The 72,089-nt window shown below is 38.2% G+C and overlaps 3 protein-coding genes, 2 long non-coding RNA genes and 2 other non-coding genes across 9 annotated transcripts; 1 reads left to right on the forward strand and 6 right to left on the reverse strand.

The window, feature by feature from the left end:
* Positions 1-10,198: 10,198 nt before the first annotated feature.
* On the reverse strand, positions 10,199-10,305 carry LOC147940019 (small nucleolar RNA R71). The gene has a single exon (XR_015564799.1). It is a non-coding gene; the product is annotated as a small nucleolar RNA R71 (small nucleolar RNA).
* A 1,678-nt stretch (positions 10,306-11,983) lies between these two features.
* LOC104709515 (uncharacterized) lies at positions 11,984-12,478 on the reverse strand. Its single transcript, XM_010426113.2, has one exon. The coding sequence runs from the start codon at positions 12,476-12,478 to the stop codon at positions 11,984-11,986; it is 495 nt and encodes a 164-aa protein (XP_010424415.2).
* Positions 12,479-28,962: 16,484 nt separating this feature from the next.
* On the reverse strand, positions 28,963-31,191 carry LOC147940020 (uncharacterized). Its single transcript, XM_087461111.1, has 5 exons — positions 30,788-31,191; positions 30,234-30,363; positions 29,858-30,148; positions 29,509-29,745; positions 28,963-29,310 (listed from the first exon to the last, which is right to left on the reverse strand). The coding sequence occupies exons 1-5, from the start codon at positions 31,189-31,191 to the stop codon at positions 28,969-28,971; spliced, it is 1,404 nt and encodes a 467-aa protein (XP_087317237.1). The 3' UTR covers positions 28,963-28,968.
* Positions 31,192-36,259: 5,068 nt separating this feature from the next.
* Positions 36,260-37,974, reverse strand: LOC104707143 (uncharacterized protein At4g06744). The gene has a single exon (XM_010423424.2). The coding sequence runs from the start codon at positions 37,552-37,554 to the stop codon at positions 36,331-36,333; it is 1,224 nt and encodes a 407-aa protein (XP_010421726.1). The 5' UTR covers positions 37,555-37,974; the 3' UTR covers positions 36,260-36,330.
* An 18,687-nt stretch (positions 37,975-56,661) lies between these two features.
* LOC147940021 (small nucleolar RNA R71) lies at positions 56,662-56,768 on the forward strand. Its single transcript, XR_015564787.1, has one exon. It is a non-coding gene; the product is annotated as a small nucleolar RNA R71 (small nucleolar RNA).
* A 5,086-nt stretch (positions 56,769-61,854) lies between these two features.
* Positions 61,855-62,554, reverse strand: LOC147940022 (uncharacterized). The gene is made up of 2 exons (XR_015563292.1): positions 62,314-62,554; positions 61,855-62,116 (listed from the first exon to the last, which is right to left on the reverse strand). It is a non-coding gene; the product is annotated as an uncharacterized LOC147940022 (long non-coding RNA).
* A 3,543-nt stretch (positions 62,555-66,097) lies between these two features.
* LOC109126003 (uncharacterized) lies at positions 66,098-67,288 on the reverse strand. Of its 3 annotated transcripts, XR_015563204.1 has the most exons (3): positions 66,996-67,256; positions 66,580-66,894; positions 66,098-66,495 (listed from the first exon to the last, which is right to left on the reverse strand). It is a non-coding gene; the product is annotated as an uncharacterized LOC109126003 (long non-coding RNA). The 3 variants fall into 3 exon arrangements; XR_015563202.1 differs by lacking the exon at positions 66,580-66,894 and having other exon boundaries at positions 66,098-66,508; positions 66,996-67,288; XR_015563203.1 differs by lacking the exon at positions 66,580-66,894 and having other exon boundaries at positions 66,996-67,282.
* Positions 67,289-72,089: the final 4,801 nt, after the last annotated feature.

The following is a 72,089-nucleotide window of genomic DNA, read 5'->3' on the forward strand; positions in this document are numbered from 1 at the left end:
TGGATCCTTGAAGGTGAAAACAGAGACTAAGCCGAGATTAATAGGGTTAGTCCACAAAGATTGAAAAACTCGATTTCTTGGGAGAGAGAAGAAGGTTGGAAGACAAAGAGTTTAGGGTTTAGAGAAAACTTAGGGAATTATGAAGTTGTGAGGTTGAGGCTCCTTAAATAGAGAGGGTTGGCTTCTTGGGCTTCTCCGAGAGTGGGCTAGGGTTTGTGGAATTCGGACTCCACTCGCCACCCGAGTGAGAACACGATCAGGCGCGTCGGGTACGTATGCGGGTAGTGCCTCGGGTTCCCCAAAATTTATTGCTTTGTATCATATGGATGAGACTACTCTTGATCTCAAAGTTGTTGTTCTGGACAGCAGGTGGCACAATGCCATTTCTTTGAGTGTGAGTAGATGGAGCATCTCCTGCTCCGATGTTGGTCCTTGCTTGAGGAGCTGGTGGACCATTCTGGTTATTCATTATATCCTCAATTGTGTTTGGTTGTGGTTGTTAAACTTGTTGTGTACGGAGTAATCTTGGTCTATCGATGTTGTCGATTAAAGGACGCAAGTTTTGGCTACCCTTTGATCGTGTTTGCATGCACAATTAGTTGACCGAGTGAGTACACGAAGGTCAACTTGATCCAGGTGATCGAGTGACGGGTCGGGTGGGTACTCGGGTTGTACCTGAAATGCAAAACAAACAAACACGAAGGTTAGCAAGTCAGTATCGAACCAAAATGTAAGATAGAACTTGATTTAGCAAGTGCTGAAATCTTAAACGTAGCAAATTTAAATACAACCAAATGGCAACGACGCCAAATTGGTAACAGGATTTTCACCCAGGGTATCAATTCCCTATGCAGTTGTAGTACAAAGGGTTATCAATCCAAATGGTTGTTATGCTAGCAGATGAGATATGATCAGAACTATGCAAGTCAAGCCAAGCAATCAATGGGTTTGACCTAACAGTCCTAAAATAAACAAAAGAAAGCAGATAAACAAGAACCACACGACCTAAGCACTCGATGCAAGCATTCGAGTACCGGATTGGGTGGGGTGATCGAGTAAACAAGATGAGTATGAACAGCTCGAAGGTGTACTCGAAGCAGGTGATCGTGTACCTGTTTGGGTAAGTGATCGAGTTATGAATGAAAATGTAAACAATCAAAATGCGAAAGCTCCTAAGGATGGGGTAATCGACTCCTAAGCGTTCCTGATCAATATGAATGTCCTACATGCCTCAAGGAAATATTCACTAGACAACAAATCTATAAAATCTTGTTAAAACACTTTCGTGATAGAAACAATCAACCTTGATCACTCCCTTACCCAACTCTCGTTGGAGAAACATGACCAAGCAGGCAATACAAACCGATTCATTATTTTCAATAAACTCCTTACACATCTAATCTCTTGGCTAAGTGAGTAAATCTCTAGCATTGATTGATTCAAGAATTTCATCTACACTTCTCGATGGTAAAACACCCTAGATCTAATCTCAACCTCTCGGTCTGTTGATAGCATTAAGAACACCAATCTAGAAGGGAATTTATAAAACATAAATATCCAAGCTAAGACATCCTAACCGATCAAGTCTATCCCATCCCTAGAAACTTTGTTTCACTACTCAGATCTCATTGCAGAAAACACAAAAGCATAGATAAATGAAAATTGCATTGTATTAAAAATAGAGTAAAGAGGAAGAGTATAGAATCGAAAATGCAAAAGAAAATAACAAAATGAATCCTAACAAAGTGAAAAAAGTGTTTAAGTCTCTCAAGATCTCTCTCAGAAGCTCTCGCTCTCTGGTTTGAGTGTATGCGGCGTGCTAGAGCGAGAGGAAGAAGAGGGGGGTTTATAAATGGAAACCCATTAACCCTAGCTTCTCAGTCCTGCCCAAGGATCTGCTCGATGAGGTGCTCGAGGATGAGCTTGGGTTTCTCTTCGGATAGGTCTTCGGATTGTTCTTCCTGCTCTTGGATCCTCTTCGATCGGGTTGGTGTTCGGACTGTTCTTCCTGCTCAATAGCTCTTTCAGGTACATGCTCGGATTTGACCTTGTTTCTCCCCATTTTAGGCTCTAAAGCACCTGTTTTCATTCAAAATATGCAAATGCAAGAATGCAACACCCTAAATGGCCTAAAAGCGAATTCCTACAGTTAATGACCTAAAAATGTTAAGGTGAGGGTAAAAACAATGCAAAATATAGACAAAAATGGATGCTTAAAACATGTAAATTAGAGAGTTATCACTGTCTCCTCCAATCCGCCCAATACTCAAACCCAAAGCCATATGAATCAGTGGGAACCCTATAGCAACTATAACAAGCAACAAAAACACCACAAACAACAACAAACAAGAAAGACAAAGGAAATCTTAGGCTTAGATCAGCCATGGTCATGAACTCACCTCTTTGCAGGAACATTCTGACCAACAGCAATAAATCCACCCTCCTAGCAAGCTTCTAACACCTTCCTAGCCTCAGATCTCCTAAGAACAGCCAAGGATCTCACAAAGCTGTCTTAGAAACGCTTTCTCCTTCTTCTCTCTGTTTCTCTGTTAAAAACGGCTAAAGGGACGAAATAAGTCGAGATCCCCTTTTAAACTCGAGTTTAGGGCTTCCCCTAAACCAACCACGCAAACTGGACGATTAAAAATCAAACCGATCAAACCGTCCGCACCAAGGACCCTTACAAAAATTCCAAAATTGGTTTGCGGGTGTTACAATTCTTCCCCACCAAGGACCCCGTGCAACCATCACCACGGCCCACACATCCTCCGACTGGACTGAACACCGTCAACCAAGGCTTCCGGTGCAACTGCTGAAACAGTCTGCACATCCACGTGACCCAGCGGTCTACATTACCATGGCCCCACTGGTCAGCACCAAACAAACCCCACCGGTCAACCCAACCAGGATCTCCTAATCATTACAACTCTGCCCCTCCCCCCCTCCCCCCCCCCCGGCCAGCAAAAACATGACCCTCCCGTTCAACACACAGAAACCCCAAGGATGAACCCCCATCAACCCCGAGATCTGTATCCGATCACAACAGGAAATCTGAGATTGAACCCCCATCAATCTCCTAAATCTGCATCCGATCACAACAGGAAATCTGAGATTGAACCCCCATCAATCTCATAGACCCGTGTAACATCCGCGAACCGGAATCCCGGTTTAAGGGATGCATCGATCGATGCACTATGTGCATCAATCAATGCAAGGTCGGTTTTGTGCGGATGAGTTTAAGTTAAACATTGCGTTTTGGGTTAGAAAAACCCTGGAAACGTGTATAAAAGGGGTTTGTCGTGTTGTGGCTGAGGTTTGGCCGTTTTTGGGAGAAAAGAAAGAGAGGAAAGAGTTTTTGAGTGTTCTTGAGGTTCTTGGGAGATTGGAAGCTGGTCTTGTAGAGATCTGTAGCTGGGATCATCGTAGGAGCTTCTTGGAAGTGTTCTTTTCTTGTTTAAGGTTCAGATTCTTCTGTGGCAAAGGTAAGTGCATGACCATTGCTTATCTAAGCTGGAGATTTCTCTAATCTGCTTGTTTATGTGTTGTTTGGCTTGTTAGAATGTTATATGGGACTTTGTGAAGCTTTCTTGTGGCTTGGGATCGAGTTTTGTGGTTGTAGGAACGAAGATCCGGCGAGAATCTTGGGGGAAAAACCATGCTCGGCATGTGCATCGGTCGATGCACTTTATGCGTCAGTTTATGCAAATGCGAGGACAACGCATTAGACCTAGGAACATCGGGCGATGCCATGTGGAGGCGTCGGTCGATGCGATTAGGGTTTTCGTGCTATGTCGAGCATGCGTCGGTCGATGCTAGCTTGTGTCGGTCGATGCAACTCCATCTGGTGTCGGCCGATGCAACCCCAGCTGGTGTCGGTCGATGCAGTGTTGGTGTCGGTCGATGCATAGTCCTAGTTTGTTATTGTTGGTTGTTGTTTGTTGGTTGATGGCTAGAGATGTCTCTATTGCTTGTGTGTATAGTCCAGTAGATGGGAGGATTGCCTTACTGAGTGTTTATAAAATATTCATGCATCTCATTGTGTTTGTGGTGCAGGTAAAGGCAAAATGTGACCGTGGAATCAAGGCAATGAAGAGGAAGATGTTCTAGGGACTCGATTGGTCGTTGTCTGGCATTGCTAGGTTGCTAGAGTTGGGTCATTAGAACATTGCTAGGTAGCTGGTTCTATGTTTCTCCGCTGTTTGGTTAAATGGATATTTGCTAGACTTTATATATTGGTTATTAATTATATGATATTTATTGGTTTAATGTTATGGTTTATGTTATCCGCTGTTGTGTGATTGTGGTTAGGTGGCTAGTGGGTATGAGACCACTAGTTATAGAGTATTTATTATTATTATTATTATTATTATTATTATTATTATTATTATTATTATTATTATTATTATTATTATTATTATTATTATTATTATTATTATTATTATTATTATTATTATTATTATTATTATTATTATTATTATTATTATTATTATTATTATTTATTATTAATTTAAAAAAAAATGGGTCGGGTCGTTTCAGTTTGGTATCAGAGCCCTTACGGTTCTAGGTTTGGGTTCACTAGGCTTTTTGCTGTAGATGTTTGGGATTTGCATGCTTGAATTGATTATGTGAGTTAGTCAATTGTGTGTGGCATAGAGTCCTAGAACATCCTCTTCGAGCCTACTGTGTGATTCCACGGTAAATTATGTTTTTGTGTTATGGTTAAATTTCTTGCTTAGCCTTCTGTTCATGGTAGTGCAGATGGTTAGAGAGGATGCTGTTTCTGGTTGTGGTCGTGGACGCGGACGTGGTCGTGGTAGGGGCAGAGCCCCAGCAGTTAGTGATATTGTGGACTAGAGTGTGACAGCTGAGGGTGTTGGCGAGTCGCAGGGCCTTCATGAGGGGCCTATGAGTGTGGCCGGTGGGGACGATGTTGATCCTCGAGTGGCCAGTGGTGCTAGGGTTCCGGGTGTCGGAGTCCCAGCAGGTGGAGTCCCTGGAGGAGTTGATCTTGCGGGCTTGTTAGCACAGTTGTTGGAGCGGTTGCCGGCAGTGGCACCGGTTCAGACTCAGTTAGTGCCACCAGTGGTTACGGAGGAGCGGCAGCTAGTGGCTGCGTATGTGGGAACACATGGTCTTTATGTGTCTATGTTGAGGGAGATGCGTAGCATGGATACTGCACGGTTTTCGGGTGGTACAGACCCTACCGCTGCATATACGTGGAGGACGAGTGTGGAACGTAACTTCCAGATGCTCGGATGCTCAGAGGGCCTTCATGAGGGGTCCATGAGTGTGGCCGGTGGGGACGATGTCGATCCTCGAGTGGCCGGTGGTGCTAGGGTTCCGGGTGTGGGAGTCCCAGCAGATGGAGTCCCTGGAGGATTTGATCTTGCGGGCTTGTTAGCACAGTTGTTGGAGTTGTTGCCGGTAATGGCACCGGTTCAAGCTCACGTAGTGCCACCAGTGGTGACAGAGGAGCGGCACCCGGTTCAAAAATAAAACAAGTGTGGTGTTGGCTCCAGCGGCCATGGCTTGGCCGATGGTCTTGGCCGCTGGTGGTGGCGATCTTCTTCTTCCTGAACTCTATCGGCCAGCTCTTGACCGATTGGGATTGCCGCTGGTCATGACGATCAAATGCATCTCCTCTTCACTCGGACACCGTTTGGCCGCTGCTCTTGGCCGCTGCTCCAGGCGATCAATGCACGTCTTCTCTTCCATCGGCTGGTGCTTGGCCGCTGCTCCTGACCAATGATGGTCGTGTATGCTTCCTGATCCCTTGTCACTTTTCCAATTCCACTCCTCTTTGCTTCTTTGTACCAAAACAAGTCCAAATGCTCCAAATATGTTGAGATTACTCCAAGAACCTGAGAGATAACAAACTAGATGCAAATGCTCCTAAAACAACCTAGAATGACAAGATTGTACAACAAAACTATGCAAAAACAAGGCTTAAAACCCAACAAAAACACAAGATACCACTTGGGCACACAAATTCGCCCGTGCACCAATATAGTACCATTATCTGAGACCCGATACTCTGAATCAACATCCTTAGAGGTATTCACCAGCCCTAAATCCTTCTCCTGAGCCAACCGCACCCTACTCAGAAGATTTGCTCTATCAACCGCCTCCAAGCCCTATGGCTTCTGCGATACTGCACACAAACTCAATGCACTGATCTCTCCTACTAGAGACTCCATATCCTGCTCTTGAGCCGAAGCTACCCTCTTCTTACTCAAAGCATCTGCAACCAAGTTAGCCTTACCAGGGTGATCGACTATCTCCAAATCATATTCCGCCACAAGCTCCATCCACCGCCTCTGCGTCAAGTTCAGCTTGGGATGAGTGAATATGTACTTCAGGCTCTTATGATCAGTAAACACCTATACCTTTTCACCATAAAGATAAGATCTCCAAATCTTCAGGGCAAAAACTACAGCAGCCATCTCCAAATCATGAGTAGGAATGTTGTCATCATGCTTCCACAACTGCCGCGAAGCGTAGGCAATCACCTTCCCATGCTGCATCAACACACACCCCAAACCAACTATGGATCCATCTGTATAAACCACACAGGGTTCTCCCTGCTCAGGCAAAGCCAAAACTGGCGTAGTAGTCAACATGTCCTTAAGGCTTGCAAAGCCCTCCTCGCACTCCTCTGACCAAACGAAAGGAATATCCTTTCCCGTCAACTTAGTCATCGGACGTGCCTTGCTTACAAAGCCCTGCACAAATCTCTTGTAGTAACCTGCCAAACCAAGGAAACTCCTGATCTTTGTGGTATTTTGCGGTCTAGGCCAATCCCTGATAGCCTGAATCTTCTCCGGATCTACAGAAACTCCCTCTACTGAAACGATATGACCCAGAAAACCAACCTCACGCTGCCAAAAACTACACTTGCTCAACTTAGCAAACAACTTTTGCTCCCGCAGCTTCTCTAGAACTGCCCTCAAATGCATTGCATGCTCCTCAAGACTCTTAGAATAAACCAGGATATCATCGATGAAAATGATAACAGACACGTCCAGAAACTCCTGAAACACGTTGTTCATCAATCTCATAAACTATGCTGGCGCGTTAGTCAACCCAAATGGCATCACCATGAACTCATAATGCCCTTACCTCGTCCTGAATGTCGTCTTCCTCACATCTGCCTCATCTATCGGTATTTGATGATAACCCGACGCTAGATCTACCTTGAAGAACCAAGTACTACCTCTCAACTGATCCAACAACTCATCGATCCTAGGAAGAGGGTACTTGTTCTTCACAGTGACCCGGTTCAAATCTCGATAATTAATACACAAGCGAAAACTCCCACCCTTCTTCAACAGATCCTCTAGCTGCTTCTTAAGCTCTGCCAGCTATGTTGGAGCCATCCTGTAAGGAGCCTTGGATAACGGTGTCGTCCCCAGTTCCAGTTCAATCGTGAAAGGATCAGACCGAGATGGTGGTAATTCCTGAAAAGACTGAAACACATCCTCAAACTCCTCAACAACCTGAATGCCGCTAACCGTAGACTGTCCCACTGACTCTAGCATCGATATAGTAAATAAATAAGCCTCACGGCCCTTCTCATTCAGCTGCCCAGTCTGCATGGCCGAGATCACTAGACTCCCCGAAGTCTGTCTAATACCCTGAAAAACCAACTTGCCTCCTAGACGCTCAAACTCCACTCTACCCCGATGACAATCCAAATGAACCATGTGCCGATGCAACCAGTCCATCCCGAGAATAACATCATACAACTCCACTGGACTGATAAGCAAATCCGCTGGCCATGACTCTCCTGCGATCTGAATTTCTACTCCCCTAGCTCGTCCAATGACTCTCAGAAACTTTATCAGCACTCTCTGCACACTCCGCAGTAATGAAGCTACGAGTAGCTCCGGAATCAAACATAACGTGGGAGTTAAACCCGCCCACAAACAAGGTCCCTACACAAACCTCATGTGTTGAGAACCTAACACTTTATCATAGGAAAACATAAAATCGGAACCTACTGAAATTTACCTAGTTTAAGTACCAGAAATTATACCTGTGATCGCCCCGGTGATGGTTCCACCTGTTGATATCTTGTGTTTTTGTTGGGTTTTAAGTCTTGTTTTTGCATAGTTTTGTTGCATAATCTTGTCGTTCTAGGTTGTTTTAGGAGAATTTGCATCTAGTGTGTCATCTCTCAGGTTCTTGGAGTAATCTCAACACATTTGGAGCATTTCGACTTCTTTTGGTGCAAAGAAGCAAAGAGGAGTGGAATTGGAGAAGTGACAAGGGATCAGGAAGCATACACGACCATCATCGGTCAGGACCAGTGGCCAAGCACCGGCCGATGGAAGAGAAGACGTGCATTGATCGCCAGGAGCAGCGGCCAAGAGCAGCGGCCAAGAGCAGTGGCCAAACGGTGACCGAGTGAAGAGGAGATGCATTTGATCGTCAGGACCAGCGGCAATCCCAATCGGTCCAGAGCTGGCAGATGGAGTTCAGGAAGAAGAAGATCGCCACCACCAGCGGCCAAGACCATCGGCCAAGCCATGGCCGTTGGAGCCAACACTACACTTGTTTTATTTTTGATCCGGGTTTGACCTAGTTTGTTTTGGGTTGACCCGGGTCCTTTTCTGTTTTCCTATAAATACTCTAACCCTATTAAGGGGAGATTTATCTCTTATCTTATCTATTGTTTTTAGCAGCCACTTAGGATTCTTAAGCTTGTTTACTCTTGGTTTGATGAATGATTGAGTACTTCTAAGTTTTTAATAGCAATTTCTATTCAAATCTCCTATTCTATAATCTCTAATTATGATTTCACAAAGATCAAACCTCTACTTTTGTGTGATCATAACCATGAGTGAGTAGATCTTTTAGAACTTTGGGCTAGGTAGATTGGGGACACCAAGATGATTAATCTTTGATGTCTAAGGCTTTATTTATGTATTTCCTATCTTGATTAGTGTTAATAATGCTAGATAGCTTTGATAAGCTTGAATCTAGACATTAGGATTTCCATGCCCATAAGGTGTTTGATGAAATTCCTGAACCAAATTAATCAAGGGCTTTGCATTCCTAGCCAATGGAAATTGATAATTAGGGTGCTTAGTGGTATTTAGACTTGCTCTTAATGCATGCATGCCTTGTGATTGCCTTAGGAAATTGTTGATTATCACTTGATTAGCATAGGAATCTCTATCATGGAAATGGATTGATTTGCATAAATGTTCTTAGCCATAGGATTGTTCTTGTTTGTTGCTTAGACATCTAGGATTGGTTAGCTATCTCCCAAGTCAATAACTTTCACTTGTTTAATCTTAATTTTTAAAGCTTGTTGCTAGTTGCGTTCTGTTTCTTTGATTTTGCTTGTTTTGAATTGTCTTGTTTTATTTCTTTGAATCAGTTTGTTAGTTAAAATTGTTACAAAAGAACCTTTTTCTATTTAAGAATAGATTGAGCATCTTTGTGTATTCTTAGTGAGTTGATTAATGCAAATTGTGGATTGATAATTTAATTGAAGTAAAAGTACTGCATCAATTTGGCGCTGTTGCCCATTTGCATTCAATTTGACCATTAGTATTTCAACTTTGCTTTAGCCTATTCATTTACTTTACATTGTTACTTCCTTGGTTTTCTTTGGTGTTTTGAATTCTCTTTTGCAAGATGTATGAACTTGAGAAGTTAAGGCCAAGCAAATTTATTTGAGCCTGTTGAAGACATTCACCGTTTTGAAAGAGATAACCGCCGATTAGCCCGCCAAGCTATGGAGAACAACCCTCCTCCTGCTGCTGGTCATTTCCATTATGACCAGCACAATGATGAACAAGCTCCTCTCCATCCTCCAAGAAAACCAAGAGTCATTAGAACTTTTGATCAGCCAAACATTCATGGGAACCGCATGGGAATTAGAGCACCTCCTGTTGAGAACAATAACTATGAGATCAAGTCAAGTCTTATCAACATGGTGCAGAGCTCAAAGTTTCATGGTTTGCCTATGGAAGACCCTCTTGAACACTTAGATCAGTTTGATATGATGTGTGGGACAGTGAAAATCAATGGTATCTCTGAAGATGCATTCAAGCTCCGCATCTTTCCGTTTTCTCTTAGAGATAGAGCTAGGACATGGGAGAAAAACCTACCAGTTGGATCAGTAACCTCTTGGGATCAATGCAAGAGAGCTTTCCTATCCAAGTTTTTCTCTACTACAAGAACATCAAGGTTAAGGAATGAAATATCAAGCTTTGCTCAAAAGGGAAATGAGAGTTTTTGTGAAGCATGGGAAAGATTCAAGGGCTATACTATGCAATGTCCTCATCATGGTTTCTCCAAGGAGTCTCTTCTCAGCATATTATACAGAGGGGTGCTACCAAAGATAAGGATGTTGCTTGACACAACAAGTAATGGTAACTTTCTTGGCCAAGATGTTGATGTTGGTATGACTTTGGTGGAGAATCTTGCTCAAAGTGATGGCAACTATGGGGAGGATTATGATAGAACTCCAAGAGATCATTCTGATATGAATGAGCAGCACCGCAAGGAGATCAAAGCATTGAATGACAAGATGGATAAGATGATTCTTGCCAATCAAAAGCCAGTCCACTTTGTTACAGAGAGTGATGTCTATCAAGGATATGAAGAAGGTATGGAAGCTTGTGTTGAGGGACAAGAAGAGGTCAACTATGTAGGTGGCCAAGGGTATAACAAGTTCCATCCCAATTACCGCAATCACCCTAACCTCTCTTACCGCAGTACCAATGTGGAGAACCCACAAGATCAGAGTTATCCACCATAAAAACCACCTGGTTTTCCTTCCCAACCCAACTATCAGCCAAAACCTCAAGGGAATTACAAAGCCAAACCTCAAAGCTATTCCCAACCTCAACAACAAATGAATGCACCACATCCTCAAGGTCAAGTAGATGACACAACTGCTCTACTTAGACAAATCCTTGAAGGACAAGGAAGAGGTGCCATTGAACTTGCCACACAAATGAAGGCCATGCACCACAAGGTTGAAAATGTCTATGGTGAGTTAAATGCTAAGATTGAGAGGTTGCAAACACAAGTCCAAGGACAAGCTTCCTCATCATCAACAAGACAAATGGGTTCATTACCAGGGAAACCTGAACCAAACCCAAAGGAATTCATCAATGCCATAATGCTGAGAAGTGGTAAGCAACTACCAACTACTGAGCTCAATAGGGGCATTGAGCCTATAAGGAGGGGAGGTAGTGGTTGAGATTGAGGATGAAGATGAGTTGATATTGACAGATTTGGGTAACGACAAAGAAGCTGAAGAAGTTGTGGTTGACAAAGGGAAGAGTAAAGTGGTTGAGGAACCAAAGCAAGATAATTTAAATTTAAAATTAAAGTCCAAATAATATAGAGATGCAGCTATGATCAAGCAAGCTTTACACTAGAAGAAAATGCTTTCAAGTGGCACAATGCTTAAAGCTTAGACTCTTCATTTTTTCCCAAAGATTAAACAAGCACCAATGAACTATAAATGAGGGTTGTGGGTTCAATCCTAAGACTCTACTTTTACAAGGCAACTTCATCATTATCCCCAATGCAAATGCATACTAAATGCTTCTAGACTCAATCCTAAACACAAAAATGATTATGCAAAGCTACATGCATTTTTTTTTTTTTTTTTTTAAATTTTGAAAAATTGTTTTGATTTTTCTCAAATTATAGCTACTAACAAATGCATGACACTAAAATTAAAATCAAAACAAAACACAATGTTAGATGGTTAGGTTGTGAAATCTTGAGAGTATTGATTCTTTTAGCAAACCAAACTCTCCTTGTTTAACTGTCAAAGTGCTTTGGAGCTCATCTTCTATTGCCAATTCCTCCAAAAGCTCATCAGCTAAAGCTTCCATCTTCTCAATGTAGAAAACTTGACCATCAATTGTAGGCTTCCTCATCACTTTGTTGATGTCAAAAGACAAGGCTTCCTTGCCCAAGATCAATTGAATCTTCCCACCTTTCACATCAATCATTGTTCCTGCAGTTCTAGAAATGGTCTCCCCAAGATGAGTGAATCTTCTGGTTCTTCATCTATTTCAAGCACACCAAAGTCAGTTGGGATCACAAAATGGCCAATCATCACTGGTAAGTCTTCAAGCACTCCAACTGGTGTTCTAACTGACCTATCAGCAAGAACAATGGTGATCATACACTTCTTGTAGTGAGTGAAACCTAGTCTTTTGGCAACTGATAGAGGCATCAAGCTCACACTAGAACCCAGATCACATAAACAATGGCTAAAAGATAAAGGTCCCAATGTGCAAGGGAGAGTGAAGCTACCAGGATCTTCAAGCTTTTTTGCTACTACATTGTTTTGAATAATAGTACTGCACTCATGAGTTAAGATAACCATTCCTTGTAGAGCTTTCTTCTTTTCCAAAACTGCATCCTTGAGGAACTTGTTGTATGATGGGTTCAGCAAGAATGCATCTATGATAGGCATTATAATAGCAACATCTTTCATTTGTGCATCAAACATAGCTCTATACTTGTCCACTTGTTGCTTCTTAAACCTACCAGGAAATGGCAATCTTGGTTCATATGGTGGAGGCACAAATAGAGTTTCTTTGGCAACACCTTTACTTTTCTTGAAAACTTCATCAATGGTCTTATCTTGCTTTTTTTAAAAAAACTTCTTTGAACTTCTTTTGATGAACTCCCATTCTCATTAGACTATGCTTTAGCATTCCTTTTTTTTTATGAAACTTTTCTAGGAGACATCAGCTAGACTTTTCTTTTCCTTTTTCCTCTTAAGAGACTTAGAGCTTTTAACGAGACATAACCTTTTTTTTTAATTTTTTTTAATCTCTCTTATTTCCAAACCTTTACCCAAATCGAAATTCTAACCACCTATTTCTTTCAAAACCAGTCCTAATAGCTAGCTATAAATATTCCAAACCTAGCTAAAACAAGAGCCAGTTCTTTGTCATTAAATGAAGGGTATGAAAAGATTCTTGACTCTCACAAGCCTTCTAGTGATGATGGAAGCTTCCTTGAGTTAAAGAGCAAATGGTGTGTTCAGTTGAAGTAGACTCAAATGAAGATTGGAGTGAGCTTAAGGCACCCAAGATTGAACTTAAACCACTCCCTAAGGGGCTAAGGTATGCATTTTTAGGTAAAAACTCTACTTATCCTGTCATTATCAATGAAGAACTTAGTAAACAAGAAACTGTTATTCACTTGATGATATTAAAGGAATTCCTGGAACTCTTTGCATGCATAGAATTCATTTAGATGATGAATCAATGACTTCCATTGAACCACAAAGAAGGTTAAACCCTAACTTAAGAGATATGGTGAGGAAAGAGATTCTTAAACTCCTGGATGCTGGTATCATATATCCTATATCAGATAGTACATGGGTTTCACATGTACATGTGGTGCCAAAGAAAGGACGAGTTACAGTTGTTAAGAATGATAAAGATGAGTTGATTACTACTAGAACTATAATTGGACATCGCATGTGTATTGATTATAGGAGACTCAATGCTGCATCTAGAAAAGATCACTTTCTTTTATCATTTATTGATCAAATGTTAGAGAGGCTTGCTAGTCATACTCATTATTGCTTTCTTGATGGTTATTCTGGTTTCTTTCAAATCCCCATACATCCCAATGATCAGGAAAAGACTACTTTCACATGTCCTTATTGTACTTTTGCTTATAGAAAGATGTCATTTGGATTGTGTAATGCTCCAGCTACTTTCCAAAGATGCATGATGTCAATTTTTTCTGATCTAATTGAGGATGTTGTGGAGGTTTTCATGGATGACTTCTCTGTCTATGGACACTCTTTTTCTAGTTGTCTTTCTAATTTGTACAGGGTCTTAAAGAGGTGTGAGGAAACAAATCTGGTTTTAAATTGGGAGAAGTGTCACTTCATGGTAAAAGAAGGAATTGTGTTGGGACATAAGATTTCAGAGAAAGGCATTGAAGTTGATAGAGCTAAGATTGATGTGATGACCAATCTAGCACCACCAAATTCAGTCAAGGGGATAAGAAGCTTTTTGGGTCATGCTGGATTCTATAGAAGGTTCATTAAAGACTTCTCAAAGATTGCTAGACCTCTTACAAGATTGTTATGTAAGGAAGTTGAATTTAAGTTTAAGGAGGAGTGTCTTCAAGCTTTCAAGAAGATAAAAGAAGAGTTGGTTAGTGCTCCAATAGTTCAAGCTCCAGATTGGAATTTGCCATTTGAAATCATGTGTGATGCTAGTGATTATGCAGTTGGAGCAGTGTTTGGTCAAAGAAAAGATAAGAAGCTTCATGTTATATACTATGCAAGTAGAACCTTGGATGAAGCTCAAGTCAAGTATGCTACAACAGAAAAAGAGCTCCTAGCTATTGTCTTTGCATTTGAAAAGTTCAGGCAATACTTGGTGGGTTCAAAAGTAGTTGTTCACACTGATCATGCAGCATTGAGACATCTTTTAGCAAAGAAGGATGCTAAACCAAGGCTGTTGAGATGGATATTGTTACTTCAAGAGTTTGATTTGGAGATTAAAGACAAGAAGGGTATTAAGAATGGAGTAGCTGATCATCTATCAAGATTAAAGATTGACAATGAGATTACAATCAATGATGCACTTCCTGAAGAGCAGATAATGGCAATTCAACTCCTTGACAAGACCAATGAGACTTAGAAAAAGCTTGGAGAGGTCATGAGGTTGGAAGAGAATGGTCTTTGGTATGCTGATTTTGTTAACTATCTTGCTTGTGGAATAGAGCCACCAAATCTGGTTGGTTATGATAGGAAAAAGTTCTTCAGGGACATCAACAACTACTATTGGGATGCACCTTACCTCTATACTCTTTGTAAGGACAAGATTTATAGAAGATGTGTTGCCAAAGAAGAGATAGAAGGTTTAGTAGAACTTTGTCATGGAGCAGCCTATGGAGGTCATTTTGCTACATTCAAGACAGTCACAAAGATTCTTCAAGCTGGTTTGTGGTGGCCAACTATGTTCAAGAACACTCAAGAGATCATCTCCAAGTGTGATTCATGTCAAAGAAAAGGCAACATTAGCAGGAGGAATGAAATGCCACAAACTCCTATCTTAGAGGTTGAAGTTTTTGATGTATGGGGTATTAACTTCATGGGACCATTTCCTTCTTCATATGGTAACAATTACATACTTGTGGCTGTTGATTATGTCTCTAAATGGGTGGAAGCCATAGCTAGTCCTACCAATGATGCAAAGGTAGTGTTGAAGTTGTTCAAGACAATCATTTTTCCAAGGTTTGGTATTCCAAGAGTGGTCATTAGTGATGGAAGAAAACACTTTGTAAACAAGGTCTTTGAGAGTCTTCTTAAGAAGCATGGAGTGAAACATAAGGTTGCTACACCTTACCATCCCCAAACTAGTGGTCAGGTTGAGATTTCAAACAGGGAAATCAAATCAATTCTTGAGAAAATAGTTGGTATCACAAGGAAAGATTGGGAAAATAAGTTGGATGATGCTCTATGGGCATATAGAACTGCCTACAAGACACCAATTGGAACCACTCCATTCAACCTTCTCTATGGAAAGTCTTGTCATTTGCCAATTGAGTTAGAGTATAAGGCAATGTGGGCAGTCAAGCTTCTTAACTTTGATATCAAGAATGCTCATGAGAAACGCTTGGTACAATTGAATGAGTTAGAGGAAATCCGCCTTGAAGCTTATGAGAGTTCAAAGAGAGTTCCTTGCATCTTTGTCAGTGTTGGAGACTTGGAGACTTGTAGAAAAACAAACTAAGGCAAAGGAAGTTCTAGAAAGGGTTGTTGAAAAGAAGAAGAAGAAAGCAACTCAGTCTAAGTGTTCACTTGGTAAACAAAAAACTCTAGCAAGCAAGAAGAAGAGTAAGGAGCTTGTGATTGAGGATAATGATTCAGAGGAAAGGGATATGAGTGAGTGTGAGCTGATTCTCCACCATCTCCAGCTGCCAAGGAAAAGCAGATTAAACCAATCAAGAAGAAGCCTACCTATTCCCAACTGATGAAGCGCCTTTATAAGATCAAGTTTGCTCCAACTAGATATCCAGATCATGAATTCCTTCACAATGCTGGCCTCCTTGAAGACATGCAAACTATCTTCACAACTTTGGGATTAGGACAGTTCTTCAATATGGCTTTTCCCACCTATGTTGAGCCAACAAGAGAGTTCCTTGCATCCTTGTCAGTGACTTATTATGAAGATGAGATGGTGGAGGAGAATAATGATCTTGGGCATTTTGAGTTTAAAGTTCAAGGGAAGCACTACAAGATGACCTTTGGAGAGTTTAGAGCTATCTATGGTTTTCAACCAGGAACAACACTAACCCTAAGGAGTATAATTATTTTTGGGAAGATATTGGTATGGGAGGATACATAGCTGGTCAAGTTAAAAACTCAGGCATCCAACATCCTACAATGAGATATGCTCACAAGGTTCTCTCTCACACTCTTTTTGCAAGAAGAGAAGCAGGAGGAGTTCTAGCCAATGAACTTGGCTATCTTCTAGAAGGGCTGCAACCTTTCATAAGAACCTATGAAGAAAAGAATCCTCCATTGTCCAATGCTGAAAATACTTGTGTTGCTGCTGTTTTTCTTCACCAAATGCTTCACTACCAGGGTTGGGTTTGGACAACAACATATAAGACCCCTGTTCTAAGTATGGGTGGACTTGTCACCCCCATTTTGCAAGCAAAAGGAGTTGAGCTTATTGAGTTTGACCATGACATTGTAAAGCTTGATCTAGTCTACCTCAAGAAGACTACTTATTTGGATGGCCAATCTGAGAAAGGTTTCTATGCCTACTATGGGTACATTTTCAAAAACATGCAAAAGAAGAGGCTCCTGCTCCCTCAAAAGGATGTCACAACCCTTTATATCAAGTATGGAATATACTGTCAGATTAAAGATGACTTCTTGTACTCCTTTAAGGATGATGGGCCAGTGATTCCAATAACAACTTCAAAGAAGGGGAGAAACCAAGCAGAAGACACTTCTCAAGCAGCTCCTCCCAGCCCAGTTTATGGTAGTGCTAGGTATGATTTCCAGCCATTTGAAGAAGCCACTACAAACAAGTGTCTTAGCGAAGCACACACCCACATCCACCTTCTCCAGCGTTTGGCTAAATGGCAAGGGAAGAACATCAAGAAGTTAGTCAAGGGAATGAAGGGTCTTCAAAAGAGATTGAAGCATGTGGAAGCAAAACTTGACATTGAGAATAGAGTCTTTTTCTTATTTTCATTCTTATTTTTGTCTTGTTAGTCTCTTTCCTAGCTTTTCTCACACAGAGACTGTGTGAATTAAGTTTGGGGGAGGAACTAACCATCTAGCATTGTGTTTTGTTTTGATTTTCATTTTAGTGTCATGCGTTTGTTAATAGCTATGTTTTGAGAAAAATCAAAACAATTTTTGAAATTTTTTTCAAAAAAAAAAACCAAAAAAATGCATTTAGCTTTGCATATTCATTCTTGTGTTTAGGGTTGAGTCTAGAAGCATTTAGTATGCATTTGCATTGGGGATAATGATGAAGTTGCCTTGTAAAAGTAGAGTCTTAGGATTGAACCCACAACCCTAATTTATAGTTCATTGGTGCTTGTTTAATCTTTGGGAAAAAATGAAGAGTCTAAGCTTTAAGCATTGTGTCACTTGAAAGCATTTTCTTCTAGTGTAAAGCTTGCTTGATCATTGCTGCATCTCTATATTATTTGGACTTTAATTTGATCTTTAAATTATCTTGCTTATGGACTATGAATGCTAGCTCATGGAACTTTCATTTGGGTTAACTATCTCTATTTGCCACTCTATTTTGTTTAACCCAATCTCTTGCCATACCTTTGAATCCCAACCTTTTTTTTCAAGCCATGTATTGATTTGTTGAGTGAGGTCTTTTCTTGATAATGCTATAGGTTGTGAAATCTTGAGAGTATTGAGAATGACAAAGAACTGGCTCTTGTTTTAGCTAGGTTTGGAATCTTTATAGCTAGCTAATAGGACTGGTTTTGAAAGAAATAGGTGGTTAGAATTTTGATTTGGGTAAAGGTTTAGAAATAAGAGAGATTAAAAAAAAATAAAAAAAAATAAGGAAGGAATTACTTGGTCGAAAGAAAAGAAATTTTTTATCTCTAAGGTTAAGTTTGGTTAAAAGCTCTAAGTCTCTTAAGAAGAAAAAGTGAAAGAAAAGTCTAGCTGATGTCTCCTAGAAAAGTTTCATAAAAAAAAAAAGAATGCTAAAGCATAGTCTAATGAGAATGGGAGTTCATCAAAAGAAGTTCAAAGAAGTTTGAAAAAAAAAATGATAAGAGCTTGTGTTTAAAGTGAAGCCTTAGAGATATTCAAAAGTTTGATACCATAAGTAAAGAAGAAAATGGGTTTAAGTTGAATCTAGTTGAGTTTTTGGGTTAGAAAAAAAGAAAAGAAGGATGAGAAAAAGGGTAGAAAAGCTTCTGGGTGGGTAGAACATCAAGAGCTAAGCTTTGTATGCCCAAATTATTCTCAGTCTTAGATAGATTTCACAACTGTCTAGCATTCCTTTTTGTTTGAGAGTAAGCCACCCAAAATCATCATTGCCAACCATTTTTTTTTTGTAAGAAAGCCTTTCTCTTAAACCAATTGAGCTTGAATTATTTTCCATTTGCAAGATCACACCAAACACTTTAATGAATGTGAAAGAGATGTTCAATAGGAGTGCAAGTCTTTACCAATAGATAGAAAGTGAACTAGAGTGGTGTATTGTGAAAAGCATAGAAAAATATTTGTAAGGACTTTGATTGATCTTAGCACCATTGAATTACATTTAAGGACTGTGGTTTGAATCCTTTGTTGATGCTTTTTGGTTCAGAATTTTTTTTTTCTTTTTTTTTTCAAACCTCTCTCTCTCACTTTTGATTGGTTCTTGCTTGAGGACTAGCAAGAGATAAGTTTAGGGGAGTTGATATCTTGTGTTTTTGTTGGGTTTTAAGCCTTGTTTTTGCATAGTTTTGTTGCATAATCTTGTCATTCTAGGTTGTTTTAGGAGCATTTGTATCTAGTGTGTTATCTCTCAGGTTCTTGGAGTAATCTCAACACATTTGGAGCATTTGGACTTGTTTTGGTGCAAAGAAGCAAAAAGGAGTGGAATTGGAGAAGTGACAAGGGATCAGGAAGCATACACGACCATCATCGGTCATGACCAGCGGCCAAGCACCGACTGATGGAAGAGAAGACGTGCATTGATCGCCAGGAGCAGCGGCCAAGAGCAGCGGCCAAACGGTGGCCGAGTGAAGAGGAGATGCATTTGATCGTCAGGACCAGCGGCAATCCCAATCGGTCAAGAGCTGGCCGATGGAGTTCAGAAAGAAGAAGATCGCCACCACCAGCGGCCAAGACCATTGGCCAAGCCATGGCCGCTGGAGCCAACACCACACTTGTTTTATTTTTGAACCGGGTTTGACCCAGTTTGTTTTTGGTTGACCCGGGTTCTCTTCTACTTTCCTATAAATACTCTAACCCTATTAAGGGGAGATTTATCTCTTATCTTATATCTTGTTTTTAGCAGCCACTTAGGGTTCTTAATCTTGTTTACTCTTGGTTTGTTGAATGATTGAGTACTTCTAAGTTTTTAATAGCAATTCCTATTCCAATCTCCTATTCTATAATCTCTAATTATGATTTCACAAAGATCAAACCTCTACCTTTGTGTGATCATAACCATGAGTGAGTAGATCTTTTAGAACTTTGGGCTAGGTAGATTAGGGAGATAGATGATTAATCTTTGATGTCTAAGGCTTTATTTATGTATTTCCTATCTTGATTAGTGTTAATAATGCTAGATAGCCTTGATCAAGCTTGAATCTAGACATTAGGATTTCCATGCCCATAAGGTGTTTGATGAAATTCCTGAACCAACTTAATCAAGAGCTTTGCATTCCTAGCCAATGGAAATTGATGATTAGGGTGCTTAATGGTACTTAGACTTGTTCTTAATGCATGCTTGCCTTGTGATTGCCTTTGGAAATTGTTGATTATCACTTGATTAGCATAGGAATCTCTATCATGGAAATGGATTGATTTGCATAAATGTTCTTAGCCATAGGATTGTTCTTGTTTGTTGCTTAGACATCTAGGATTGGTTAGCTATCTCCCAAGTCAATAACCTTGCCCAAGGTTCACTTGTTTAATCTTGATTTTTAAAGCTTGTTGCTAGTTGTGTTCTGTTTCTTTGATTTTGGTTGTTTTGAATTGTCTTGTTTTATTTCTTTGAATCAGTTTGTTAGTTAAGATTGTTACAAAAGAACCTTTTTCTGTTTAAGAATAGATTGAGCATCTTTTTGTATTCTTAGTGAGTTGATTACCAAGGATGAGGAGTTGAGACAGGAGATCCTAAGGGAGGCTCATGCGAGCAAGTTCTCCATTCATCCAGGAGTGACTAAGATGTACTCTGATCTCAAGAGGTACTATTACTAGGTCCGGATGAAGAAGGATGTGGCTAGTTGGGTCGCGAGGTGCGATGTGTATCAGCTAGTGAAGGTTGAGCATCAGGTCCCAGGTGGATTGCTGAAGAGTCTTCCCATTCCAAAGTGGAAGTGGGATATGATTACCATGGACTTCGTGGTTGGTTTTGCTAGTGTCCCGGACTTTTGAGACTATTTGGGTCACTGTGGACCGGTTGACTAAGTCGGCACATTTTCAGGCCATTAAGAAGACTAATGGAGCAGCGGTCTTGGCTAAGAAATATGTGAAGGAGATAGTCAGGTTGCATGGGATGCTAGCGAGTATTGTGGCTAATAGGGATTCCAAGTTCACTTTGGTGTTCCGGAGGGCGTTTCAGGCAGAGATAGGCACCAAGGTGCATATGAGCACAACTTATCATCCCCAGATAGATGGGCAGTCAGAGAGGACAATCCAGATGTTGGAGGATTTTCTGAGGATGTGTGTGTTGGATTGGGGTGGCCATTGGGCCGATAGTTACTAGTTAAGTATTGGGATGGCTCCTTATAAGGCTTTGTATGGGAGGCCATGTCGTACACCGTTATGCTGGACTCAGGTGGGGGAGAGGAGCATGTTTGTTGATAGTTCTGTTCAGGAGACCTCCGGGAAGATTCGGGTGCTCAAGCTGAACATGAAGGAAGCTTAGGATAGGCAGAGGAGTTATGCCGATAAGAGGAGGAGAGATCTTGAGTTTTAGGTTGGAGACAGAGTGTACCTAAAGAAGGCCATGTTGCGGGGTCCGAACAGGTCATTGTCAGAGACTAAGTTGAGTCTGAGGTATATAGGTCCGTTCTGAGTGATTGAGCGGGTGGGACCGGTAGCATATAGGCTGGAGTGGCCTGAGGTTATGTGTGCGTTCCACAAGGTTTTCCATGTGTGTATGTTGCAGAAGTGTCTCCGTGAGGATGATCAGTTGTTGGCTAAGATTCCTGAGGATCTTCAGCCTAAGATGACTTTGGAGGCGAGACCAGTGGAGGCGAGACCAGTGAGGGTTCTCGAGAGGAGGATTAAGAAACTTCGCAAGAAGAAGATTCCTTTGATGAGAGTCCTTTGGGACTGCGATAGTGTTGAGGAGCAGACTTGGGAGCCAGAGGCGAGGATGAAGGCAATGTTCAAGAAGTGGTTTGAGAAGCAGGTCGCAACTTGAACTTGTCTAGCCTGGTCTCAGTTGTACTCCGTGGCTGGAGCGGGAATGGAGTATTCCAGCCCATCTCTCTTGTTTACTTGGTCGCTTAGGGATGGTTGGTTGTGCGACTAAGTAACAAGATGAGGTGGTGTTCAAAGTACGAAATTTCCGTGAGGTGTGGTTAAACGGGAAAGTTTCCTAAAATAGAAGTTTCTAAAAGAGGAAAGTCTCCAAAAGTGGAAAGTTCTTAAAATGGAAAGTTTTATGTGAGTTAGAATTTTTCCATTTTTAGTGATGATGAACCTTGGTGGGGCTTGTGTGGCCATCGTGGCGGACTTTTGAGTCATTGTGCCCGTATGTGGCGGTCTTTTGAGATATTGTGTGGCTTTTGTGGTGGGCTGTTTAGCCAACTGTGTGGCCTTTGTGGCTGGCTGTTTAGCTAATGTGCATGTTTAGACGGTCCTTTGGGATGTGTGGTCTTTGTGACGGTCATTCGGGACAAGTGGTCTTCGTGACAGTCCTTCGGGACAAGTGGTCTTCGTGACGGTCCTTCGGGATAAGTGGTCTTTGTGACGGTCCTGTTGAGGACATTTGTTTGGCCTTGGTGTCGGTCCTGTTTAGGACATTTGTTTGGCCTTCGTGGTGTCCCTAGTGGCATTTAGATGATCCTTTTGTGGTCATGAGGTATTCCAGTGAGGGGATATGTGGTTGGTAGGACAGTGTGATGTTTTATGTGAGCCACGGGAAGGGAACTTGGTTAGGGATAGGACTCAGACGTGTTCAGAATTGTTTTCTCGTGACTCTTGGGGGACTTTAGTTCTCCTAGTACTGCCATATTCTGAGACTTTGTGGCTTGAGAGTATGGTTGGTATATTGACTTCGGATGACGATCTGGGGCCGCATTGTAGGGTGGCAACCCGAGTGAAAAATATTGTACTTTCTTATATATTTGGCAAGCGGGCTTAGGCCCGATGTGGAGCCAACATTATGGCATGCAGGCTTAGGCCTGATGAGGATCCAATAAAACTCAAGGTGAAGGCCTATGAGTAAAGGAAAGTCCAAAAGTCAAGAGCAAATAATGCGTGAAACGTGAGTCTATCGCCTAGAGGTGACCTTTGTAGATCGATCGGAAGTACTGTGGGCCGTGGAGACGGTTGCACGGGAGTCCTTGACTGATGATTGTGCGAGATTCAAGGATGAATCTATGTTGGTGGAGGAGAATTGTAACATCCGTGAACCGGAGTGCATCGGTTGATGCAAGGTCGGTTTTGTGCAGACGAGATTAAGTTAAACGTTGCGTTTTAGGTTAGGAAAACCCTGGGAAACATGTATAAAAGGGGTTTGTCGTGTTGTGGTCGAGGTTTGGCCGTTTTTGGGAGAAAAGAAAGAGAGGAAAGAGTTTTTGAGTGTTCTTGAGGTTCTTGAGAGATTAGAAGCTGTTCATGTAAAGATCTGTAGCTGGGATCATCGTAGGAGCTTCCTGGAAGTGTTCTTTTCTTGTTTAAGGTTCAGATTCATCTGTGGCAAAGGTAATTGGCTTATCTAAGCTGGAGATTTCTCTGATATTCTTGTTTATGTGTTGTTTGGCTTGTGAGAATGTTATATGGGACTTTGTGAAGCTTTTTGTGGCTTGGGATCGAGTTTTGTGGTTGTAGGAACGAAGATCCGGTGAGAAGCTTGAGGGAAAAACGATGTTCGGCATGTGCATCGGTCAATGCAAATGCGAGGACAACACGTTTGACCTAGGAACATCGGTCGATGCTATGTGGAGGCGTCGGTCGATGCGATTAGGGTTATCGTGCTATGTCGAGCATGCGTCGGTCGATGCAGTGTGCGTGTCGGTCGATGCAACCCCAGCTGGTTTCGGTCGATGCAACCCCAGCTGGTGTCGGTCGATGCAGTGTTGGTGTCAGTCGATGCATAGTCCTGATTTGTTATTGTTGGTTGTTGTTTGTTGGTTGATGGTTAGAGATGTCTCTATTGCTTGTGTGTATAGCCCAGTAGATGGGAGGATTGCCTTACTGAGTGTTTATAAAATACTCATGCATCTCATTGGGTTTGTGGTGCAGGTAAAGGCAAAATGTGACCGTGGAATCAAGGCAATGAAGAAGATGATGTTCTAGGGACTCGATTGGTCGTTGTCTAGCATTGCTAGGTTGCTAGAGTTGGCACATTAGAATATTGCTAGGTTTCTGGTTCTATGTTTCTCCGCTGTGTGGTTAAATGGATATTTTCTAGACTTTATATATTGGTTATTAATTATTGGATATTTATTGGTTTAATGTTATGGTTTATGTTATCCGTTATTGTGTGATTGTGGTTAGGTGGTTAGTGGATATGGGATCACTAGTTGTAGAGTATTTATTATTATTATTATTATTATTATTATTATTATTATTATTATTATTATTATTATTATTATTATTATTTATTAAAAAAAAATGGGTCAGGTCTTTTCAACCCGCACCCAATCACAGCAGGAAATCTGAGATTGAACCCCCATCAATCTCCTAAACTTGCATCCGGTCACACTGCTTATCTCCACGTCCTTGACACTTTTTCCACCAACTCACCTGTTCTTAGGTCGCAACCTTCAAGACATACCAATCTCACTCTCAGAACCCTCGTCTTCGAGTCATACCGTCTCACCCTCAGGTCATCACCCTCGGGATCTCAGTACCAGGAGAACCCCCATCTCCTCTGCTACCCTCAAGACCACAGTCCCTCGAGCTATCAGTATCTAGGGAACCCCACGTCCCCTCAGGAGAACCCCCATCTCCTCATGAGTTGTTTAGGAGCCTCCGTCCCTATAGCAAACGGTCATAACGTCTATAAGCATTTCTCTAATTGGGACCGCCCCCCGTGATCCGCGTAGAACATCTCGATGTCCTACCATCACCATACATTCTCTCTTAATATCACCCCTGCCTTGGCCACCCCCAGGCCTCACTCCAAAACATCTCAAACACTTTGGTGCTCACACACACCCTTTCTAAAAATAGACAAGTTCCAACTTTTCATAAACCTTCTATTTTTAGAAACTTTCTATTTTCCTTTTTGCAACGCCACTTTCCATAAATAGCAAAGCTCTAACTCCTTTAACACTTTCCATTTTTTGAAACTTTCTATTTATGAAAACTTTCCATTTATAGAACTCCCGAGCGAATTCCTTTCCCAGAGATCCACAAATCACAAATCCAAAGAACTCCATTTTATTAAAACCTCAAATGCAATAATCGTTTACAACTCCAAAAGAAAATAAATAAACGAAAGAAAGAGAACTAAAAGATAAAACTAAATGCCGGGTTGGACACCCGGTCCTCCCTTCGGCTGCGCCACAACCTCCATCATATGCCTCCACTTAGGACAGAAAGGCCTGATATGCCCCTCCTCCCCACAATGATAACACAATCGACGATACTCCTGCGGGTCACCTGTCTTGGGATAGTCTACCAACCTGTGATCCCTGCCTCCACATCCAAAACACCCTCGCCCGCCTTGCTGCATACCCGGCATGTCTTCTGGCTTCCTCTTCTGTCCCTGCGCCGGCTTGCTGCCTTTGACAGGAACAATCTTTTCTGGCGTCTTCTCTGCCCGAACTGTCGGGCTAACCACCTCTACATTTGACCTCAAATCATCCTCTATCTCAGTTGTGGTCTCCACTAGCTCTGCCCTCGTGGCGAAACTCCTCCCTCTGTAGTGGACCCTCAAGTCCTTATGAAGCGCCCTCATGAACCTCCTGATCTGAGTGATCTTGGACTCCATCGCCCGACCACCATACATCAGAAGCCGACTGAACTCCAAGTCCAGTTAACGCACCGACCAAGTCCCCTGAGTAACTGTAGGAACCGCACCTCCAACCGGTCTAATGCCTCCCTAGGAAAATACTTTCGGTTGAACTCCTCCACGAAGTCAACCCAAGTACAACTGAGCATCACCAATCAGGTTGTGGTCCCCTATGTCCACCCAAAACTCCTCAGGACATCTGAGAGAATAGAAGTTACGTTCCACTCTCGTCTTCCACGCATCTGCAACAGTAGGATCAGTACCACCCGAAAACCGCTCAGTACTGATGTAGTTCATCTCCCTCAACATACTAACATAACGAGAATGAACTCCTACATTCGCATCCACTGGCTGCTGCACTCCCGCCGCCACTGGCGGTACTATAATGACTCGTTTCCCTGGTTCTGGCGGTACATGGAATGGTACGTACGCGATACATGAAATGGTATGTCCACGGTATCCGGAAGGATCAGGACGTATCCAGAAGGATCAGTACGTATCCGGAAGAATCAGTATGTATCCGGAAGAATCAGTACGTATCCAGAAGAATCAGGACGTATCCGGAAGAATCAGGACATATCCAGAAGAATCAGAAAGTATTTGATACAAACCTCGGAACGAGAATAAGACAAATCAGGATCCGTAGAGGACAACAGCCGTGATTCGATAGCCAATAGTTCCAGATGGAAATGGAGAGTTCGAGACTACCGAAGTAGTGAACAGATGTTTGAACTGAAGAAAAGGAATTTTAGACCTTACATTGAAGATGATGCAGGCATGTAAGTTTCTGGATGAAAATGGGAATATTTGACACTTAGTCTAAGTGACAGTCCGAGTGATAGTGGGAGTGAAAGTCCTAGCGATGGTGATAGTGATAGTGAGAGTGATAGTGAAGTAGGACTATCCGGAAATGGTCGCATCGGTGAACGATGGATCAGGCCGATGGACAAGGATGGACTGATTAGACCATGGGCCTATGGGTGGCCCAGGAACTCGGAATTCTTGCGAAGATTTAAGCCGACTCACGGGAAAGGAAACCCGAGAGAAATGGAAACTCATGGAAAAGGCAAAATTGGTCGGATAAGGATAAATGCGAAAAATTAGGAAGTTGGGGGACGATAGGGCTTATCGTTTTGTGGCAACTCAAGGCGGTTTAGTCGACCCTATATAAAGGATAGAACCCTTAGAGAAATTCTCTAGTTTTTGCATAAGACCTTTTAGCCGCCGCAAGAGAAAGAGAGAAGAGTTTCCATCGAGCTTGGCCAAGAATTCCTAAGTCTAGATCGAGAGAAGAATGGTAAGTCTTCCTCCACCTTGATCCGTCGATAGTATATGGTTCATACATCGGTGGTTAACGATGTAGATCTGTCCGTGTAGAGGCGGGGATCAGAATTGGGCATAGGGATCGAGAGATTAGTATCGTAGGTCAAAACCGAAGGTGAGTGCGTGACTGTGGCCGAGTTCCATGGTTGATTCTCTTGACCCGTGGTTTATTTAATCTCGTTAATTGCTTGTCCTAGTTAATGGTTAATGAGTGTTCTATTGCAATATGAATGGTGGTTGGTCTAAACGACTTGGACAACTATCCTATGTGAATTATTTGACTTGCGTGACTTGATTGGAATATACCCTGTGTCGGATTGAGATTATTGAACTGAGCCTAGTAAGACGGGATGACTGCTCCACTAAGCAAACTTGTTTGCTTAAGCCTCCTTTATATGGACGCAGGAAAAGAAAGGTCCGGTGATCAGGATTTTAGTGGCTGACCAGCTCTTGTGACGGAGGCAAGGGAGGAGGAGGATGGTGGCTCTGGGTAGTTTAAATTATGGCTTTTATTTCTAAGGATTGTATTGGTACCATACATGGTGTTAAGAATGATTTGTTAAGGATAATTTGAATCTCTAAATTAATGAATGCATATTTTTAAGTTATATCACCTGTTTTACATATCCGTTGTTGCATATGGTTAAATGAACGAGTAGAATTTGCATAGGCCCTAAGGAATTTTTACTGGCATGTACGGCCACGTATGGGATTTTAGGGTCGGGGTCTTACAGGTACTACCTGTACCGGTACCACTCCCGGTATCCGCGCCAACAGCTGTGCCAACAAGCCCGCAAGATCAACACCTCCCCCAGGGGCTTCACCTGCTGGGACTCCTGCACTCGGAACCCTAGCATCACCAGCCACCCCGGCACCAACACCGCGCACACCGACCCCCTCAGCGCCAATGGTCCCATCGGCACCTCCACCGGCCACACTTATGGACCCCTCCTGGAAGCCCTGCGACTCGCCAACACCGTCAGCTATCACACTCTGATCCACGATATCACAAACAAATTAACTAACTACTCATAATCAATTCCATCACACAACATCATGCATCAACCAACATAGAGATCAATTCAACAAATTAAATCCCTAACCACTCTAAACCATCCACTTAACCATCCTAGAACCGTAAGGGCTCTAATACCAAACTGAAACAACCCGACCCGTTTTTTTTGAAATAATATAATATATAATTAAGCATCCCATACTACTTAATTAAACCAACCAAACCACAATTCAACAGTAAACCAACAACAACCAATATGCACAGCGGAAACATACCAACAATACAAAACCCACATATCATTAATACCATATCATTCCTAACCATTCTAACCAACAACCTAGCATAACTTTATCCAAGGTTCCAAAAACAATATCATAACCAACAACACAAAAACGAGACCCTAGATCATTCTCCTCCTTATCGCCTTGATTCCATGATCACACTTTGCCTTTACCTGCACCGCAAACACAAATTGAGATGCATGAGTATTTAATAAACACTCAGTGAGGAAATCCTCCCATCTACTGGGCTATACACACAAGCAACTGAGATACTAATGTCAAACACAATCACCAAACAAGACATACAAACCAGGAACCAAGTATCGTCTTCACTGGAAGCACTACAAGAAAACAAGCGTTTAGCGACTCCAACAATCGCCGCGAAGCCGTCGCAAAAACCTACTTTGCGACTACTATGCGACTACTTCAGATAGTCGCTAAAAAATGGTCGCAAAATTTAGGTGTCTTAAAATGGTCGCAATTTTACGACGGAATTATGACTGCTCTTATATAGTCGCTAATAAGCGACTCTTTACAGACTCTTTATTTTAGGAAGCTTCGGTCGTAAAGGTAGTTACAAGTCAGTCGCAAGTTAGTGATTAAATTGTTTGACCATTTTCAGACTCCTTTCTTTCGTCGCAAAATAGTCCTCGTTCATTAGTAACAATTTTGCCACTAGTCTGATAATTTCATAGAAATAATTTTGGTCGCAATTTGGTGACATTTTAGCATATAATAAACCTGTTTTATCTATCAAATTTGGAATGAATCACAATAAATTAAAACTGAAAACCAAATTACCACAAAAGATATCATAATCATTCATTAAACATAAAGATTAGCATAATCATTGTATTAACCAAAAAGATCATCCTAAAGCAAAAACAAGTAAAAAGTCTCAAACAAGCAATTCATGTTTTTTTAGCAAAGACAATGTTTAGAACTTAGTAAGTGGATAAAGGGGATGTGGTGGCTGGTGTTGTGTCTAACTTGGTGGCTGGTGAGTACCTGACACGGTGGCTGGTGGTATGTTGTCTTCAGGTGTGGTTGCTGGTGTTGTTGCTGGTACTCTTGGTCGCAAGGAAGCAATAATAGTATCATATGTTGGATCTTTCTCTTTCACGTAGATGAGAAGCTCTCGATGCTCCTGCTCACGTCGGGCATTCTCAGCATCTAGATGAGCTATCTTCTTGCGAAGTTGTTCATGAAGCTCGTGAAGTGATGGTGGAGAAGATTCTGTATAGCTCTCCTTCCTTTTCCCTTTCCTTAGTGTCTCAACAAGAGATCCAAGACCAAAAAGGTTTCCCTTCTCATCTGTTTGAGTACACTAAAACAAAGAAAAACTTCAAGGTTAGAAACAAGTCTTAAGAAATCAAAATGCTCAGCAAATAAAGAAACCATGCGGATTAAGAAAACTAAAATATGGATTAAGAAAGGAAAATACTCATTCCTTTCATCAAAATAAAGAAAGTTACCATTAAGAATAATCATACACACTCATCAAAATAAAGAAACTAAGAGTTACCTTAAGAAAGATATCATTCTTTTCATCAATGCTAAGAGTACGATGAGTTGAACGTTCAGAAGAATTCCCTGAATTTTCTGGACCATCATCGTCCACTTCACACAGTCTCTCCTCTAATGTTTTCTCATAAGTCTCAGCTACTTGTTTAGCTTTTTGATCAACAAACGATCCGTCAGCTCGAGTATGTGTCTTCATGAACACTTCAGCAAATGATACCGGACGGCCCAATTCTTCTTCCTACAAAGAAATTGTGAAATGTTAAAATCATGGAAACAAGGTGTTTAGAGTGTTATAATCATGGAAGCAAGGTGTTTAGGGTGTTAAAATCATGGAAGCAATGTTAAATTACCATTTCTTGATGAACTTGCACATATGATTTCTGACCGGCAAGGTGTTTGTGGACTCCAAGACCACCACGATCGGAGTTTCTGCACTGCGAGGTATTTGAGCTCCTCTCCATTACATCAGGTTCGTTCCAATGATCACACATCTCAGCCCACAGTTCTGCACTGGTGATCCAAACAGGTTGTTTACCACTGCTTTTAGCTTGACTAACAATGCCTTTCATTCGCTTCTTGGCTATCTTTAAGAACCCCTCTCTAACAAGCTCAGTAATCCCAGTATCCCAATAGAACTTCCGCTACATATTACAATTGAGTTAAGTTAGTGATGATACTAAGTCAGTTATGAGAGATAATAAAACTTTGAAAGCTATAAGACATTACTGCAAATGTCCTGAAATATCTCTCTTGAATGGGTTTAGGAGTAACCTTCCAGCTGTAGTAAGGACCATCAAATTTCCTTCTAAATATTCCAGAGATCACCCGAGAAATTTTTCCTTTGTGTCTGTTAAACCTGTCACAAAACAAACACAATCAGTCTTAACCAATCAAACACAACCTCTAACTTAATCAACAAAACAATCAATCTCAACCTTCCACTAAGAGCAAAGAGAACAATCTCAATCTCAATCTCAAAACAAAACAAACAATCTCAATCTCAATCTCAACTTAATCAACAAAACAAACAATCTCAAAACAAAACAATCAATCGCAACCTACCAAACAATAAAACACAACCTCTAACTTAATCAAACAAAACAATCAATCTCAACTTAATCAACAAAACAAACAATCTCAATCTCAAAACAAACAGTCAATCGCAACCTACCAAACAATAAAACACAACCTCTAACTTAATCAAACAAAGCAGTCTTTCATTAAACCTAATCAAACAAAAACAAAGTCTCAACCTAACTCTAAGAGCAAAAAGAAATTACCATAGAGTCTCAACGCCGGGGATGGGATCGACAGACAGGACTGGGAGATGTTGTCGGCCTGGAAGAGCTAGCAGAACATCTAACAAAGCTTGGTAGTCTTGTTCGGCCGGATTAGGAATAGGGTTTTCTTCTTCGGCAGGATTGGGATTAGGGTTTTCTTCTTCGTAATCCTCTTCCATGTTTAGGTCTGGTTGTTCTTGTATGATTGGAGGAACAGGAGGTGGTGGTTGAAGAGCAAGAACTGGTACTTGAGAACCAACCCGCGGTGGTTGAGAACCAACCCGCGGTGGTTGAGAACCAACCCGCGGTGGGGGAGAACCAATCCGCAGTGGTGGAGAAGCAACCCACGGTGGTTGAGAAGCAGGAGGCGATTGTTGTGTCCTCGGCGGAAACTGGGACGGCATAGTTCTATATGAATTAGTCACGGACTGAGAGCCTGATGGATTCGAGGAGTGAGACGACGTTCCGACACCACTTCAACCTCCGCGTGAAGTCGCACCATTCGAGGCGTGATTAACCGCGGCAGAACTGGGTTCCCTCGCACCATTGGAGGCCTGATTAACTGCGGCAGAACTGGGTTCCCTCGCACCATTGGAGGCCTGATTAACTGCGGCAGAACTGGGTTCCCTCGCACCATTGTAAACCCTAACACCTCCAGCGGATCTGCCTCCGCGACCCCTAACACCTCTAGCGGATTTGCCTCCGCGACCCCTACCAGCCATTAGAGAGAGTTGAGAAAGAGGAGAGATTTGAGATAAGAAGAGGAGAGATTTGATCGATTGAGAGGACAAGATGAGAGATTCGAGAGGAGAAAGAAGAGAGAGTTGAAAGGTTTTCGACACTTAGTGAAAATAGAAAGAGAGAAAGAAGAGAGCTTGTTGTGTTCTTTGCCTAGTAATTAACGAAGAGGAGTCGCAAAGTGGTCGCAAAAGAGACACATACTAAAAAAAAGGGGGGAATATTACGCGCCTAAAACTTGGCAAAAAATAATAAAGTGGTCAAATAGAGTAACACAATGGTCACAGAAGAGTAGCGACATCGTCGCAAATTTAGTAGCAAGGTAGTCGCAAAAAACAAGAGTCGCAAATTGAGTAACAAGTTAGTCGCAACTTGTTACTCTACTGTGACTCTCCGACTTTAGTCACAATACAAATTTTTGGAATCTATCATTTTTGCACAATTCTATTGATATCAATCAACAATACGGACTCATGATTGTCTTATAGAGTATATGGAATAGTTTATGACCTTTAAATATTGTTTTCATATCTTTGTTTTGCAATTTTCATAAAATTACAAACCTTCTTATGAAATAACATGTATGCTCTTTACAATGATTTAGATATTATGAATTTTTTGTGTCTAAATACTAAAATGGAAAGCTTTGACAAAGTTTATATGACTGATATTGATCAATTCAGAGTGGAAATGTGTATAGAAACATGTTAACATTTCTCTAATGTGAAATTTCAAATTCAACAAATCGAGAGTTGCTAAGGAGTCGCAAACCAGTATCTAATTCAGGTGTTAGACGCTAAACAGTCGCAAAAGACTATCTAGTTCAGGTGTTAGACGCTAAACAGTCGCAAAAGTAGTTGCGACATCGTCGCAAATTTAGTAGCAAGGTAGTCGCAAAAAACAAGAGTCGCAAATTGAGTAACAAGTTAGTCGCAACTTGTTACTCTACTGTGACTCTCCGACTTTAGTCACAATACAAATTTTTGGAATCTATCATTTTTGCACAATTCTATTGATATCAATCAACAATATGGACTCATGATTGTCTTATAGAGTATATGGAATAGTTTATGACCTTTAAATATTGTTTTCATATCTTTGTTTTGCAATTTTCATAAAATTAAACCTTCTTATGAAATAACATGTATACTCTTTACAATGATTTAGATATTATGAATTTTTTGTGTCTAAATACTAAAATGGAAAGCTTTGACAAAGTTTATATGACTGATATTGATCAATTCAAAGTGGAAATGTGTATAGAAACATGTTAACATTTCTCTAATGTGAAATTTCAAATTCAACAAATCGAGAGTTGCTAAGGAGTCGCAAACCAGTATCTAATTCAGGTGTTAGACGCTAAACAGTCGCAAAAGTGGTTGCAAATAAGTCGCACATGTCGTAGCACCTTCGTCGCAAAAAATAGGAGTTAGCAAGTTATCGATAAATAAACTTGTGACCGGAGTATAAGTTGCAAAATCGATGCTAATTTGTGACTCTTTGTTTTTTATAAATTACTGTCACTGAACAGTCTCAAATTGCGATTGTGTTGCGACTATAATGTTTCCGTCGTAAAAGTGCGACTGTTTTGCTTCATCTGTAAATTTCGTCGGGAAACAGTCGTAAATGAATCGCTAAGTGGTCGCTATTTTTTACGACTGAATTAAGAGTCACAATTGGTAGTCGCTAAACGCAGGTTTTCTTGTAGTGAAGGGAGGTGTCGACCGACACTAGCATTGGTGTCGACCGACACATGCTGATCCTTGGTGTCGACCGACACCCACCCGGTGTCGATCGACACTGAATCTGTAATCGTGATTGGCTCGAAGCTGAGAGTCAAATCTCGCTTCCTGTCTACAAACTTACACTTCATGTCTCTAATTCAAAGGTAACAAAAATCCAAAAAAATTTCCATTTTTCAACAACGCTTCATCATCTTCGTTGCTTCTGTGTATCGTAGGAAGCCTTCTGAGAATTGCCAGAAGCTGAGAGGTATGTGAGATCTCTTTCTATGTCATATTTGCCTCTTAATGGAGAAGTAATATGCATTGTTAGTCATGTCCTTTACAATATGTGTGTTTCATTTGGTGTTTGGGTTCCTTAGGGTTTAGTGCTCCTTAATTAAAGAGTGTGTTTAACTTGTTTCTTGGGTTCCCTCGGTAATGGTTCATAGGTAAGTTTTTCTTCATACATGGGTGTTTGATTTGCTTGTTTGAAATTAAGCATTTCTTTATGATTTCATAGAAACTATAAACAAGCACATTTTCATTGTCACTAACTTCTACACCTCATGATTTTGAAATACTGGCTTTTGTAATCATGAGTTTTTTTGCACAAAAATGTCTAATTTAACCTTACTCTATAAGTATTTGATGATCTTGATCTCTGTCACTTGGTCATCTATATTTGTTCTTCTTCAGGTGTAAAAACTGCACAAGAACAAATACTCAAACAAATCTGGGGTAATTTGGCTTTCATATCATATGTGGCATCAATGTGATGGTTGCAAAGGCAGAGAGGCGTTCTGGAAGAAGTCAACAACTTCAGACTATCTTAACCCGTATTTTCCATGGCAATGCTTATCTATTCTTGTTAAAACATGAAACAATATGTAAACTTTTTCTTCTATTGTGTTGAGGAAACATGAAACAATATGTAAATTTCTTCTCGCACTCAGATTCAATCAAACAAATTTGAGGCTATCATCGAAGCAAACCTCCATCAATGGTTTCTCTGCACAAGTTTAAGAGTTAACATAACAAAACCTTAGACATTAAGAGTTAAGAGAACAAAATCATTCGATTCTATGTTCTATAATCCTAAAGAAACATTACTAACGAGAATGTTGAATACATGAAGGAAGGATCATGGTGCTTACCTCTGTAGATTTTGTTCAGATTCTTCTACTCTGTAGATTTTTTTTAATTTCTCCACCACTGTCCACAGAAACAAAGATCTTCATATTTTCACAAATCCCTAACTTAAATCCAATCCATTGCTTTTACAAGTCACATATTCAATTAGCAGCCACATAAAAATGACAACAGTTAATGGAACGACAAATCAGTGGAGCAGCCTGCAGTGACGCTTTTGCAGCTGAAGAAATCCAGTGCATCTCGGCCAAGAGTAGAAGCGTCTTTTGTGTTACTCTAAAATGCTTAAAACTGAGGGTACATAAAGAAATGCTTAATTTCAAAGTTTTTAGAGAATAAATGCGCATTTAGACAATAACCCCATACTTGATGTATTTTTCTGGCAACGAAAAAAATTCATGTTTTTCTGACAAATATTAAATATATATATATTTATGCATGGTAAGATTTATATGAGATTTTATCATATAGTTCTTCATCTAAGATTATGTTTATTGCTGTTCAAATATATATATATATATATATATATATATATATATATATATGTTTATTGCTTGGTTTAATTTGGCCAGTGAAGCAACTGCCCTTAACACCAAAAGTGTTTTTTAATCAGTAGATCTATCCTACATGGGCCAAGTATCCTTAGTTAAAGAAAATGATGTTATTGTGCTTTGTGAACATATCAAATTTGGTTGTTAATGCTTGCTTATATTTCTTAATTGACAAACGACAATTTAGTTTATATGAATCTCTTGTTTAGATATTTGTTACATACGAAAGTAATAGCACCACTCGACAGCATCACTGTTGTGTTGGTGTCGGTCGGCTTCTCTACGATCGGTATTCATCGCAAAATCCCTCGCATCCAACGTTTGGTGTCGATCCACCTAATGTTGGGCAACACCCACACTCTACGTACAGCACATACAAATCTGTTAAGACAAAGTTAACCCAAATTTTTTGTCGAGAATCATTTATACTGTACATAGCGAAAGCACAAACTTGGTTTCTCCGCCCCAAAAAATTAGTCTTTGGGTCTAATAAATTTTTACGATCACTCCTATATTAAAAAAAAACAAAACAAAAACACGAACTTAGTTAAACATTTTTTCGTATGTACGACAATCCTTTTCTTAGCTGGATGCAAATTATATGATTGGACCAATATCGATTTTGTTTAGACTACTAATTCTTTTTAGGAGTTCTAGTAGTCCATAGAAAATGTCAATGGGTTCGGTAGGAATGGGGTCACCTCTTCTCATCTCTCTTAATTTTTAATTTTATTTTTTTGGACATCAATCATCTTTCTTTAACTTTTTGGTACGTTTAACCCATCATATGCAGTAGACTTGGAGGAATGGTGCCCACTTCACATAATTTATATGATGGTCCCGTAGTGGGACTACTTACATTACCACCAATATAATGAAAATGAATCATTAATATTTTACACTGTTTCTTATATTTTTACACTATATTTGAAGTACCGCTTTGTTAAACATTTCACTATTTTTTCCTAATTGCTATCCTTGTAGATGTAGTGCACATTCAACAAATGAAAGTATAGGAAAGGTTTAATGAAGCTGGAAGTGATCCTAAGATCATGATAGAAACGTGCATTCATTAGAGAGGAAACCGTAGTGGCCGTGCTTTTTAGTCTAACACTGACCTTATCTTTTTATTTTTTTATCATGAGTACTCATGACTCATGAGTATGTTATGAACTTATAGGACATGACAGAAGATGGAACTAATTAACTCATTCGTGGACATGGAAACCATACTAGCTACCACAAATTAAGTAAGTTTATACACTTTGAAACACAAACACCAATATGGCCCTTCCGTTACTATAATTGTCTTGGTCGAAACATAATTCTATTATTTTTCATTACACAATGAGAATGATTAATACACTGATAATGATAAATATTAAGGTGAGGGAGCCACCATGGGCATGAAAGCATTAGAAGAGGAAGAAGATATATGAAAATATCTACAAGAGAAAAAACTATGGTACCACATGTGAGGACAGTAGTACTTCTTAGGTTTGACAAAGAACTCAGCACATTCTTGCATTGATCTTTGTCCTGGGAAGAAAGGAATGCAATTGTTGCTAACGTCAAGTACACCTCTGTCAAGTAAACCCCTACACCAAGGCCCTACGTGTGTGAAATAGTTATCAGACAACGATAAGTTGACAAGATTGTCCCGGAGCACCATGCATACCGCCTCGGGGATGGCCCCGAACAAGAGATTCCCAGCAAAATTGAGTTGTTCTACTTTTTCCAGACACATTAGCGAAAGCGGCAGAGGACCTGTGAGCTTGTTTCCACCAATATCAATCACTGATGCTCCCATGAGGAACCCGATCTCGTAAGGGATACAACCCGTGAAATCGTTATTCAAGAAGAGTACTTCGGTTAACGTTGACATTGATCTTAGGATGCTTCTTGGGAGAGGACCATTGAACTTGTTGTTTGCTAAAGTTAAATATAGAATGTGTGTTGTACCATCACCAGGTACCTCCGGTAGGCTTGCAGTAAAGCCGTTGTCGTTGATGAAGAGAACGTCGAGGTTTTGTCCGAGAATTTGTGGAGGGACTGAACCGGAGAAAGAGTTGAAACGGATGTCAAGAAATTTCAAACCGGACATACCAACTACGGCTGTCGGAAACTGACCGGTAAATCTATTGTTGCTGATGTCGAGTTCGTACAGGTACTTGAGGTTGACGATCTTGGAAGGCACGGTACCTCCAAAGTTGTTCGAGTTAACATGAAACAGAGCCAAGTCAGGAAACTGATCGATAAATCCTTCAATAGAGGGAGCAGAGAGCTGAAAGCCATTGAAATCAATGGAAGCGACAGTGACTGCGGTTTTGTTGTCCGGAGGATTGTCACAGTGAAAGCCTCTATAACTGCAGATGTCTGAACCAGTCCATGTCTGGGTTACTTTATATGGGTCGAGAGTGATGAGTGACTTGAATCTCTGGATCACTGGGTACACCACAGCAAGTCTTTGGTCTAAGAAAGAGAGTATCTCTTGCCTCGCGCCGGTGAGGCCACCGTTGGTTAATTGTTGAGTTTCTCTGCTGCTTTTATCGGGTAAAGCGATAGTGCTAACAAGGAAAAGAGCCAAAATCAAAGGATTCTTCATCTTTGCCACTGAACCAAAATGTGTCGGCGATCAAAGAGAAGTGGAAGTTCTAGTGTTTATTATTTATGCCTCACTAGTTTTTGTTTTCTGTCTTTTATGTGAATAGGTTTCTTGGGATACTACTCACCAGGTTTATGACATATAAAAACATTATAAAAATTGATAAATGATTAGGAAGTAAATACAAAAATGATAACAATCTCTTTTACTCCCTTTGTTTCATAATATAAGATGTTTTTGAGGTTTTTGCTTGTTTCATAATATAAGACTAGATTTTAACACGCGGTATATCGCGGGAAAGTTTTTTTAAAGCTATTTTAAAAAATTTCAAGTTATATTTATTTGTTTATTTGTTTATTTTATGTAATGTTTGAAATTGTATAAATTTTTTTTTTTGGTCAAATGTATAAATGTATTTTTTGTTAATTTTAGGACTTAACCAGCAGTATATTACAGAATATATTATTTTTACTTAACTGTAATTTAATCAACTTAATTAAATACATTTAATATACTATTATTGATAGTGATAACACAATACCAAACTTATAATCCAATCATGTTATAAGAGTTAATGATAATTTAAATTTTCTATTAATATTAACCCAAACCCATCCTACCATATAAATATATAACCATTTCCCTTTATACTTCTTTAATAAGTGTAAATATTTATAATATTTATTTTAACCCCTAAATCTCGTTTAAGACTAACGAAAACAACCCATATAACATATTTTGTAACCAACTAATGAATCAAAAAATAATTATAACTTTATAACCTATAACTATTATATAGTCTACAAAAAAAATTGTGTTCCGAAATATTAAATAGGAGATCAGAACTAAATATAAAGTTCTCAACTTCTCAACTACAAAAATTCAGTTAATCGTGGGCAAAAAAACCGAAATCCAAAAAACCGAACCAAACCAAACCGAAATAAATGGTTTGGTTTGGTTATGGTTAAGTCTAAAATTCCGTTTGGTTTTTATTTTAATTAACCATTTGGTTTAGGTTTGGTCTGGTTAAAAACCGTAAAACCGAATAGTTTTTTAGATTTTTTATAAAAATTTAGGATAATTAGATATAATTAGTTTCTCCAACTTATAAATTTAAATTGTATAATAATTTCAGTAATTGCTTCCTTTATTGGGCTTATAGTTATTGATCTCCAAAGTTTTTTTTTTTTGTTTTTGTTTTTGGTTTTCTTTTTCAATAGCCTTTACTTTTTAAAAGTTTAAATTGCAATTAAGTATTTGGGTTTACAAAACTATATTTGGATTCTATTTTTTTGAATTATGTTTAGGTTTTACTTTTATTCTTATTTTTTTGTTATGTATCAACTATCTATTTTTTAAGTATGAAATAACCCTTAAAAACCGGGACCAAACCGAAACCAAACCAAACTGTTATACGTATGGTTTTTATATGGTTTCATTTTTGATAAAACCAAAAAAAACCATAAACCAAAAAAACCAAACCATAACCAAACCGAATTACATATGGTTTCTATGTGGTTCAATTTTTATAAAAGCAAAGAAACCGTAAACCGAAAAAACCTAACGTCCACTCTCTCTTCAATTACAAAAAATCGTTAAAATTTTAAATGCACATTTTGGCGACTACACTAACCCAAGTTGACGCTAGAACTATTTCAATCCTTATTCAGATAGAGTTTTCGAAATTTATTTTACAAAATCAATTTGGGAGAAAAAAATAATAGGGGCATTGACAATCGACCCACTCTTCTTTTCCAACAATTTTATTTTAGAAAGAATTACTCAGATGTTATAGAAAAGTTCTTTTATTTCTGATATGTATACATTTTCTAAAAATTGTTCAGATATTTAGTGCCCTAAGTATAATTATAATTAACACCCTGATTAATTCTTTATTTTTAATTCCGAAAATATTTTTAAAAAAATATACATCAGCAAACGTTTCCACGTCGTTACTGACAGTGAACGTCTGATTTATATTACTTCACGGCTGAGTTATAATATTTAAAGGAAAACAAAAGGTCTCATAGATTCATATGACGGCTGAGTTATAATGCTTGGTGGCTGACTTATAACAAGAAATAAACTGAAAGTGAACTTCTGATTTATATTACTTCACAATTGAGTTATAATACTTAAGGGAAACCGAAAGGTCTCATAGATTCATATGACGGCTGAGCTAAATTGTTTTGTGGCTGACTTATAACAAGAAATTAAAGTAAACAGCTGAATTTTATTACTTGACAGCTGAGTTATAATACTTAAGGGAAAACGAAAGGTCTCTTATATTCATATGACAGCTGAGTTATAATGTTTGATTGCTGGCTTATAACAAGAAATAAAATTAAAGTAAACGGCTTATTTATATTACTTCACGGCTGAGTTATAATACTTAAGGGAAAACAAAAGGTTTCGTAGATTTATATGACGGTAGAGTTATAATACTTTGTGGATGATTTATTAGCCGTTTCATCCTTCCTCTTGATCCGTCCTTGCCACTAATTTTGGTAGAATCTTTTGCCGAAAACACCACACAGTGACGTAGCTGATCGATTTTCCATATTCCAAAAACAAAAATTGCAACTCTCGATCATTAGAGACATAAACTGATGGAGTATCATGCAATATATGTTTTATTGCCTTGTTCGAGAACATGGAGCTCAACTTTAGCTGATGGCTTAACGCGTTCAATCTGTAGTCATCGAGAACAAGCTTCACAAGCTTGTCGTGTGTTTTTTCCGTATCTATCTGCACAACTCTACATCCGATATCGTTAGTGTTAAATACATATTTGTGTTTCTTTACCCAAGTACCGGAAACAACAATTATCGGAACTGGATCCATAAAAGAAAATGAAGAAGAATGAGACAATTAATAAAAATGAGTCACTACAAAAACTGGAGCTATTATGACATAATTTTTTGACATAAATTATTAGTCACAAATTTGTGATGATTTAGAAACGATGTTGTGACTAATTTTGTTTGTCTCAAATTTGTAGTTATTTTGTCATTATTAGAGACATAAATTGTGACAGTTTGTTTTGTCATAAAATTGTGACGATTTGTGACTAATACGTAGTTGCAAATTAGGACGAACTTCAGACCAAAATTTGAGTTAGAGTTTGAGACATTATAGTGACTAAATGGTTGTCACGAAATGTTACCAATCTGTAGCGTAAAATTCTGTTGTAAATAGTTACATTATTGTGTAATATATTTGTCACAATGTGTAATTAATTAAATAACATTTAATTATGCCACTAAATAATATTTGTTAATATTTTTGAAAGAGATAAAGATTATATCTTATTAGATAAACTTTAAAAATATACCGAATTATCTTTTTTATATATTGATAGTGAGATTAGGAATCTTATCAAATTATATATATATATATATATATATATATATATGTTGACTTTGTGAAACAAATCATCATTAACATATGAGGTGCAAGTACTCCAGAAAAAATACAGAACAAAATACGTTAGTTTCATAATAAGCATTGAGAATCTCATACAAGGTATGTTCAAGTTAACTTTTTCTAGTGGTGCTTTAAATATATTTTTTTCTTAGTCAAGTAGTTAGTAACTTAAATTTTAAATTCTGCTTGTTACAGACGTAACAACTTTGATTTTAATAAGGAAACAAAAAAAGAGCTTTCATGGGTTCTAGCTTCTTTGCTCGTACCACATAAGCTTACTTTTATTCGTTTGTTTCTTTCTGTTATTTCCAAATCTTTAGTTTATTTGCTTCTGCTTTTTTATTCTAAGACATCTACGTATGCTTTGTTAAACTAGTTTGTTTCTTTGACTTTTGGTAATTTATTTGCAGTTTCTTTTATTTTCTAATATTTCAGTTTTATTTAAATGAATATTGTGATATTTAAGTATGATTGTAACAAACGATTTAGTAAAAGAATAGTGACTAAATATAGATAATAAAATTGTGCTAATTAAATAAGTAAGATTTAATTTGTGACCATTCATCGCAATAAAACGTAACGAAGTTGGGACAGTAACATAGTAGCAAATTAGGATTGATTAATAACATATTTTATAGTCATCACTTATGACGATGTGATACTATAGTTCCATCTTAATCTGTGACGTATTTGTAGTGTTATAATAGTCACAAATAATTATATTTTGGAGACGATACAATTAGTTAGTAATTAGGACATATAAGTGACCATTCTTTAGTCATCCCTTGTCACGGTCGGTGACTATTGTTTCGTTGTAAGTAAATACGAAATTATCACGTTATGATAGTTACCAATTATGACGATTTTAAAACAATATTTTTGTCGAAATTAGTCACTGTTTTGTGACTTTGCAATTAGTAACAAAATGTGACGAAATAGATACTATATATACACGTCGTAATATTGAGACAGTTTTGATACAAAAAAATATTGGTGACGAATGTATTGCAACTGTTTAAAATTGTCTTATATTCGTCTTAATATTTATATTGTTACGAAAGTTTAATCATTGTCACGATAATTTTTGTATCAATGAAAATATTTTCTCGTAGTAATTAAGAAGTTAAGAAGTTAAGAACAACGAGAAAAACAAGGTGAAGAACACTGTTTAATCAGTTGAAGAACAAGAGTCGAAGGAACGACGTTTCATATTTCCGAAGAAGATGATGACATGAAATGCTGACATGGATTATGCGTCTGAAGTGGCAAGTCAGCCACCAAATGAACATGTAAATCAGCCTAATTAAATCAGCCATAAAACAAAATTATAACTCAGTTGCAACATGAATACTATTATAATAATTAAAAAGAAAAAAAAATAGCTGCCAAATTCAGCCGCTTAATGTCATAAATCAACTGAAAATTTGTAACTCAGCCGTATCGTTTAATAAGTTAGCCGTAACTGAATGATATTCTAGTAATTAATCTTTCGCTACTAAGTCAGCCTTAAAATGGTCGAGTTTTTCAATAAGTCAGCTCATGGCTGCTGAGTTATAAAACTGAACCATAACTCAGCCATAACCACATCTCATAAGTCAGCCATTGTTCATAACTCAGCCAGATTCAGAATGTTTATTTAGCCGTGTCGTAGTGATAACTCAGCCAAAATTTTGACAACACAACCATCGGATTATAACTTAGCCAGATTTTATTAAGTCAGCCGTAACGCTTGACTAGGATATGCTCTAAGTCAGTCATCCGCTCATAACTCAAATGTTTTTCCATAAATCAGCCGCAGCATACTGTAACTCAGACGTCGTTACCTTTGTACCGCGTTAGGCTGAGTTATTTAATACACGTCAGCGATTTTTGACGTGGGATCTGACGTGGCAATGACATTTTTGTAATTACGTTTTTCCTATAACATAAAACAAAGGCAACCTCGGTGTATTGAAAATATCCAAAATTTCCTAATAAGAAAAAAAGTTTTGTATGGTATTGGTAGTATTACCTAAAATCTATGACACCTGAATAAATCTCCTTTTATTTTACTTATCAGTATCAAAAATAATTATTTATTACACATTTGAACTTATATCATAGTAATGTAATCGAAATATAGAATAAACAAAATCACCTTATCATTGAGTGAGTAAAATAGAAATCCCTTGCTACTTGTGCATTTAAATTTAGAACAAATTACTTAGATGTTATAGAAAAGTAGGAATATTGCTGGTATATTATACATTTTCTAAAAATTACTCATATATTTAGTGCTTTGGGTGTAATAACAATTAACACCCTAACTTAAATTTTCATATTTAATTTCAAAAATATTTAAAAAATACACATCAGCAAATAATTCCACGTCATTATTGACAGTGAACGTCTGATTTATATTACTTCACGACTGAGTTATGATACTTAAGGGAAAACGAAAGATCTCTTAGATTCATATGACGGTTGAGTTATAATGCTTGGTGGCTGACTTATACTACTTCACAGCTGAGTTATAATACTTAAGGGAAATCGAAACGTCTCGAAGATTCATATGACGGCTGAGTTATAATGCTTCGTGGCTGACTTATAACAAGAAATAAAAGTAAACAGCTGAATTTTATTACTTGACGGCTGAGTTATATTACTTAAGAGAAAACAAAGGTCTCTTAGATTCATAGGACGACTCAGTGATATTATTTGGTTGCTGACTTATAACAAGAAATAAACGTAAAGTAAACGCCTGATCTATATTACTTCACGACTGAATTATGATACTTAAGAAAAAACGAAAGGTCTCGTAGATTTATATGATGGTTGAGTTATAATGCTTTGTGGCTGACTTATTAGTCGTTTCATCCTTCCTCTCGATCCTTCCTTACCACTAATTTTGGTAGAATTTTTTGCCAAAAACTCCACACAAAGATGTAGCTGATCGATTTTCCATATTCCCAAAAAACATTGCAACTCTCGATCATTGGAGACATATATTGATGGAGTATCATGCAACATATGTTTTAGTGCCTTGCTCGAGAACATGTAGCTCAACTTTAGTTGATGGCATAACGAGTTCAATCTGTAGTCATCGAGAACAAGTTTCACAAGCTTGTCATGCATTTTTTCCGCATCTATCTGCACAACTCTACACCCTCTATCGTCGGTGTTAAAAAGATATTTTTGTTTCTTTACCCAATTATCGGGAACAACAATTAACGGAACTGGATCCATAAAAGAAAATGAAGAAGAATGAGAAAAATTAAGAAGTGAAGAACAAGGTGAAGAACAATGCAAAAAACATGTAAATCATTCACTTTTGAACCAAGTGAAGAACAAGAGTCGAAGAAAAGACGTTTCGTATTTTGTTAGAAGATGATAACATGGAATGATGACATGGATGATGTATCTGAAGTGGCAAGTCAGCCATTAAACGAACATGTAAATCAGCCTAATTAAATCAGCCATTAATAATTATAAGTCAGCCGCAACAAGAATACTATTACAGTAATTAAAAACTAAAAAACGGCTACCAAACTCAGTTGCTTAATGTCATAACTCAACTGAAAATCTGTAACTCAGCTGTATTGTTTAATAAGTCGGCCGTAACTAAATGATATTTTAGCAATTAATCATTTGCTACTAAGTCAGCGTAAAATGGCCGAGTTTTCCGATAAGTCAGCTTGTGACTGCCGAATTATAGTACTTAAGCATAGCTCAGCCGTAACGACATCTCATAAGTCAGTCGTTGTTCATAACTCAGCCAGGCGGAGAAAGTTAATTCAGCCGTGTCGAAGTATTAACTCAGCCAAAGTTTTGACAACTCAACCATCAGGTAAAAACTCAGTCGTAATTATGGCTGAGTTATGCTCGTAACTCAGCCATATTTTATTAAATCAGCCGCAACTACAGGCTGAGTTATGCTCATAAGTCAGCCGTTTTCTCATAACTCAACCATTTTCCATAAATCAGCCGCATCATACTGTAACTCAGCCGTCATTACCGTTGTAACACTTTACGGCTGAATTATTTAATACCGTCAGCGATTTCTGATGTGGCGTCTGACATGGCAATGATATTATTTGTAATTACTTTTTTTCCTATAACATAAAACAAAGACATGCTCGATATAGAAAAAATACCCAAAATATGATAGTAATAATAAAAAAATTGTATGGTTCTTGTAATATTACCTAAAATGTATGACAGTTGATTAAATCTTCCTTAAATTTACTTACAACATAAATGCTTAGGATGTAAGGAAATTTTAACATATGTAAATTAAATTTTTTTGACATATACCTTATATGTATATAGTATACTTAATTGATATATATCTAGATTTGTTTGTATCTTAATATTATTGAAAGAGAAATATATTTTGAATATATTACAAAACCAATCATTTACTTCTTAAATAGTAATACCAATTACAGTAAAACCTCTATAAATTAATAATGTTGGGACTAAGACATTTTATTAATTTATAGTGATATTAATTTATCTATAAATTAATAATTATTATTTTATAGTGTAAATTAATAATTATTAATTTAGAGATATATTTTTAATTGTTTATTTTTTAAAAAAATTATGAATTGGAACAACTATAGCAAAATAAGATTAAACTTTCGGATGTTATAAATTTTATGGTTTAGGAATTGAACTTGTAATATTTAGAAAGCACTATTTACAATAAATTACAAATATTATAGACAAATTGACTTATACACATGAGACACATAAATTCAAATCTATGAATAACAATATCAATTCTCCTATTTTAATAATCTGTCAAATTATCAAATTGTAAATGATGCATATCTAAAAATTAAAACTTTAAATTTTAATTATTTGTATGACATGTTATAAAATATTTTAGAGATATTATTATAGGTTGAAAATACAACATTACAATTGTTCTATAGAATTGAGCTTTAGGAGAAACATACACTATTATATCAGTATATATATATATATATATATATATATATAAATTTACATAATTATTAATTTATGATATTATTGGGACCATATTTTATAAGGAGATTTCGAAAAAAATATTATCTTATTATCTTATCGAATATTGTTAATTTTTACACTGGCCCGACTTGGGACCAGCAAAATTTATTAATTTATAGTGTTTATTAATTTATAGAGGTTTTACTGTATGTCTTTCTAGAATTTATTTAATTTCATTTAGGAAAGATATTTTTGTATTAAAATAATTTAAATAAAAATTATTTGGTTTAAAAAAATATTAATTGAGCAAAAATCCATAAATGGTTAAGCGAAAAATCTTCCCCTGTCGTGTTGCACCGATCGGTGATGGCGAATCCACCCCCTTCCGATGGCCCATGTCTCCATCGCTCGCCTCGAAGACATACTCACAAACTGTTTCATCGTCAAAGTCGTCCACTGGTTCTGTTGCCATAGAGACCACGCTGCTCGCTGCAGACTCTATTTCTCCGGCTTACAAAGTGAAGGATGGAGCAATTGAGGTGGAACTTCCTCCTAATCTTCTTGCAGAGTCTCAGCCTCTTTGATCGAATTTTATTATCGGTCACTTCATCGGAGATGCTCCTTATATTGGTAAAGTTCATGCTACGGTGAATCGTAACTAGTCCTCTCTAGGAAAGTCCCAAATGATTGATGCCCAATTTTTGAGTTCCAGAATGGTCCTTTTCAAGATTGAGGATGACAAAATGCATATGAGAGTTCTTCGTAGTCATTGCTGGCACATTTCAAATATCCCTCTGGTGGTTCAGGAATGGAGTCCATCAACAGCAAGTTCCAAGCAGAACCTATCACAAATCCCCCTATGGGTTGATTTTCAGAATGTACCAGACTCTTTATTCTCTGATTGAGGTTTGAAGTTTCTTGGTGATCGCATTGGTTCTATGCAGCGTCTTCATCCTAATATGGCACGCTGTGTTCGTCTTGAGATGGCAAGAATGTTGGTGGTCGTGGATTTTGACAGGTCGTTGCCAACTAAGATTAATCTTAAAGGTATGGATGTTACCATTCAGGTTTCCTATGTGTGGCTGCTGATAACAGGATTTTCACCTAGGGTATCAATTCTGATATGTATATATTTTACCTTGTTTAACCACAGTTTATTCATATCTTTTACATGTTTTATTAGCTTGTTTTGTTACTTTCATATAATTTAAGGTATGTTTGTGCATTAGAGTAGGATTTGCATAGCATTTGCATTGTTTCTTGTTTAAACAGGTGAATAGGACTCAAGAAGCATGTAAATAGCATCTAGGATGACAGGAGTGCAACCATTGAAGCAGATAGGAGTTGAATCAAGGAGAAGACTAACAAGGCATGAAGCACTCGACCACCACTACTAGTGCACTCGACCGTGTGCTACTGAAGCACTCGACCGTGTGCTACTAAAGCACTCGACCGTGTGCTACTCAGGGACTTAACCGGTGGGCAGCAGAAGGACGGGCCACTCGACCAAGGCCACTCGACCGCTTGTGGTCGAGTACATCGAGCCGACTTTCTATTTTGTCAGCTAGCCAAATTAGGGCTTTCTTCCCTCACTATATATACCCCTTGTATCCCATGGCCGCAAAAGACCCTCTTTAGGAAAAAAGTACCTGTAGCCACCAAAAAACCTTAGTTCTTACCCCTTAAGGGTTTTTAGCTTTTTAATATCAATTGCCACCTTTATTTACTGTTTTTCTCAGATTTTAATATCTTGTAAGTCTCATAACTTTCTGGGTATTAAGAATCTGAGTTTGCTTCTTTATATTAAGTTGTTGTTCATCATCTCATCTATCTTATCATGCTAGTTCTATCATTTTCTGGGTTTATGTTCATCATCATCATGTTTTGTTCATCTGAGTAGTGAGATAGGATTCTGGAGATGGATTAGGCTGGTTTAGGGTTGCGGTTGTTTAGATTGGTTAAGCTTACTTGTTTACATATCTCTTCTGGGTTAGATGTGCTCTAAGTTGTTCTTATATTTGAGAGGGTAAGAATAGATCTTAAGCTTCCTTGCATCATACCAATGTTTAGGTTGTTAGATAAAGCTAATACTGGAGATTATCATGCTTATCCCAAGAGATTGGTTGTATAAGGTGATATTTCACAAGTAATGGTCTGGTCCTTAATGCCTGTTTTGTATGGTTTCACCAATGAGAGTTGGGTTAGGATGTTACTTAAACTTGATCACTTCTGTCATGAGAGTGGATTAGTGAGTCATTAAGATAATTGTCTAGAGATAGCTCATGTTTGATTGAGGTTTGTTAACCAGTTTAGATAGCCACAGCTTGAACACCACTCTATGAATCCATCTCTGGAAGCCTACTTTGTTATCTAATTGTTTATTACTGCATCTTATCTTGTTTCATTGCATTCTGTCATGTTTTAAGTTGATTAGATTGCTTCTGTTCTTCGTATTTACCCACTCGACCTAGCCACTCGACCATAAACACGGTCGAGTGCTTGATCGAGCACCTTCGGGTTGTTCATTTTACTTTCTGTTTCATTTATGTTTCATTTAGTTTACTTTCTGCATCTTTATAGTTTTGTTTCATAGCATTTGTTTAGTTATAGCTAGGCTTTAATTTACATTCAGAATTGTTTACATTCTGCATTTTACATTGTTGTCTTAGGATTGTTAGAAATCAATCATCATCATATTTGGCTTGACTTGAGTCTCTGTTTACATCTTGATTGCATGCAACACACACTTTATGGATTGACATCCTTTATGCTACAACTACATAAGGGTATTGAGACACCCTGCACACATTTTGATCATCCATACTTATGTCTGTTTGTTTGATTGCATCATCCATTCATTGCATAAGTAAACCCTGAGAAAACAAGTGTTTCAAATTCCCTATGCAGTTGTAGTACAAAGGGTTATCAATCCAAATGGTTGTTACGCTAGCAGATAAGATATGATCAGAACAGAGCAAGTCAAGCCAAGCAATAGTAATGGGGTTTTTCTAACAATCTAAAATAAGCAACAGTAAATAAAAGAACAAGAACCACACGATCTAAATACTCGATGCAAGCATTCGGGTACAGGATCGGGTGGGATGATCGGATCATATAGACTAGGATGAACAGCTCGAAGGGATCCACGAAGCTGGTGATCGAGTACAAGTTCGGGTAAGGGGTCGACTTATAGAATAAAACTAAACAATCAAGATAAGTAAGCTCTTAATGACGGGGTAATTGACTCATAAGTGCTCCTGACCAATTTGGGATGTCCTACATGCCTCAAGCAAATATTTCCTAGACAATGAATCTCTTAATTCTTGCTAAAACACTCTCGTGATCGAAACAATCAACCTTAGTCACTCCCCTACCCAACTCTCGTTGGAGAAACATGACCAAGCAGGCATTACAGTCCGACTCATTATTGTCAATAAACTCCTTACACATTTAATCTCTTAGGCTAAGTGAGTAAATCTCTAGCATTGATTTATGCAAGCATTTCAACAACATCTCTCGATAGCAAAACACCCTAGATCTAATCTCAACCTCTCGGTCTGAAAATAGTATTAAGAACATCAATCTAGATAGGAATTTATATAAAGTAAACATTCAAGCTAAGACATCCTAATCGGTGAAGAACACATATTTGTCAATCCCATCCTTAGAAAATTTGATTCACTACTCAGATCTCATGGTAAAAAGCATAAAAACACAAATTAATGAAAATTGCATTGTATTGAAAATAAGATAAAAGTAATAGAGTACAGAATCGAAACTAAAAAGAATAGCAAAAGAAACAAAATGAATCCTAACAAAGTGGAAAAAGGGTTTGAGTCGCTCAATCTCTCTCTCAGAAGCTCTCGCTCTCTGTTCTGAGTGTCTGCGGCGTGCTAGGGCGAGAGGAAGAAGAGGAGGGATTATATATGGAAACCCTTTTAACCTAGCTGCCTAGTTCTGTCTGAGGGTCTGCTCGAGGCGGTGCATGAGGTTCAAGTCGGGTAGTTCCTCGGGTAGGGCTTCAGGTTGTTCTTTCTGCTCTTAGATCCTCTTTGATCGGGTTGAGGTTCAGACTGTTCTTCTTGCATGATCACTCCTTCGGGTAAATGCTCGGGTTTTACCTCATTGTTCCCCATTTTGGGCTCCAAAGCACCTGTTTTCATCCAAAATGCACAAATGCAACAATGCAGCATCCTAAATGGCCTAAACGCAAATTCCTACAGATAAGGACCTAAAAATGCTAAGGTTAGGGTATATATAATGCAAAATATGGACAAAAAAAGGTGTCTAAAACATGTAAATTAGAGAGTTATCACACCCGATGAGGTAACTTGTGATTGATCCGTCATCTGAACGTCTACACGATGGATTGTCCGATCACCATCATCGGGTATGTCATCGGGTTCAGCCTCGAGTATTGTATCAGTTAGCAAATCTCGAACCAGTGCTCGATCATTAACTCGATCAGTCTCCTCGAGTGAGGGACCGAGTTCATACTCGGATAAGTAATACTGGTCCTCATACATCCCACTGTGGTCCATATCCTCCCCATCTTGAACATAGCTGTCCTCAGTGAGGTAGTCATCAACATCTTCAAGAAAGATGGTCTGGGCAGTAGCATAGTCTTTTGGGTTCTGAACAGCTTTACCTGGAAGCTGGCCGAGTTTTGGAGTTGGTTGGGCGTTGTGTTGGCCTTCTAGGTATCTCAACTTAGTATTGAGAGAATCATACTTAGCATTTAGGTCATCGTACCGAGAATCGATCTTGTTTCTCATCTCTGCGAATCGTTTTGCATTGTCCATCGCTGTCGATGCCTGACTTTGTATCATCTGCTGAATTAATCCGCGTAGGTCAGCCTCTTGAGATTGGTTCTGTGATCCTTTATGTGGTGGGAATCTAGGTGGTTCAATTGGTTTGTGGTAATTGCCAGGGTACTGCTGCTTAGGAGCATAGCCTTGATTGTATTGGACAAAAGGCTTTTGCGGTCCCTGGTTCCCTTGGACTGCGGATGGGTAGATTTAGTCTTAAGGATTTGCAACATTAAGGTTACGGTATGAGAGATTCGGGTTTGGTTTGTAGTTGTTATACCCTTTATTCTAGTCTTCGTGATTGTTGATGTAATTTTTACATCCTCTAGCTGAGCATTCTCCCCATCTTGTTGCGGAAACTAGTCTTCCTTTGAGATGGAATGGACATGTTGTTGCTTGATTACTTGTGTTTTTGTTGAGTTTTAAACCTTGTTTTTGGTTAGTTTTGTTGCATAATCTTGTCATTCTAGGTTGTTTTAGGAGCATATGCATCTAGTGTCTTATTTTCAGGTTCTTGGAGTAACCCCATCACATTAGGAGCATTTGGACTTGTTTAGATGCAAAGAACCAAAGAGGAGTGAAGTGACAAGAACAGGAGCCACACTCGGCCAAGACCTTCGGCCAAACCATGGCCGATTGGCACCATCGACCAGCACACACGACCATAACCTGCCCGATGCCACTCTTCTACGGACTAGAACAGGAGCAACAAGCGGCCATCTCACGCGGCTGAACCGTGGCCGATCGATCTCAAGGTGATGAAGGACAGGAGACACATGCGCCCAACCTAATCGGCCAAGTGATGGCCGATTGAAGCCATCGGTCAAGGCCATCGGCCAAGGGTCAGCTGATTGAACTCTCCACGACGACAACAGGAGCTACCAGCGGCCACCACCATCGGCCTTGCCAATCGGTCAAGCTGTCCCTGTAGCCGCCTAAGTCCACACTTGTTTTACTTTTAATCCGGGTTTGACTTAATTTGTTTTGGGTTGACCCGGATCCTTTTCTGTTTTCCTATAAATAATCTAACCCTATTAAGGGGAGACTCATCTTTGTTTTATCTCTTGTTTAGCAGCCACTTAGGGTTCTTAAGCTTATCTACTCTTGGTTTGTTGAATGATTGAGTACTTCTAAGTTTTTAATAGTAATTTCTTCTTCAAATCTCTTAATCTATAATCTCTTATTATGATTTCACAAAGATCAAACTCTTTCCTTTGTGTGATCATGATGATGAGTGAGTAGATCCTTTAGAACTTAGGGCTTGGTATATTAGGGAGATAGATGATTGATCTTTGATGTCTAGGGCTTTATTTATGTGTTTCCTATCTTGTTTAGTATTAATAATGCTAGATAGCCTTGATCAAGCTTGAATCTAGACATTAGGATTTCCATGCCCAGAAGGTGTTTGATGAAATTCCTGAACCAAACTATTCAAGAGCTTTGCATACCTAGCCAATGGAAATTGATTATTAGGGTGTTTAGTGGTATTTAGACTTGATTATAATGCATGCTTACCTTGTGATTGCCTTTGGAAATTGTTGATTTGCATAAGTTTTCTTAGCCATAGGATTGTTCTTGATTGTTGCTTAGACATCTAGGATTGGTTAGTTATCTCCCAAGTCAATTACCTTGCCCAAGGTTCACTTGTTTAATCTTGATTTAAAGTATGTTTCTAGTTGTGTCCTGTTTCTTTGAGTTTGCATTGTTTGAATTGTCTTGTTTTTTTTCTTTTAATCAGTTTGTTAGTTAAGATTGTTACAAAAGAACCTACATCTGTTTAAGTTTAGATTAAGCATCTTTGTGCATTCTTAGTGAGTTGATTAATGCAAATTGTGGATTGATAATTTAATTGAAGTAATAATACTACATCAATTTGAAGCAATAATACTACATCATTGCTGGTTGAGGAGTTTGTCCAATTTGTCAGAATGGGATGCAAGGTGTTTCAATACCCTTATGTAGTTGTAGCATAAATGATGTCTATCCATAAAGTGTGTGATGCATGCAATCAAGATGTAACAGAGACTCAAGTCAAGCCAAATAAGAAAATGGTTTTTTACTAACAATCTTAATGACAGTAATGAAAATCCAGAATGTAAAGTGATGAATATAAATTAACAGGTAAATAACTTAAACAAAAGCAAAGAAACAAAAGGAGTGAAGTAAAACAGTGAAAAAGCAAGATAAAAAAACTGAAATGAGACAAAAGTAAGATGAACAACCCGAAGGTGCTCGATCAAACACTCGACCGTGTGACTGGTCGAGTGACTAGGTCGAGTGGGTTTCTACGAGAACAAAAGCAATTTAAGAAACTTAAAACATAACCAAATGCAACTAAACAAGATTAAATGCAATAGAAGACAATCAAATAACAAAGTAGGCTTCTAGAGATGGATTCATGGGCTGGTTGTTGGACTGTGGCTATCTAGACAATGATCTTAATATCTCACTAATCCACTCTCATGAAAGAAGTGATCAAGTTATAGTAACATCCTAACCCAACTCTCATTGGTGAAACCATACTGAACAGGCATTAAGAATCAGACCATTATTTGTCAAAAACCACCTTATACAACCATTCTCTTGGGACAAGCATGATAATCTCCAGTATTAGCTTTATCTAACAGCCCTAACATTGGTGTGATGCAGAGAAGCTTAAGATCTACCCTTACCCTCTCAGATATAAGAATAGCATAAAGTTCACCTAACCCAGAAGAGATATTTAATCAAACAAGCTTAACTAGTCTAACAACCACAGCCCTAAACCATCCTAATCCATCTCCAGAATCCTAGCTCACTACTCAGACAATCAAATCATGATCATAATAAACATAAACCCAGAAAATGATGAAACTAACATGATAAGCAAGATGAGATGATGAACAACAACTTAATATAAAGAAACAAACTCAGATTCTCAATACACTGAAAGTTATGAAACAAACAAAGTGTTGAAATCTGAGAAAAACAGTAAATAAAAGATGCAAAACAGTAAATAAATGCTAAAAACCCTGAAGGGGTAAAAACTAGGTTTTTGGTGGCTACAGAGACTTTTCTGGCTAAAGAGAGAGTTATGGGCGGTCATGGGGTACAAGGAATATATATAGTGAGGGAAGGAAGCCCTGATTTGGCTAGCAGATAAAATAGAAAGGCGGCTCGATGTACTCGACCACAAGTGGTCGAGTGGTCCGGTCGAGTGGTCATACTTCTGCTTCCCACCGGTCAAGTCCTGGAGTATCACACGGTCGAGTCCATGAGTTGCACTCGGTCGAGTGCATGAGACACAGACGGTCGAGTGCATGAGTAGTGGTGGTCGAGTGCTTCATGCTTCGTTGCTTCTCTCCTTGATTCAACTCCTATCAGCTTCATTGGTTGCACTCTCCTCATCCCAGATGTTATTTCCATGCTTCTTGAGTCCAATTCACCTGTTTAAACAAGAAACAATGCAAATGCAATGCAATTCCTACTCTAATGCACAAACAGTCCTTAAACTATATGGAAGTGACAAAATAAGCTAATAAAACATGTAAAAAATGTGAATAATCTATGGTTAAATATGGTAAAATATATACATATCATTACTGTGCGATCATATTCCTCATTATAGTGCCCATCTGATTGGGCTACGTTCTCCATGAGGTCCCAACCTTCATCAACGTCCTTGTTGAGAAAATTACTATTACTAGCGGTGTCCAGTAACATTTGTATGTTAGCGACTTGATAACTCTCTAATTTAGGCCTGGGCATAAAATCTGAATCCAAAAATCCGAACCGAATCTGAACCGAAAAAATTGGATAAAAACCGAACCGATATTGAGGAAATAACCGATCAGTTTTTGTTTTTATTACTTTTGGATTTCGGATCAAATCCGATCCGAACCGATATCCAATAGATATCCGAATATAACCGATAATATAAGAAACAACTTTATAAAGATAGATGTATATGTAACTATATACAATATAGATGAATCATAGATATAGATATACACACCTAACTATATACAATATACACGAATCGTAGATATACTCCTATATCTACGTTATTGTTTACTTTGGTTTTTATTTTTTTATCATTGACACGGTCTTATATCTCACTTTGGATGTTAGTACGTCACACTTGTATGTATTGGTATAATTTTATGTTAGTTTGAACTTTAAACTTGTTATTTGTTTCATTTATATTTTTTCACATACTCGGTTAGTATAGTTTTTTGGATACAATCATATTAAAAAGTATCCGAATAAAACCTTATCCAATTAATTTGGTTTAATTTTGGTTATCGACAATATATCCGAACCGATCTGAAATTTGAATTATCCGAACCGAAACCGATCCGAATTTTTTAAATATCCTAATGGATGTTAGAGCCAATATCCAAAAAATCCAAAATCCGAACCGAATCCGATCCGATATTCGAACGCCCAGGCCTACTCTAATTTACATGTTTTAGACACCCTTTTTTCTCCATATTGTGCATCATATATACCCTAACCTTAGCATTTTTAGGTCCTTAACTGTAGGAATTTGCATTTAGGCCATTTAGAGTGCTGCATTGTTGTATTTGTGCATTTTAGATGAAAACATGTGCTTTGGAGCCCAAAATGGGGAAGAATGAGGTAAAACCCGAGCATGTACCTGCAGGAGTGATCGTGCAAGAATAAAAGTCCGAACCTCAACCCGATCAAAGAGGATCTAAGAGCAGGAAGAACAACCCGAAGCCCTACCCGAGGAACTACCCGACTTGAACCTCGTGCACCGCCTCGAGCAGACCCTCGGGCAGAACTGGGCAGCTAGGTTAAAAGAGTATCCATATATAAACCCTCCTCTTCTTCCTCTCGCCCTAGCACGCCGCAGACACTGAGAACAGAGAGCTAGAGCTTCTGAGAGAGATTGAGTGACTCAAATACTTTTTCCACTTTGTTAGGATTCAATTTTGTTTCTTTTGCTATTCTTTTTAGTTTCGATTTTGTACTCTATTACTTTTATCTTATTTTCAATACAATGCAATTTTCATTCATTTGTGTTTTTATGCTTTTTACCATGAGATCTGAGTAGTGAATCAAAGTTTCTAAGGATGGGATAGACAAATATGTGTTTTTGATCGATTAGGATGTCTTAGTTTGAATGTCTAATTTGTATAAATTACTTTCTAAATTGATGTTCTTAATGTTATTTTCAGACCGAGAATTTGAGATTAGATCTAGGGCGTTTTGCCATCGAGAGATGTTGTTGAAATGCTTGAATCAATCAATGCTAGAGATTTACTCACTTAGCCTAAGAGATTAGATGTGTAAAGAGTTTATTGACAATAATGAGTCGGATTGTAATGCATGCTTGGTCATGTTTCTCCAACGAGAGTTGGGTAGGGGAGTGACTAAGGTTGATTGTTTCTATCACGAGAGTGTTTTAGCAAGAATTAAGAGATTCATTGTCTAGGGAATATTTGCTTGAGGCATGTAGGACATCCCAAATTGGTCAGGAGGACTTATGAGTCAATTACCTCATCCTTAAGAGCTTTCTTATCTTGATTGTTTAGTTTTATTCTATAACTCGACCTCTTACCCGAACTGGTACTCGATCACCAGCTTCGTGTATCCCTTTGAGCTGTTCATCCTAGTGTACTTGATCTGATCATCCCACCCAATCCTGTACCCGAATGCTTGCATCGAGTACTTAGATCATGTGGTTCTTCTTCTTTTATTTACTTTTGCTTATTTTAGATTGTTAGAAAAACCCCCATTACTATTACTTGGCTTGGCTTGCTCTGTTCTTATCATATCTTATATGCTAGCATAATAACCATTTGGATTGATAACCCTTTATACTACATCTGCATAGGGAATTGATACCCTGGGTGAAAATCCTGTTATCAGGACTACACTGCGGTAAAGTGTGCTTAGCAAAGAAGCATTGTTGAATCCATGATGTGGGCATCGGCTGGTGTATCCCTTGAAACACTCCCAGGCTTCTCTGAATGTCTCATTTCTTTTCTGAACAAAGCTAGAGATATCATTTTGGAGCCTTGCAGTTCTGGAGTTGGAGAAGAATTTGGCGAGGAACGCCTTTTTGCATGTTTCCCATGTGGTGATAGACTCCTTGGGAAGTGATTTCTCCCAAAGGTGTGCTTTGTCACCCAAAGAAAATGGGAAAAGCCAAAGTTTGAATCCATCTTCACTAACTCCATTGATCTTTGTGAGGCTACAGAGCCTATCGAATTCATCCAGGTGATCCAATGGGTGCTCCATTGGCAGTCCATGAAACTTGTTACTCTGAATCATCTAGATGAGACTACTCTTGATCTCAAAGTTGTTGTTTTGAACAGCAGGTGGCACAATGCCATGTCTTTGAGTATGAGTAGATGGAGCATCTCATGCTCCTATGTGGGTCCTCTCTTGAGGAGCTGGTGGACCGTTCTGATTATTCATGACCTCCTCAATTGTTGTTGGTTGCGGTTGCTGGACTTGTTGTTGACAGAGTAACCTTGGTCTGTCGATGTTGTCTATGAAAGGACTCAAGTGTTGGCTACCCTTGGATCGTGTTTGCATGCACAAGCAGTTAACTGAGTGAGTACATGAAGGTTTACCCGATCCAGGTGATCGAGTGACGGGTCGGGTGGGTACTCGGGTTGTACACGAAATGTAAAACAAACAAACACGAAAATAAACAAGTTAGTTCCGAACCGATGGATAGTATAGAACTTGATCTAGCAAGTGCTGAAATCTTAAACGTAGCAAACAAAATTCAACCAAATGGAAACGACGCCAAATTGATAGCAGGATTTTCACCCAGGGTATCAATTCCCTAAGCAGTTGTAGTACAAAGGGTTATCAATCCAAATGGTTGTTATGCTAGCAGATAAGATATGATCAGAACAGAGCAAGTCAAGCCAAGCAATAGTAATGGGGTTTTTCTAACAATCTAAAATAAGGAAAAGTAAATAAAAGAACAAGAACCACACGATCTAAGTACTCGATGTAAGCATTCGGGTATAGGATCGGGTGGGATGATCGGATCAAGTAGACTAGGATGAACAGCTCGAAGGGATATACGAAGCTGGTGATCGAGTACCAGTTCAGGTAAGGGGTCGAGTTATAGATAAAACTAAACAATCAAGATAAGAAAGCTCCTAAGGATGAGGTAATTGACTCATAAGTCCTCCTGACCAATTTGGGATGTCCTACATGCCTCAAGCAAATATTCCCTAGACAATGAATCTCTTAATTCTTGCTAAAACACTCTCGTGATAGAAACAATCAACCTTAGTCACTCCCCTACCTAACTCTAGTTGGAGAAACATGACCAAGCAGGCATTACAATCTAACTCATAATTGTCAATAAACTCCTTACACATCTAATCTCTTAGGCTAAGTGAGTAAATCTCTAGCATTGATTGATTCAAGCATTTCAACAACATCTCTCGATGGCAAAACACTCTAGATCTAATCTCAACCTCTCGGTCTGAAAATAGCATTAAGAACATCAATCTAGAAAAGAATTTATATAAAGTAAACATTCAAGCTAAGACATCATAATCGATCAAGAACACATATATATTTGTCTATCCCATCCTTAGAAACTTTGATTCACTACTCAGATCTCATGGTAAAAGGCATAAAAACACAAATAAATGAAAATTGCATTGTATTGAAAATAAGATAAAAGTAATAGAACTAAAAAGAATAGCAAAAGAAACAAAATTGAATCCTAACAAAGTGAAAAAAGTGTTTGAGTCGCTCAATCTCTCTCTCAGAAGCTCTCGCTCTCTGTTCTCAGTGTCAGTGGCGTGCTAGGGCGAGTGGAAGAAGAGGAGGGTTTATATATGGAAACTCTTTTAACCTAGTTGCCCAGTTCTGCCTGAGGGTCTGCTCGAGGCGGTGCACGAGGTTCAAGTCGGGTAGTTCCTCGAGTAGGGCTTCGGATTTTTCTTCCTGCACTTAGATCCGCTTTGATCGGATTAAGGTTTAGACTGTTCTTCTTGCACAATCACTCCTCCGGGTACATGCTCGGGTTTTACCTCATTCTTCCCCATTTTGGGCTCCAAAGCACCTGTTTTCATCGAAATTGCACAAATGCAACAATGCAGCACCCTAAATGGCCAAAATGCAAATTCCTATAGTTAAGGACCTAAAAATGCTAAGGTTAGGGTATATATAATGAAAAATATGGACAAAAAAGGGTGTCTAAAATATGTAAATTAGAGAGTTATCAGTTGTCGTCCCTGTAACGCCTCCGAACCATCCTATGACTGGGAACGCCCTGAACGACCCTGAGATGCCACTTGGAAATAGTCACCAACGATCCGGCCGAGGTTCTAAAACAGATCAAGACCCTTAGCCAGTCCACTGGTGTTATTTCCTCCACTATAGACACCACTTAGGCTTGCCAACCGTCTTGATCCCCAATTGTTGAGCCAACTCGGACTAAGTCATTATCAGACATTACTCGTACTTACGAATATATAAAACCGAATTCATTCTTTAAGTAAAAATTTTACATAAAGCTACCAAAAAGACTTGTAGAATTTTATGGCCAGGCCTAGAGCCAAAAAGATTGAACATGTTAAACATATTAAACATACTTTCTTTACACACAGGCACAAAACTACATCGGGGTCCTATCGTCAAACACGGACTATAGCTTACCTCTAAAGGTTACCTGTAGGACAAAATAATAACATGAGTAATCTAAGATTACTCAGTGAGTCTCAGGGGTCCATGCAGAAGATTAGATACCCATCCCAACACAGAATACTAGGAATCAGTCAACAAACAACCAACAATCATAAAAAGCATGCGGAAGGTAATACGCCAAACAAATAACCATGAGCAAGCATTCTACACAACATGCAACAACTTGAATAAAAGATAATTTTTAAACAAATTTTACTAGGGCCCGGATATGCTGCCTTCCACCACACTACATCTGTGAACACCCGCTTTGCAACCAATAAGGTATGCAACCGGAATATCACTTAAAGCCACATCGTCGTGTAGACAGCTACGGCCAAGGTAGCGAGCCAAGTCTCTCTGAGCTCTTCGCATCAACATGCAACACAAGACCAGGATCCATGCTGCATGTCAAGACATAATCACTACGAAGGTTAGCCATATCCAAGTCTTAATGCGCTTATGGCTAGTCGGACTTACTGTCGCCAACGCCACACACTAAGACCTTCCAACAGTTGATACTTAAGTTTTAAGGTTTTATAGAACACATAAAACAATAAGTATCAAAACTTAACCTCACATGAAATAGATCAAAATGCAGGGATTCGCAATCGCGTACACAATCTACCATGGAAAACATCTCAACACTCTTCAACCAATTTAGATGCATAAATTCTCTATCTAGAAAATCAAGAAAATGCAATCTAAATGCACATGCAAACCGAATCTAGAATGAGTCTTCCAACATCGAACTAGATCAGATCAATGCTACCTTAACTCACAGATTGTCGAAGAACACAATCTTAATTGGCTGGATTTTTGCTAGCTTCAACACAAACTTTTCGGATGCGATGAACGATCGGCAACAACTTCTTGATCTTGAGCGGACTTCTTCACAGCTTTCCTCTCCCTCTTCAACTAGCCTTTGGGCGTTTTCTTCCTTCTTCTCTTCTCTAAAAATGAAGAGAAGAGTGGTATATATAGGGAACTTAGCCAAGCTCTTCATGGACACACGTAGAAGTGAGGTGTCGCCTTGGCATTCAACAAGCGAACACTTGTCCAGTGAGTGGTGACACATCTCCTAGTGAGGTGTTACTCCCTTACGTTCCTAAGCCACAGGTGGCGCAAAAACAATGGCTTTGACCGATGGGCTAGGCCGGTGATGCTCCCTGATCTTGTGCCATTTCTCCACTTCACTCTTCTTTGCTTCTTTGCACCAACACAAGTCCAAATGCTCCAAATGTGATGGGATTACTCCAAGAACCTGAGAGATAACACACTAGATGCATATGCTCCTAAAAAAATCTAGAATGACAAGTTTATGCAACAAAACTATGCAAAAACAAGGCTTAAAACCCAACAAAAAAACAGGATATCAACTCCCCCCAAACTTATCTCTTGCTAGTCCTCAAGCAAGAACCAAACAAAAAGTGAGAGAGAGAGGTTTGACAAAGGGATTCAGAACCAAAAAGTTTCAACAAAGGATTCAAACCACAGTCCTTAAATGTAATGCAATGGTGCTAAGATCAATCATAGTGCCTACAAATATTTTTCTATTGCTTAACACAATACACCACTCTAGTTCACTTTCTATTTATTGGTGAAGACTTGCAATCCTATTGAACATCTCTTTCACATTCATTAAAGTGTTTGGTGTGATCTTGCAAATAGAAAATAAATCAAGCTCGATTGGTTTAAGGGAAATGCTTTTTATAAAAAGGTGGTTGGCAATGATTTTTTTGGGTGGTTTACTCTCAAACAAAGAGGAATGCTAGACAGTTGTGAAACCAATCTACGACTGAGAATAATTTGGGCATACAAAGCTTAGCTCTTGATGTTCTACCCACCTAGAAGCATTTCTACTCTTTTTCTCATCCTTCTTTTCTTTCTTTTTAACCCAAAAACTTAACTTGATTCAACTTAAACCCCTTCTCTTCTTTACTTATGGTCTTAAACTTTTGAATATCTCTAAGGCTTCACTTTAAACATAAGCTCTTTTTTTTCACTTCTTTGAAACTTCTTTTGATGAACTCCCTTTCTTATTAAATTATGTTCACTACAAGAATATTGGATATTGATAGCATCTGAATAACGCTATCTAACGAAACCATAGCGTTTTAACAAACGTTGTATCTGCTCCCGTCATAATAGATCAGACACTTTTGATAACGGTTTTATCATTGCTATCATATATTCATTTAATATAGCACTTTTTGCAATGCAATCATATATTTTATAATAGCAATTGTATTTTGTTATAAATTGTTTTATTTATAACATATAATTATAATATATTAAATGATATAATATAATAATTCTGTAATTTTATTTTAGTAATTTATAGTTTCTATAATATTCTGTATTTTTATTAATTATTCAATTATATTAAATTATTTGATTTTTTGGGATAAATTATTATCGACTTTTTAGGTAAATTGATATATGAAAATAAAAATATCATACTTTATTATTTATCTATATGAAAAAAATGATACAAAAAATCTATATTACAAAATAAAAATACATTCCCAAAATCAAAAAGTGGTGTTGTATCGTCTTCTCCCGATCACAAAGCTGCAAAATCATTTTTCTCCCCCTTCACCAATATGTAAGGTTACAGGTCCATCTTTATCTCTTGTTGAATAGAAGATTTCCCATCATGTTCAGGATTTACCCAGCATTTCTCTCCTCCAATTCGATCAGCTCTGCAATAGAGAAATTCAGCAAAAGAAAGCATAAGGAAACAGATTATAGTATCAAATTCAACAGATGAATACAAATTTTAAATAGCTCCATACTAATAAATGAAAGAGAACATAGATCGAGGCAACTTTCCACTAAATCCGGTAGAAATAATTAATGAATCCAAAAGGATATCAGAAACAGTCAATGAATTGCTTACTCGAAACAAAGCTCTCGTGGGTGAAAGCCGTGATCCCCAACTCGAAAACTAATTTGAAAGTTGCTTCAATTGCAGGGTAGTTCTAATTGGATAATTGATTGCAGAGGAAGAAGATGAAAGAGATACGACTAAGAGGAGAATGAGGGGAAGAAGTGAAAGGAAAAGATTAAAAAAAAAGGTTTAAAATTTTGTTCGTTAGATTCATATTAATCAACGGTTCATATTAGAAATAATGTGATCCTGACTTTAATGGCTTAGCCAATGAAATAATAAAGAGAAATTATAATCGTATCCCTTGGATTTACTGTAATCGTACGGCATGAGGATATGCCACGTCAGTTATCCAAGTGATATCTTCTTAGACTATATACAATGATTTTTCTTTTCAACACCCTCCACCTCAACTTTTAACCTTCCACATCATTTTCTCTTTCTTCCATCTAATCATTCAATACCCAAATTAATTTTAACCTTTCCAATGGTTTTGTTTAATAAAATTCAACACCTTACCCCACTATTTTCACTTTATATTTTTATTTTTACTTAATTTAATAACAACAGATTTATAGTAATTTAAATTTAAATTTTTACTTAATTTGATAACAACAAATTGGTTGAAATAAGGATTTGGATAATTATTGGGATTTGGAAATGGAAAAGGGTAATTAGTAGAATTTTGGGTAGGATTGTTGTTATGATCCATTCCCAAAAAAGAAAAAATTGAAATAAAGAAGAGTTTATTAGAGAAGAATTTGAAAATATAGTAGAAATATTGGTTTTTTTTGTGTCGGAATAAAATGAACCAAGTCTCTATTTATAGAGTTTTAAAAATGATGAATTTTGATATAAAAATTATTTTATAAAAAAATTATTTACTATATAATAATTGATTTTGAAATGATAAGATAAGAAAAATATCTCCAAAATTTTACTGTCCAATAAATATACGACATATGTCTCTCTTATATATTTCTTCTTTTTTCAAAAAAAAAAAAAAACAACAAAAAACAAAAACGAAAATTGAATGTTGACATGTTTGTGGGGCCCAAATTTTTTGATTCAACTGGTTGAATGAATTCAACACAAATTAATCCACGTCAATTTTTTTTGGTTTTCAACACCTCCATTGGAGTGATTAAACTGTTGAATATTTTTTTCAACAGCTTCATTGTTGATAGCCTTATTGGTTTTGCTCTTATTTATTTTCTTATACCATTTTAGAAAGATTATAAGCAAAAAACTATATATTATCAAATGAAAAATATTTTATGGTAATGAGAATACATTTTTAACTAAGAATTAAAATTTTTAAGTTAAAAAAAAAATTAAAAGATACAACCATTAAACACAAATAGTAGTATAATAAATATATATTGATGAAATCTTCAAATACTTAGAACATACTGATTTTTATTTTTATTTTTTAATTTGTATATTTGTAATATGTTTTTAATTTGGCTATTTTATGTACTTAGTATTACAGAATATATATATTTTTTTTTAATTTTGTTAATGATAAATAGTAAAATATGTTTCAAAATTGTATGAAGTTTAGGGTATACAATTCAATTGTGTAACATAGTTTTTGCTATTTATCAATTACCAAGATAAACAAAAAAAAAATATAAGAAACTTTATCATATTTGATTATGTATGTATGATTAACAAATGAATGTTTGAATGTTTGAGAATATTATTGATTTATGTATTACATAATTAACAAATGAATCTATGCTAATAAAAAGTATGAGCTATAAGCTCGTAAGACCGTCCACATAGGATTTTAAACAACCAATAGATATTTGACATATAACTTATTAACATTTTATACAATTTCCAGAATTTTGTATATTAAGAATTATTTTAAACAACCTATAATGATTTGACATGTCATTTATTAACATTTTTAAATTTACAGAATTTTGTAGAAAAAGGAAAATTTTAAATTTATGAAAATCAAAAAACTAAGCACAATATCCCACATCGGCTAGAAATTTTTTAGACAATGGTTCAGAACCAGCATAAATAAGATTAATATGCTTCCAACAACGAATGAGCAGGAAAACTTGATTTATCAGGCGTCCAAGTTTAAAAGTTTTATTTTGTTTGATCTGGTTTTTTATTTGATCAAATTAAAACTTTAAACAGTTTCAAAAAAATATTATAAAATTTATAAATTTTAAAAGTTTAAATATTATAAATATTGAAAGTTTTAAAAGTTCTTAGCTTTTAAAAAGTTTTTAAATATTATAAGTTTTAAATTTTAAAAGTTTAAAATATTATAAATATTGAAAATTTTTAAAACGTTCAAATTTTATATTTCGAAACCTTTTAAAAGTTTAAAATATTATCAATATTGATGCAAAACATAAATTATCTTATTTATCTACATTTGTGCTTTTTATTTCTTATGAGCTGTAAAACATATTTTTGTATATGATTTTATAGATGAGTTGATATTCTTTCATTAATTTTTTATTTTTGTGTCTAAGGAAGAAGGATTGACATCGCAAGACCTTAATTTGATGTTTGAGTCAAATTTTGAGGTTTAAAGAAGAAAGATGGACGACAAAACACATGTTTTATTAGCTATACATAGGCATGACAAGGGTTACAGTTGTCACGGTTAAAGTTTATTAACCATCGGTTATGGTTAGAAATTTTTGTAGCCTTAACCATAACCGTTTAACAAATGGTTAAACGGTTACGTTTAAATACGGTTACTGTTATATACGGTTACAATTATTTGATAATATGATACCTTTGATATTATTTGATGATATAATATAATTGATATTATTTATTTATAATTAATATGTTATTATAATGTACTCATATTTCTATATATCATATTATTCATATTAAATAAATAGTTATTAGTATATTTTATTATGTTTTTAAAATATTATAAACCAAGTAAGGATTTTGGTTTGAGAAGTTTCTAAATGCGTGGATCTAAAACCAAATAAGTATATGGATAAAATTGTCAATAATTGGGTGAATGTGTTGTCTATGCTGGTAATCATGAATTTCACAAATTTTATGAGAAAAGAAATGAATTTGTTTTTGGAGTTTGATGGGTTAACAAGTTGTGTGGTAGTCTAAAAAAAGGTTTTTCAGTGGAACAATATGAAGAAGTTGACGAGGAATAAGAAGAAAAAGAGTATAACGAAGAACTAAACGGTAAAAGTTACGATGACAATTAACACAAAATTTGACAATGAAAATGACAAAAAAAATATGAAGAATAAGCAAACATTGAATAAAAAACACGAAAACATAGGTGGTAGCGATCAATTAAATATGAAAACGAGATAAATTCATGATTATAAAATTGTTTTATTTTTCTGGTGGTTAAAGAAAATGGTTTAAGATGTGAGGTCATCAGTTTGATTTGCCTCGTCTGGACGTCAAGTTAAATTTATGATTTTTTTATCAGATTTGATTTTATAACACAACTGATTTATATATTTTTAAAAATTATGTATCTAAAATTTATGAGATAATATTTTATTACCGTAATCAATCATATATAATTTTTATCAAAATAGATCAAATAAACCCACGCGTAGCGTAGATTCAAAACTTAGTTTATGAGAATAATTATGAACAAAATAAATTTTTATTTGTAATAAAAATTATGCATTGATTACTTTGAATTTATAAAATCTATATTTGTAAGGTTTTTACGTCATATATTTGAGTTTTAATTCCGTGTTCTTAAAAGAGAATATACATTATTAAATTAAAACCATAAAAAAAAAATTAACGAAGCATAAACTCGTTTTGTGACAGAAGTTTTTATGTACACATGAAATTTCTCATCTTACAACTTCATGGAGAATCTAAAAGGCTTGTCATCACTTCTAATCCACAAAAGTTCTTACAAGAAAGGATAAACGATAATCAAGTCCAAAACTCAAAACAAAATTGGATCTGAAACCCTGCAAGTCTGCAACCCGACTGATAGAGATTGAGCTACTACTTTGCAAAACATGATTGAGAAGAACGGAAACCGTCATCGACGAGTTCAGAAGAGAAAACGAGAACTGAGTAGTCGCTTCAAGCTCAGTTCCTCATCCCACACATGATTCAAGCAATTGTTGAACGCTTGGGTGATATAAGATGACATAATCTGTAAATGCACATACTTCATGCTGGATAAGCCGACTAGCACCTGACCTGAAACCACGATCTAGATGATAACCAATGAGCTTCCCTTCTAAGCAAATCAGAATTGAAGAAACTATCATCAAAACACTCAACTAATCAGTAGAAGAGATTGAGTTCTTCCACCAATAAGAACGAAACTATGAATCTTAGAGCACACATTCAAAGCTCCAAATGCTTTTCCACTAAAGTCTTTATCACATCACTAAGGAGAGGTAAAGCAAAATTGAAATTATGAACCCATAGCTACTGAACCTCAACCTATTCATGATTATGAGTCTGAGTAACAAATATAATCAAACTCCAAATTCGTGATTCAAGCCAAAAATGAGAGAGAAAAAAAATTGGGAGTGTTAAAGCCTACGAAGCCATCACAGCGCCCAGTAATCATGCGCTCAAGAAGCAAGCAATCTTCATCGCAAAAGACATCAAAATCAATACAAACAAATTACGTCATTAGAGAATCGAATCTCGTAACCTGTTAGGAAAATACAACACATAATCGAATTTACCTATTGGAACCGGAGATGATAGTGACGATGAATACGAGATCCTTTAATGAATTCTAGCTACAAATGAATTGAAACTAAAATCGATTAAACTAAGAGAAACAACTAACGAAAACCCAAAATCAACTGCCTTAGACCAATCAAAGACCTAAATCCCTAACAGTTAAACGATGACAATGGCTAGGCATTTGCTGGTTTTTGTGATTCGATGCTGAGATTAGGAGCAAGACAGTAAGATACTGTGAAAGAAGAGATAAGGGGAGCAAAAGGGGAAGAAATTAGGTTAAATTATTTTTAATCGGAGCCCAGAAGTGCTCTTTTTTCTTTATTGTTGGAGCCAAATTTTTTACTTAGGCGGTTAATAGAAAAATCAATTTCCGCTAACCATTTCAATAGCGTTTCTATATGGTATAAGCTATTAAGAACAATTTTTACAAAATAAAAAAAGTCAAAACATATATACTGAAAGATTTTATAGCGTTTCTAAATTTTAAACGCTATGTAAAAGTTAGAGGTAAATCAATTATAGCATAACTAGCTGAAACGTTATCTTATAATACTGTTAAAAATCAATATTCTTGTAGTGGTTTTAATATATATTTTTTATTACGACAATAATCACCTGATTTCTACGAGAATAATCAACTTTTATTTTCCTACGAGTATAATCAACTGAATTCTTTCTCTTTCTCTTTTTAAGAGACTTAGAGCTTTTAACCAAACTTAACTTTAGAGATAGATTTTTTTTTTTAATCAAGTAATTCTTGTAACATCCGCGAACCGAAATCCCGATTTGGGGTTGCATCGATCGATGCAAGGCCAGTTAAGTGCGGACGAGTTTAAGTTAAACGCTGCGTTTTGGGTTAGAGAAAACCCTTAACTCGAGTGTTTTGTTTCATTCGGGAGTTTAGCCGTTTTTGAAAGAAAAGAAAGAGAGAAAAGTGTTCTTGGAGATTTTGGGAGATTTGAAGCTGTTCCTGAAGAGATTTGTAGCTGGGATCATTGTAAGAGCTTTCTGGAAGTGTTTTTTTTGTTTGTTTAAGGTTCAGAATCGTTTTGGCAAAGATAAGTGCATGACCATGGCTTATCTAAGCTGGAGATCTCTCTGATTTGCTTGTTATGTGTTGTTAGACTTGCTAGATTGTTATTTGGGACGTTAGGAAGCTTTCTTGTGGCTTGGGATCAAGTTTTGTGGTTGTAGGAACTAAGATCCGGCGAGAAGTTTCGGGGGAAAACGATGCTCGTCAATGCATCGGTCGATGCACTTTGTTCGCCGGTCGATGCAAGTGCGAGGACGGCGCATAAACTTTAGTGTTTTCGTGCTATGTTGAGCATGCGTCGGTCGATGCATTGGGAGTATCGGTCGATGCAAGTGAACCTTGCATCGGTCGATGCATATCATGCGTCGGTCGACGCAACCCCAACTGGTGTCGGTCGATGCATGTTTGGTGTCAGTCGATGCAGAGTCCTGGTTTGTTATTGTTGATTGTTGATTGTTGTTTGATGGTTAGAGATGTCTCTATTACTTGTGTGTATAGCTCAGTAGATGGGAGGATTCCCTTACTGAGTGTTTATAAAATACTCATGCATTGCAATTTGTGTTTGTGGTGCAGGTAAAGGCAAAGTGTGATCGTGGAATCAAGGCAATGAAGAGGAGGATGTTTTAGGGACTCAATTGGTTGTTGTCTGGCATTGCTAGGTTGCTAGAGTTGGGTCATTAGAAACATTGCTAGGTTGCTGGTTCTATGTTTTATGTTGGTTGAATTTTGGATATTATTTATGTTATAATTATTGGTTTATTATTGGATATTTATTGGATATTGTTTTTTGTTATTCCGTTATTGGTTGTGATTGTGGTTATGTGGCTAGTGGGTATGGGACCACTAGTTGTAGTTTATTTATTATTATTATTATTATTATTATTATTATTATTATTATTATTATTATTATTATTATTATTATTATTATTATTATTATTATTATTATTATTATTATTATTATTATTATTATTATTATTAATTATTATTATTTATTTTAAAAAAAAACGGGTCGGGTCGTTTCAGTTTGGTATCAGAGCCCTTACGGTTCTAGGTTTGGGTTCACTAGGCTTTGTGCTGTAGATATTTGGGATTGCATGTCTTGATTGATTATGTGAGTTAGTCAATTGTGTGTGGCATAGAGTCCTAGAACATCCTCTTCGAACCTACAATGTGATTCCACGGTGAGTTTATGTTTTTGTGTTATGTTAATTGTGTGCTTAGCCTTCTGTTCATGGTAGTGCAGATGGTTAGAGGGGGTGCTGTTGCTGGTCGTGGTCGAGGACTCGGACGTGGTCGTGGTAGGGGCAGAGTCCTAGAGGTTAGTGAGACTGCGGACCAGAGTGTGACAGCTGAGGGTGTTGGCGGGTCGCAGGATGTTCAAGGGGATTCCATGAGTGTGGCCAGAGGGGGCGGTGTTGATGCTCCAGTAGCCGGTGATGTTAGGGTTCCGGGTGTGGGAGTCCCAGCGGGTGGAGTTCCTGGAGTGGATCTTGCGGGCTTGTTAACACAGTTGTTGGAGCGGTTGCCAGCAGTGGTACTAGCTCAGGCTCAGGTAGTGCCACCAGTGGTGGCAGAGGAGCGGCAGTCAGTGGCTGCGGATGTGGGAGCACATGGTCGTTATTTGTCCACGCTCAAGGAGATGAAGGGCATCGAGACTGCGAAGTTTTCGGGTGGTACAGACCCTACTGCTGCAGATGCGTGGATGTCCTAAGGAGTATTGGATGGACATTGGGGTCCACCATTTGATTGGTGATGCTCAGGGGTGGTGGAGATCAGTAGCTGCTAGGAGAGTGCAGTAGGAAATGACTTGGGCTGACTTCGTAGGGGAGTTCAACCGCAAGTATTTTCCGAGGGAGGCATTGGACCGGATGGAGGTGCAGTTCCTTCAGTTATCTCAGGAGACAGGGTCAGTGCGAGATCTGGATTTGGAGTTTAGTCGGCTTCTATGTTACGGGGATCGGGCTATGGAGTCTGAGGAGGCCCAGATCATGAGGTTTATGAGGGCTCTTCGTGATGACTTGAGGGTCCATTGTAGAGGACAGAGTTATGCTACGCGTGCAGAACTGGTTGAGACTGTGGCAGAGATCGAGGAGGATATCCGGGCACAGTCAGTGGCGGTTAGTCCAGCAGTTCAGCCTAGTAAGGCTCAACATCATGGAGGTTCTAGCAAGGGCGGCAAGCCTGCGCAGGGAACCAAGAGGAGGTGGGAGGATATGCAGTGGTCGAGTGGTGCGAGTTGCTTCGGTTGTGGGAGCAAGGATCATAGGATTGCTAGCTGTCCCAAGAGGAGTGCTCTGACGGCAGCGGCTCGTGTATGCTATCATTGCAGGGAGCATGGGCACATCAGGCCCTCGTGTCCAAAGTTGCAGCCGGTGGTAGTGGCAGCGTTGCAGCAGGTGCAGCCGGGAGGGCAGCAGGTGGCACGAATTGAGCAGGCGCCACGGGTTTACACGACTGCAGAGACTGGTGGGACCAGTGCCGGGGTGATAACAGGGACCTTGTTGGTGGGCGGGTTTAAGTCCCACATTATGTTTGATTCTGGAGCTTCTCATAGCTTTATTACTCCGGAGTGTGCAGAGAGCGCGGGAATCAGAGGGGATCCCGGGGACCGTACAGGAGTTGTCAGAGTTGCAGGTGGCAAGTTCCTGAGAGTTATTGGACGAGCCAAAGGAATTGATATTCAGATCGCAGGAGAGTCGTGACCAGCGGATTTGCTTATCAGTCTAGTGGAGTTGTATGATGTTATTCTCGGGATAGATTGGTTGCATCGGCATATGGTGCATTTGGATTGCCATCGGGGTAGAGTGCAGTTTGAGTGTCCAGGAGAGAAGTTGGTCTTTCAGGGTATCAGACCGACTTCGGGGAGTCTCGTGATCTCGGCCATTCAGTCTGGGAAGATGATAGAGAAGGGCCGTGAGACTTATTTGATTACTATATCAATGCCAGAGTCAGTGGAGAAGTCTACGGTTAGCGGTATTCAGGTTGTGGAAGAATTTGAGGACGTGTTTCAGTCATTGCAAGGATTACCACCATCTCGGGCTGATCCTTTCACGATTGAACTGGAACCGGGGACGACGCCGTTATCCAATGCTCCTTACAGAATGGCTCCAGCAGAGATGACAGAGCTGAAGAAGCAGCTAGAGGATTTGTTGAGTAAGGGATTCATCCGTCCTAGTGTATCACCGTGGGGAGCGCCGATGTTATTTGTCAAGAAGAAGGATGGGAGTTTTCGGCTGTGTATTGACTATAGAGGTTTGAACTGGGTCACTGTGAAGAACAAGTACCCTCTTCCTAGGATCGATGCGTTGTTGGATCAGTTGAGAGGTGCTACTTGGTTCTTCAAGATAGATCTAGCATCGGGTTATCATCAGATACCGATAGATGAGGCAGATGTGAGAAAGACTGCATTCAGGACGAGGTATGGGCATTATGAGTTTTTGGTGATGCCGTTTGGGTTGACTAATGCACCAACAGCGTTTATGAGATTGATGAACAGCGTGTTTCAGGAGTTTCTGGACGTGTCTATCATCATTTTCATCGACGATATCTTGGTTTATTCCAAGAGTCTTTAGGAACATGCAGTGCCTTTGAGGGCAGTTCTAGAGAAGCTGCGGGAACAGAATTTGTTTGCTAAGTTGAGCAAGTGCAGTTTTTGGCAGCGTGAGATGGGTTTTCTGGGTCATATTGTGTCTGCAGATGGGGTTTCTGTAGATCCGGAGAAGATTCAAGCTATCAGGAAATGACCTAGACTGCAGAATGCCACAGAGATCAGAAGTTTTCTTGGGTTGGCAGGTTACTACAGGAGTTTTGTGCAGGGTTTTGCGAGTAGAGCACGTCCTATGACTAAGTTGACAGGGAAGGATGTTCCTTTTGTTTGGTCACAGGAGTGTGAGGAAGGCTTTGCAAGCCTGAAGGAGATGTTGACTACTACGCCAGTGTTTGCTTTGCCTGAGCAGGGGGAACCCTATGTGGTTTATACTGATGTATCCAGAGTTGGTTTGGGTTGTCCGTTGATGCAGCATGGGAAGGTGATTGCCTATGCGGCTGCTGTAGTTTT

Source organism: Camelina sativa, chromosome 8 (assembly GCF_030686135.1).
Source record: "Camelina sativa cultivar CO46 ecotype springtype chromosome 8, ASM3068613v1".
NCBI classification, from domain to species: domain Eukaryota; kingdom Viridiplantae; phylum Streptophyta; class Magnoliopsida; order Brassicales; family Brassicaceae; genus Camelina; species Camelina sativa.

Bases quoted from the DNA above. Each gene is read 5' to 3' on its own strand.
- LOC104709515 (XM_010426113.2), bottom strand. From the start codon at position 12,478: ATGAAAGATGTTGCTATTATAATGCCTATCATAGATGCATTCTTGCTG.
- LOC147940020 (XM_087461111.1), bottom strand. From the start codon at position 31,191: ATGCCGTCCCAGTTTCCGCCGAGGACACAACAATCGCCTCCTGCTTCT. The intron at 30,149-30,233 runs GTAATGTCTTAT...TGTAATATGTAG, and splicing joins GATATTTCAGGACATTTGCA to CGGAAGTTCTATTGGGATAC. The intron at 29,311-29,508 runs GTAACTCTTAGT...TCTTTGTTTTAG, and splicing joins AGAATGATATCTTTCTTAAG to TGTACTCAAACAGATGAGAA.
- LOC104707143 (XM_010423424.2), bottom strand. From the start codon at position 37,554: ATGAAGAATCCTTTGATTTTGGCTCTTTTCCTTGTTAGCACTATCGCT.